At 42.2% G+C, this 72,089-nt stretch overlaps 1 protein-coding gene across 1 annotated transcript; it reads left to right on the top strand.

Annotated features, from left to right (window-relative positions):
- Window positions 1-22,381: 22,381 nt before the first annotated feature.
- pnp4a (purine nucleoside phosphorylase 4a) lies at window positions 22,382-50,455 on the top strand. The gene is made up of 6 exons (XM_060910906.1): window positions 22,382-22,453; window positions 24,513-24,676; window positions 34,597-34,700; window positions 36,060-36,235; window positions 47,971-48,161; window positions 50,127-50,455. The coding sequence occupies exons 1-6, from the start codon at window positions 22,431-22,433 to the stop codon at window positions 50,342-50,344; spliced, it is 876 nt and encodes a 291-aa protein (XP_060766889.1). The 5' UTR covers window positions 22,382-22,430; the 3' UTR covers window positions 50,345-50,455.
- Window positions 50,456-72,089: the final 21,634 nt, after the last annotated feature.

The following is a 72,089-nucleotide window of genomic DNA, read 5'->3' as shown; positions in this document are numbered from 1 at the left end:
GCTGTGGATTGTCCAACAAGGAACAACAGGACAATTGACTCTGTATGCTAATGTGAGGGATGCATACAGAGTCACACCCCTCCCCCCACTAGGGACGTCTGACCACAACCTGGTTCTTCTACAGCCGAAGTACACCCCCCTGGTTCAAAGGCAGCCTGCAACAACTAGCTCCATCAGGAGGTGGTCCCCTGAAATGGAAGATGCCATCAGGGACTGTTATGACATCATGGACTGGGATGTGCTGCTTAGCCCACACTGTGAGGACATAGAGGGGCTGACACACTGTCTGACAGATTACCTTAACTTCTGTGCAGACATGGTCTCCCCCGCTAAGACTGTACAGTGTTACCCTAATAACAAGCCATGGGTAACACAGGAAGTCAAAGCTGTCCTCGACAGGAAGAAGGCTGCCTTCAGGAGCAGGGATAGGGAGGCAATGAAAGCAGCACAGCAGGAGGTAAAACGCTGCATGAGGGAAGCTAAGGACAGCTACAGGAGAAAGGTGGAGCAGAAGCTGAAGGAGAACAGCATGAGGGAGGTCTGGGAAGGTGTGAAAACCATCACAGGCCACAATACAAAGACCAGAGTCGTTGAGGGGACAGTGGAGAGGGTGAATAAGTTGAATGACTTTTTCAATTGGTACAACCAGCCCACGTCCCCCCCACCCTCTCTGCAGCCATCTCTCCTTCTTCCCTCAACACACCTCCCCCAGTCATCACAGCAGCCCCCTCCTCCCCCACCTCAACACAGACTCCTCCATGCATTACTGCAGACCAGGTCAGAGGTCAACTGAGGAAGCTTCACTCCAGGAAAGCAGCAAGCCTGGACAAGGTGTGTCCCTGACTACTGAAGACCTATGCTGCTGAACTGGGTGAACCACTCAAACGCATCTTCAACCTTAGCCTGCAGCTGGGGAGAGTGCCCACCCTCTGGAAGACATCATGTATCATCATGTATCATCACCAGTTCCCAAAAATAATCAGCCCAGTGAGCTGAACGACTTCTGACCGGTGGCACTCACTTCACATCTGATGAAGACGTTGGAGCGGCTCTTCCTCAGCCTCCTCAGACCCCAGGTACAACATGCCCAGGACTGTCTGCAGTTTGCGTACCGGGCAGGTGTCGGTGTAGAAGACGCCATCCTCTACCTGCTACACTGAGCCCATTTGCATCTGGATAAGGGAAATGGCACAGTGAGGATCCTCTTCTTGGACTTCTCGAGTGCCTTCAACACTATCCAGCCCCTATTGCTTCAGGACAAACTGAACAGGATGCGAGTGGACCCCTGCCTGGTCACCTGGATCTCCAGCTACCTCAGACAGGCCGCAGTACATCAGGCCGAAGGACATCACGTCTGACACTGTGATTAGCAGCACCAGAGCACCCCAGGGCACAGTGCTGGCCCCTTTTCTCTTCACCCTGTACACCGCGGACTTCTACTACAACTCGGAGCTGTGTCACATTCAGAAGTTTGCCGATGACACAGCCATCATTGGGTGTATCAGTGACGACAGAGAGGAGGAGTATAGGAGCCTGGTGAGGGACTTTGCTGTGTGGTGCAACAGGAACCATCTGCAGCTCAACACCTCGAAGACCAAGGAGCTGGTCATTGACTTTGGAAGGTCCAGACCAAGGTCACGACCAGTTCTGATCGAGGGAGTCAAGGTGGAGGCTGTGGATTCCTACAAGTACCTCGGGCTGTGGCTGGACAGCAAGCTGGACTGGACTTGCAACACCAAACACTTATACAGGAAGGGACAGAGCAGGCTATACTTCCTTAGGAGGCTGTGGTCCTTTAACATCTGCAGGAAACTCCTGTGGATGTTCTATCAGTCTGTGGTCGCCAGTGTCCTGTTTTACACCGTGGTGTGCTGGGGGGGTAGCACATCCAAGAAGGACACATACAGGCTGGACAAACTGATCAGGCGGGCTGGCTCTGTGATTGGCATGAAGCTGGACTCTCTGGTGATGGTGGCAGAGAAGAGGTCTATGGATAAACTACTGAACATCATGGACGATGCCAGTCACCTTCTGCACACCGTCATTAGCAACCAGAGGAGCCTGGTCAGTGACAGAATGCTCCTTCCCAAGTGCAGGATGAACAGACTTAAAAACTCCTTTGTCCCTCACGCCATCAGACTGTACAGCTCCTCTCTGGGGGGGAGGAGGGGTAACAGAAGGACAGAGGATGGGAAGGAGCAGTAGCCTAGCCTAACAATAAGCAATACCAGACAATGAGCAATATAATGTGCAATATAAAGTGCAATATCTCTCCTGCCGCCACCCCCCTTCTCCCTACCTTATTCTTTTTATATTTGTATATGTAAATACTTGGGCGGTACGGTGGTGTAGTGGTTAGCGCTGTCGCCTCACAGCAAGAAGGTCCGGGTTCGAGCCCCGTGGCCGGCGAGGGCCTTTCTGTGTGGAGTTTGCATGTTCTCCCCGTGTCCGCGTGGGTTTCCTCTGGGTGCTCCGGTTTCCCCCACAGTCCAAAGACATGCAGGTTAGGTTAACTGGTGACTCTAAATTGACCATAGGTGTGAGTGTGAATGGGTGTCTGTGTGTCAGCCCTGTGATGACCTGGCAACTTGTTCAGGGTGTACCCCGCCTTTTGCCCGTAGTCAGCTGGGATAGGCTCCAGCTTGCCTGTGACCCTGTAGAACAGGATAAAGCAGCTAGAGATAATGAGATGAGATGTAAATACTTAATTTATTTTAATTTATCTAGAAGTTTTCTCTATTTCTTTTCTCTGTTTATCTGTAATGATGCTGCTGGAATCTTAATTTCCCTGAGGGAACCCACCTCTAGCCGCTTTATCCTGTCCTACAGGGTCGCAGGCAAGCTGGACTCTATCCCAGCTGACTACGGGCGAAAGGTAGGGTACACCCTGGACAAGTCACCAGGTCATCACAGGGCTGACACATAGATACAGACAACCATTCATACTCACATTCACACCTACAGTCAATTTAGAGTCACCAGTTAACCTAACCTGCATGTCTTTGGACAATGGGGGAAACCGGAGCACCCAGAGGAAACCCACGCGGACATGGGGAGAACATGCAAACTCCGCACAGAAAGGCCCTCGCCGGCCATGGGGCTCGAATCCAGACCTTCTTGCTGTGAGGCGACAGCGCTAACCACTACACCACCGTGCCGCCTGGGGATTTTGACTCATCTCATCTCATTATCTCTAGCCGCTTTATCCTTCTACAGGGTCGCAGGCAAGCTGGAGCCTATCCCAGCTGACTACGGGCGAAAGGCAGGGTACACCCTGGACAAGTCACCAGGTCATCACAGGGCTGACACATAGACACAGACAACCATTCACACTCACATTCACACCTACGGTCAATTTAGAGTCACCAGTTAACCTAACCTGCATGTCTTTGGGCTGTGGGGGAAACTGGAGCACCCGGAGGAAACCCACGCGGACACGGGGAGAACATGCAAACTCCACACAGAAAGGCCCTCACCGGCCCCGGGGCTCGAACCCAGGACCTTCTTGCTGTGAGGCGACAGCGCTAACCACTACACCACCGCGCCGCCGGGATTTTGACTATTTTTATTATTTATTATTTGTTGTTTAATTATCTCAAATGCATTAGAAAGGCAAGAAATTCCACTAAATACCTTTTGACAAGGTACATCTGTTAAGGCACACCCATTAATACTTTGAGGAATATATGAAATATACAGCTCTGAAAAAAACAAGGGATCACTGCAAAATTGTCAGGTTCTCTGGTTTTACTATTTATAGGTATGTGTTTGAGGAACATGAACATTTTTGTTTTATTCCATAAACTTCTGACATTCCCCCCAAATTCTACATAAAAATATTGTCACAGCGCTAACCACTACACCACCGTGCCGCCCGACATACACTATGCACTGTCTAAAATAAACAAAATCTGTTAAAGAAGTTGTTCAGGTCATTTGCCCATTGCAAACGACCTGAACAACAAATATATGCTTATTTTGAATTTGGTGTCAGCAACACATTTAAAAAAAAATTGGGACAGGGGCATGTTGACCACTGTGTTGCATCACCTCTACTTTTTACAACACTCTGTAAATGTTTGGGAACAGAGGAGACCAATTGTTGTAGTAGGAGCAGAGGAGCTGAAAGGATCTGCAGCTGGGGGTTCAATGCAGGTGTTCCTTGTAACAACGCAAACAATTCCTCAAGGGAAGCTCTGACTGGAGCCATGATGCTATTTATTAACAAGATTCCCAGGAGCCTGGGCGCAGGCCATTCGTTAATCCTGGGAGTAGAAGACTTTACAGAAGCCATTACAGCAGGATTCTAGGGACACTGTGGATTAAATGTTTAGTGAAGTCAAAATGTGTGCGTTAGTATAGAAACATTCATTTCCATTATTCCAGTGAGTATAAATTATATACCTGCTGAACACTGGACTGCCAAATAAACAAGCATCAAACAAGGATTGAAATGAACTCTCATGTTTACCCTATACATGACATGTAGCAATAGCAATGTGTAAGGTTATGTACACATGCACTCCTTTACCCTCCTCCCTGTCCTTCGGATAGAAACATCTCCAAATCTAACACTGGCAGCTTAGCATTCCTACTGCTCCAGCTGTGTGATTAGCTGAGCATGTGCTTCTGCTTTGGGCCTGAGATCCATTGGTGTTCATCTTCTACCAAGTAGGGGGTTGTAATATTATTATTAAAAAATACCATGACACAGTGAAGTTAAAAAAGAAGCAAACTACTGTAAGTAAAATAAATCAGGAAGGTCAGACTAAAATACAGTTTCAGCATATACTTTCATTACTCACCAATCTTACACTTACCCATTGTTGAATCTGTCTGTGAATGAATATGTCTTTCATGTTGTGACAGATTAAATACAGAAAAGCACTTTTCAGAGAGGGAGCCATAGAGGGGTATAGAAGTTAGAAGTTTGGTTGAAAACATCCTGGGCATATTGTACTGCACCTCACCAAGGCTTCTCAAATCAGTCACTGTTGCAATATCACAATGAGCGGACCTGTCTAGAATCTAGATGTGCACTTCAAGTTTACAAGGATAGTATATGGACAGTCAAAAGTCACCCTTGGAAGATGGCTCTGGTCACTTACAGTAATGCATCTATGGCTGAGGACTATAATTAACATGATATCTTTAGGACTGCAGTTGCCATGGACAGTTTTGTACTCAAGTATCCATCAATGAACAGTTTATAACTTCAACAAAACAGACTTCATGTTAAAACTATAATGATTTTTCTGGTTACAAAGTTATACTTTGTGACTATACAGGACACTATTATAGTCGTCAGTTATTTATAATCTACCACTGGCTTGCTAGACCTGTCACAGCTTAGATTGTGACCATTCACACCTATGGTCAATTTAGAGCCACCAATTAGCCAAACCTGCATGTCTTTGGGCTGTGGGGGAAACCGAAGCACCCAGAGGAAACACACACAGACACAGGGAGAAAATGCAAATTCCACACAAAAAGGCCCCCATCAACCAGTGGGCTCAAACCCAGAACCTTCTAGATGTGAGGCAACAATGCTAAGCATTACACCACCATACCACCCACAATTTATGTAATTTTACTTTTCATGGAGTTGTCTAGACCAAGCTTCATTGTACATTGTTCCTTAATATAATGTTCCTTACATCGTGAATATAAAAGCTTGGCCAATAGTTCCAAGCTGTGCTTCTATCTCTCAGCTTTTCAGTGTGGCATAATAACAGGATGTCAGCATGGCAAATCTATTTTTTCCATAGCTGTATATGTTGAACTTGGTCTGGCTAACGGGGAAATGGTAACGACCTGCCTTGGGATGCAGCAAGGCAGTTTTGGCTCCCCAGCGGAAGATCTCAGCTGGAGACAACGGTGGGGGGTACGTGACACTGGGTGGATGAACTGTTTGCTAAGTCAACGGTCAGGGCCAACTAGTTCAGTGAGGTAACTACTGCTATATGCAGGTGTGGCGAGCCGCATATTATCGGTCAAATCCGAAGCCAATTGAAAAAGTCATGATCTGATCAACCAGTTGAGAAAGTCTTCGATCTGTTCCAAGAAATACCAACTGGTGAATTATCACAGGCAGAAATAGACGCTTCTATGAAGGCAATGAAAAATGGTAAAGCTCCTGGACTTGACGGTCTCCCACCAGAGTTTTGGAAAATGCCAAAGGTGAAGAAACAACTCCGTAAGTTCTGCAATCAGACTTACTTTGGCAACCGTCCTGAGGAATGGGGTCTTTCTGGCCTAGTTCCAGTCCCCAAAAAAGGAGACCTTAGACTGCCAGACAATTACAGAGGCATCGCACTGTCACAGATTGCGTCAAAAGTCTATAACCGATGCCTCCTGAATCGAATCCGGCCAGTCCTCAGGAATAACCAAAATGGATTCAGACAAGGAAGGTCCACTTCCTCACACATTCTCGCCCTCCGCCGTATTGTAGAAGAGCTGAAGAACTTTAGCAAGGAAGCAATCATAGTTTTTATCGATTTTCGAAAAGCATTCGACTCAATAAACAGAGAGAAAATGCTGCAAATACTGATTGCTTATGGCATCCCAGAAGAAGTGGTTGAAGGAATAAGGGTCATGTATAACAACACCTCTGCTCAAGTTATCACCCCAGATGGAATGACTGACCCCTTTCTTATTAATACCGGTGTACTACAAGGTGATCCACTTGCACCCTTTTTATTCATTATCTGTCTTGATTATGCCCTGCGAACTGTAATCCGAGACACTGATGGACTCACGTTGTACAGACGTCGTAGTAGACGATACCCAGCACAGACTCTACCAGATCTAGATTATGCTGATTATATCGCCCTCTTGGAGGATACTGTTGCAGAAGCTCAAGACCTGCTTCAACGTGTAGAAGATGCATGCAAAGCTATCGGCCTACACTTGAATGCCTCCAAAACCAAATACATGCATCTGAATCCTACATCCCAACAGGGTGTATCTGCATCTGATGGCTCCAACATTGAACGTGTTCAAGATTTTAAATATCTTGGAGGGTATACAGACTGCGACCATGATATTGAGTCAAGAATCAGTCAAGCTTGGGGCGCCCTACACTCTTTAAAGAGAGTCTGGAAAGCTCCAATCAAAAAGTCTACCAAGACAAAGGTCTTCAAAGCTTGTGTAGAGTCCATACTTTTCTATGGCTCTGAGTCGTGGGCATTAAACAAAGTCAGGAATGTAAAGTTGGATGGAACATACACAACGATGCTGCGCGCCATCTACAACATATCATGGAGGGATCATATCCCGAACACACAATTGTATGGCCCACTTCCAGCTCTAGCTCAAGTAATTCAAAAGAGGAGGCTTGCCCTAGCTGGCCATGTGACCCGAGGAAAGGAACCAGCCAGCAAGTTACTGATTTGGCAAACAGAGGGAAAAAGAAGAGTTGGTCGTCCTCGAACTACCCTCAAACAGATCATTGAAGATGATACTCAGCTTTATTCAGACGATCTCATCAATGCAATGCATGACAAAGAATTTTGGAGGAAGAACTTTGTTCTGGCTTCACCGGAGTTCAAGGACAACGGATGACTCAAGAAGCTGTATATGGATTTAGACTCCAGCTATGAGAAATGAGGTGTGTATGGCCATGTAACAAAAAGCAACAAATGAGAGAAAAAAAATCAGTCACTCAGTGCGTTTACATGCACATCCAAATCGAGCTGCTGTCAGTAATCGAGCAAAGGGTCCCAGCAGGGGTGCCAGAGAAATCCAATCCTACATGCACACAAGGAAATTGAGCTCTTGTGTGAGGTACATTGTGCACCCGAGCTACAGGTGGCACTACACGCCCCATCGTGTTGGTACACTTCCGATTGTCGTCATGAAGAAGAGCTATTCAAGAGTATAAACAAAGTTATCAGTTCCATGTTCACAAGAAGAGTGTTTGTAGTTTGTATGTATGAACAGAAGTGTTCCTAATAAAGTGGCGGCTAAGGTGAAGTGTCATGCCGACCGAGGCTGTTTTTTTTTTTTTCCGACCGAGGCTGTTGTGTTTCCTGTTTGTGGTCTCGTCACTTGTCACTTCCGGAAGGGGCAGTGCTGAAGTAAGTAGCTCGACTACGTAGCTCGATAGGGTATACATGCACTAAGTAGCTCGGCAAAAATCGCATAATCTAGGTCGTGTAGCTCGATCACGAGAAATCAAGTTCGGTTCAATTTCAGCCTAGCTAAGGTGTTTCCATGCCATTTAGAACTTCGATTTCAGTCGAGAAACGGCAGAAATTCGATTTTCTCTATGTGCATGTAAACGCACTGAGTATCTAGCTGACCACAGTTACTGGACCCTGAAGTGGCTCCTTTAAATAAGGGGTCCTAAAGTGCATATTTTCATGATTTGTCTATCTCACCTTCATTCTAGTATTACTGCTGTACTGAAAATAATTGCATAATTATTTATGCTCTTGTACATCACACAATACTAACAGTAAGGCCATTTAATAATTTTGTGTCAATTTAATAATTTTGTGTCACATCAGCACAGACTACTTTGAATTCCTTTGTCAAACCACAACACGACCCTTTCTGATATCTATAATTCATAATCAATAGTACATGTGTCTGTGCCCAAATAACCATGCACCATCTTTAGTTCTTCGCAGCCAGCAGAGCAAGCAGATGCAAATCCAGCAGCCTCTCAGCTGCTGACAGTGATGCTTCACTGGCAGAGAAGCTGAACCACTTCTTTGTCTGTTTCAAGGAGGAGCCACCGGCACCGGAGACAGCTACATTACATCCACCAGCCCACAGCAGCTACATCCTCACAGTGGAGGAGCATGAGGTGAGGCACACACTGAGAGTGGTGAACCCACAGAAAGCTGCAGGATCTGATGGTGTCTATGGACAGGTGGTGCTGGACTGTACAGATCAGCTGGCTGGGGTCTTCAACAAGATCTTCAACCAGTCCACCATCTCACCTTGCCTGAAGTTCTCTACCATAGTTCCACTGCCAAAAAAGACCACCATCAGCAGCCTGAATGACTATCGTTCAGTGGCACTTACTCCTGTCATCATGAAGTGCTTTGAGAAACTGGTCTGGACTCACATCATCACAAGCCTCCCACCCATGTTAGACACATACCAGTATGTTTACAGAGCTAACAAGTTTACAGAGGATGCCATAGCCACAACTCTCCACAGTGCCCTCACTTACCTAAAGCAGCAGGGAGCTACACTAGGCTGCTCTTTGTAGGCTTTAGCTTGGCATTCAACATTATCCTCCCTCACAGACTGGTGTACAAACTGACAGACCTGAGACTGTCCCACTCTTTCTGCTGCTGGATTAAGGACTTCCTGTCTGATCACTCCCAGAGTGTGAGAGTAGGCCCCCGCATCTCCTCAGTCCTCAGCCTCAGCACTGGTTCTCCACAGGGCTGTGTGCTGAGCCCCCTAATCTTCACCCTTTACACATATTTACTGCACCCCTGCCCAGTCCAGTAATGGCATCATCAAATTTGCAGATGATGCTACTTTTGTGGGGCTCATCTCTGAGGGGAATGAGTCCACTTATCAGGACAAGGTGGAGCAGCTCTCTGGGTGGTGCAAAGACAACAACCTGGTCCTCAACACCACCAAAACCAAGGAGCTGATCATCGACTTCAGGAAAAAGAACACGGACATTCAACCTATTCTCATCAGCAGGGAATGTGCAGGGAATGTGTGGCGAGGGTCTCAAACTTCCAGTTCCTAGGGGTGCACATAGAGAAAAACGTGATCTGGAGCACTCACACCACACAAGTGATAGAAGGCACAGCAGAGACTTTACTTCCTGAGGATCCTCAGGAAGAACCACCTCACTCAAAAACTTCTTGTGTCCTTCTACTGCATCAGTGTGTGATTTGCCAGCTGCACAGCAGCAGAAAGGAAAGTGCTCCAGAGGATTGTCACCACCACCCAGATGATCATCGGAGGCTACTCCCCTCCCTGGAAGAGCTTTACAGTTCCTGCTGCCTCAAAAGAGCCCAGGGTATATTAAAAGATCCATCCCACCCCAGACATTCTCTGTTTGACCTGCACTGGTACAATGTGCAAAGACAATAAAGATATATTTTATATTGCTGGGTTTCACATGACATCACATCCACCTCATTAGTTATTCAAAACTTTAGCTGGTGGTCTACCAAAGCTCAAGCTGACAAAGCGTTTGTATGAAGAAGATGCATTGCTCACCTGAAAAATGCCTTACACTTGCATCATTTTAGGTTTTTCGAATGGATCAAACCACAAAACTGAAAAGTTCCTTCAGGGTTCCTCGTGAACTAATAAAAAAGGGTGAATGAACACAGGATTTCATAAAAAGACATTGAGAAAGGTGGCTTTTGAACCTCTCACTGAAATCAAAGGGAGCGGAGTTGAAGCATGCTCAAGTTTGCAGTGATCACTTCATGAAAGGTTTGTATATCCCTCTCAGCTATGTCCTTAGTGTTTTCCAAGTACTTTTCTTGCTATGTGTCATTATTTTATGGTACTTTATTTTGTCATGAAGTGGTAAAGTCCCCAGCTGTTTCTTTGTTTACTCCTCATTCCTCACAAAGTCCATATGCATGAAGGTCGTGACAAAATTCTTACCCAGCCATACAGTTACATTGTGCAGTGATCACTTCTCCATATTGTTTAACTAAGATCCAGGTCTTTAAAGGAACAGTCCACCGTACTTCCATAATGAAATATGCTCTTATCTGAATTGAGACGAGCTGCTCCGTACCTCTCCGAGCTTTGCGCGACCTCCCAGTCAGTCAGACGCGCTGTCACTCCTGTTAGCAATGTAGCTAGGCTCAGTATGGCCAATGGTATTTTTTGGGGCTGTAGTTAGATGCGACCAAACTCTTCCGCGTTTTTCCTGTTTACATAGGTTTATATGACCAGTGATATGAAACAAGTTCAGTTAAAAAAATTGAAACGTAGCGATTTTCTATGCTATGGAAAGTCCGCACTATAATGACAGGTGCGCTTCGGCAGCGCATTGACATCTGAGCTCCGTATCAATGCGCTGCCGAAGCGCACAGAAGGTGTTAGTACGCCTGTCATTATAGTGCGGACTTTCCATAGCATAGAAAATCGCTACGTTTCAATTTGTGTAACTGAACTTGTTTCATATCACTGGTCATATAAACCTATGTAAACAGGAAAAACGCGGAAGAGTTTGGTCGCATCTAACTACAGCCCCAAAAAATACCATTGGCCATGCTGAGCCTAGCTACATTGCTAACAGGAGTGACAGCGCGTCTGACTGCGTCTGACTGACTGGGAGGTCGCGCAAAGCTCGGACAGGTACGGAGCAGCTTGTCTCAATTCAGATAAGAGCATATTTCATTATGGGAGTACAGTGGACTGTTCCTTTAAAGGGGTTTCTGATGATCTTTGTGAATGATTTACCTGAGAGATAAGAGCGAACACAAGTGAGAATCAAGTGAACCATTGTTTATTTACACTTCAACTTGCAGCGCTTAGTTGTAAAAACGCGAACGAAAAGCTTTAAAAAAAAACATACTTACAGGGGCAAAAACAATACACAGGGATGCAAACACAACCATGGTCAAAAAAGAGTGAGGTAGCACGGCGACGCGGACCCCCCCCCCACCACCACCACCACACACACACACACACACACACAAAATATCAGTCAGACTTCATTACGGTCCATCCCGACACAAACGAATTTCGCTTCGCTCTCATTGACTTTGAAAGGAGGCGAAATTCGCCAGTGTTTTTGCTTAATTTAGACAGCCTAAGTGACTGTAATGTTGTGGCTACCATAGGGCTGCACGATTATGGAAAAAATGATAATCACGATTATCTTGATCAAAATTGTAATCACAATTATTAATCACAATTATTCTTGATGTTAGGGAAATCACTTAAATTTTATTTCACTATATTCAAACAAACAATATGAACAGCTTTCAGGGCAGAATGAAATTCATCTCATCTCATCTCATTATCTCTAGCCGCTTTATCCTTCTACAGGGTCGCAGGCAAGCTGGAGCCTATCCCAGCTGACTACGGGTGAAAGGCGGGGTACACCCTGGACAAGTCGCCAGGTCATCACAGGGCTGACACATAGACACAGACAACCATTCACACTCACATTCACACCTACGGTCAATTTAGAGTCACCAGTTAACCTAACCTGCATGTCTTTGGACTGTGGGGGAAACCGGAGCACCCAGAGGAAACCCACGCGGACACGGGGAGAACATGCAAACTCCACACAGAAAGGCCCTCGCCGGCCCCGGGGCTCGAACCCAGGACCTTCTTGCTGTGAGGCGACAGCGCTAACCACTACACCACCGTGCCGCCAGAATGAAATTTAAAAGAGAAATTCTGATTTCCAAATGACAAATAAATGAAATTTATCCAAGAAATTACCAAAGGATGAAGGAACTGAAAACTCAGTTGCAACAATTACATAGCATTATACTGAGGCCTACAAGTTTTTAGCTAGAAAGACCAGCCTATCAACATGCTCTGGCTTTAAACATGAGCGAAGGCAGGTCACAACATTGCCTCCAGTGCTAAATAGTCTGTTGTTCCGACATAGTTAGCTTTTCTCTCTCACCTCAATCTGCTACCTACTCTCACGCCATTAGGGGGCGAACCGACGCATGTAAGGTTTCATTACTGTGACTTGGCTTGCTTGCTTATTTAGGCGGAGTAATGAAACCTTACATGCGTCGGTTCGCCCCCTAATGGTTTGGTGGAGTACTGGTCAAAAAGTGCTTGATCAGATATGCAGCAGAGCTCGCATTTTAAATGGAAATAAATTGCGATTTTCATTTAATTTAATCGTGGCAGCCAAAATCACGATTTTCGATTAAATTCGATTAATTGTGCAGCCCTAGGCTACCACGGATGGATGTATGCACCACGAACTCATATAACACACACATGGGTTACACATTACCATTTGATCACTCGATGTTCTAAAATAGCAGCTAGTCGGGTGCTAACGGTTAGCATTTAACTAAGCCAGACAGCCACAAGCTTTAATAAGACCAATTCTTGCACGTATAGAAAGGTATTACGGCACTTAAATATTATCTAGGAACAAAAAACAATAGTCATTAACCCATGTAGACACTACGTTGAGAACATATACAGTCATCATGCAACTCCTCAAATAACATTACGTTTTTCAGGCATTTTTTACCCCAAGGATAGGTCATGGCTAATATGGTTAGATGAAGGAGGCTAGGTTACCAGAGACAAAGTTAATATATATATATATATATGCACAATTATTTTAACACTTACGCTTTGATTGTAGACAAGTAAATGACTTCCACTTCAACGCTGATCATTTACTCCCAGTCACCAAGGCTCCAAAGAAATACACACTAGTAGATGAAATGAACACACCTATCTGAGGAAAAGCCTGGGAGTCACGTTCCTTAGCAACCAGATTGCCCAGCCATCGGTTTCATCCACTGACAGTGTAGCAGCTAGCAGTTTGTAACGGAACGCTGTTGAATATTATAATAGCAGCCACCAGCTACACTGTCAATCTTACTATCTCTGCTGTCAATGGTTCCATATATCCACCAGGGGGAACTAAACGTTATATGGTCTGCACAGTACTCGGGTCTATCATTACTATCAGAGTGGATTACCGGAGATCAACCCCCCCCCCCCCCCCCCCCCCAAAAAAAAAAAAAAAACTCTTCGAATCTGCACGAATTACACAAGTCGCCCAAAATGCCAGGGAAAAAGCGGAATGCGCCGAAAAGCGCGCCGTTTGCACGCCTGAATACAGGATTCATTCGGCAGTGACTTGATACCGACGTCCTTTACCCAGCCACATACAAAAAAGTTGTAAGCCTCCATACTCTTCCATGCTTTCATCTGTTTTGCGGTGTAGAAGGATGTCTGCAACACCAGATAGTTCAAGATGTTGGGGAACTCAACTGAAGGGTAGTTTTCAAGATCATATGACAAATCCTTCTTTCCCAGAATGTAGGGGTCTATTCCACAGCACAAAGCAATCTTCTGAATATATCTAAAGCGAGCAGTGGCTTCTAGATTACGAGCATACTCTGATAAGTTATCGCTAGTTGTTTGCACTACGGCAGCCGTTTAGACCACCAGTTATTTCATTTCCGGGAAAACCACTAAGAAAAGTCACATGACTAAAACCCAGCAATTCCATTATATTCTATATGGCCTAGTTTTATATCCAGTACAAACCAAAAGTTTGGACACACCTTTTAATTCAGTGGTTTTTCTTTATTTTTATAAATTAAAATACACATCATGTCTTTAAGTAATGATGGACTGTCATTTCTCTTTAAGTCAAGTCAAGTTTATTTGTATAGCGCTTTTAACAATAAACATTGTCGCAAAGCAGCTTTACAGAATTTGAATGACTTAAAACATGAGCTAATTTTATCCCTAATCTATCCCCAATGAGCAAGCCTGTGGCGATGGTGGCAAGGAAAAACTCCCTCAGACGACATGAGGAAGAAACCTCGAGAGGAACCAGACTCAAAAGGGAACCCATCCTCATTTGGGCAACAACAGACAACATGACTATAACATTAACAGTTTTAACATGAAGTCAGTTTCATCGATGTTATAAACTCTTCATTGATGGAAACTTGAGTGCAAAACTGTTCATGACAACTGCAGTCCTAAAGTTAGCAAGTCAACTGTAGTCCTCAGCCATAAAAGCATTACTGTAAGTGTCCAGAGCGTCTTCCAAGTGTGACTTTCAACTGTCCATATGGGGCCGTCCTTCACAGGAGCGATACGATGAAACTCCAACCAGACACAGGGCACCAGGATGGATCAGGCAGGTCCGAGGAGCAGAAGAGGTCAGCATCTAGATCCCAGGACCGACATATAAGTCAGAGAGACAGATGGGGGGGAGAGAAAAACACAGGTTGTTAGGTATACCCATTGGTTGTTAGGTATACATATTGCACTGAGTACAAGCAGGGACTCCGGCAAAACTAACTATGACAGCATAACTAAAAGGGGAGAGCCAGAAGGTAACACAGGCATGAGGGAGCCCTGGGACATAAAGCAGCCAGCCACTACACCGTCAACAAACTTGAGTGAGCAAGAGAGTGGGGGACTGACAGCATCCATACATCCCAGTTCACCAAAACACTCTATGTCTGAGGACCCTCCAGATCTACTCCTTTACCTCATAAACACCATTGACAAAAGGCTTGACTAAACATATGTTTTCAGCCTAGACTTAAACGCTGAGACTGTGTCTGATTCCCGAACATGACTTGGAAGGCTGTTCCATAACTGTGGGGCTTTGTAAGAAAAGGCTCTGCCCCCTGATGTAGCCTTCACTATACGAGGTACCAGCAGATAGCCTGCACCTTTTGATCTAAGTAGGCATGGCGGGTCATAGAGGACCAGAAGTTCATTCAGGTACTGTGGTGCGAGACCATTCAGTGCTTTAAAGGTCAATAGTAGTATTTTATAATCAATACGAAATTTGATTGGGAGCTAGTGCAGTGTGGATAAGACAGGGGTAATGTGGTCATTTTCTAGCTCTAGTAAGGACTCTTGCTGCTGCAATTTTGAACTAACTGGAGCTTGTTTATGCACTTATTGGAACATCCAGACAGTAAGGCATTACAATAATCCAACCTGGAGGTAACAAAAGCATGAACTAATTTTTCCACATCATGTAGTGACATTAAATTTCTTATCTTAGCAATATCTCATCTCATCTCATTATCTCTAGCCGCTTTATCCTGTTCTACAGGGTTGCAGGCAAGCTGGAACCTATCTTAGCAATATTTCTGAGATAAAAGAAAGCTATCTGGGTAATGTTATCAGTGTGAGTTTCGAATGAAAGACTGGGGTCAATAATCACTCCGAGGTCTTTTACTGCTGCACATAAAACAGAAAGGCCATCCAGAGTTACTGTGTAATCAGAAAACTTACTTCAAGCTGCATGCAGTCCTAGTACAAGTACTTCAGTCTTGTCAGAGTTAAGCAGAAGGAAGTTAATAAGCATCCAGTGTCTAATGTCCTTCACACATTCCTCAATTCTATTAAGCTGGTGTCTCTCTTTACTGCATGATAGAGCAGTTCATGACATAATATGGATTACTACAGTTGTCGAACAGGGATTTTGACTCATCTCATCTCATTATCTCTAGCCGCTTTATCCTGTCCTACAGGGTCGCAGGCAAGCTGGAGCCTATCCCAGCTGACTATGGGCGAAAGGTGGGGTATACCCTGGACAAGTCGCCAGATCATCACAGGGCTGACACATACTGTAGACACAGACAACCATTCACACCTACAGTCAATTTAGAGTCACCAGTTAACCTAATCTGCATGTCTTTGGACTGTGGGGGAAACTGGAGCACCCAGAGGAAACCTACGCGAACACAGGGAGAACATGCAAACTCCGCACAGAAAAGCCCTCACCAGCCACGGGGTTCGAACCCAGACCTTCTTGCTGTGAGGCGACAGCGCTAACTACTACACCACCGTGCTGCCTGGGGATTTTGACTATTTTTATTATTTATTATTTGTTGTTTAATTATCTCAAATGCATTAGAAAGGTAAGAAATTCCACTAAATACCTTTTGACAAGGTACAGCTCTTAAGGCACACCCATTAATACTTTGAGGAAAATATGAAATATACAGCTCTGAAAAAAACAAGGGATCACTGCAAAATTGTCAGGTTCTCTGGTTTTACTATTTATAGGTATGTGTTTGAGGAACATGAACATTTTTGTTTTATTCCATAAACTTCTGACATTCCCCCCAAATTCTACATAAAAATATTGTCACATAGAGCATTTAATTACAGAAAATGACAATTGGTCAAAATAACAAAAAAAGATTATGTTTTTAGACCTTGAATATTGCATAGAAATCAAAATCATATTTAATTTCAAACAACACAATACTAATGTTTGAACTTGGTACAAGTTCAGAAATCAATATTTGGTGGAATAACCCTGACATTTAATCACAGCTTTCATGCGTCTTGGCATGCTCTGTGCCAGTCTTTCATGTTGCTCTTGGGTGATTTTTTTTGTCACTCTGGTGCAAAAATTCAAATAGCTCAGCTTTGTTTGATGGCTTGTAACCATCCGTCTTCCTCTTGATCACATTCCAGAGGTTTTCAGTGGGGTTCAGGTCTGGAGATTAGGTTGGCATTGACAGGGTCTTGACGTTGTGGTCCTCCATCCACACCTTGATTGACCTGGCTGTGTGGCATGGAGCATTGTCCTGCTGGAAAACCCAATCTTCAGAATTAGGGAATATTTGTCAGAGCAGAAGGAAGCAAGTTTTCTTCCAAGGTTAACCTTGTACATGGCTTGATTTATGTGTCCTTTACAAACAAAAATCTGCCCCATTCCAGCTTTGCTGAAGCACCCCAGATCACCAATCCTCCAACAAATTTCACAATCAGTGCTAGACACTGTGGCTTGTAGGTCTCTTCAGGTCTCCATCTAACCATTAGACTACCAGGCGTTAGATGGGAAAAGCTGAAAATTGGACTCATCAGAGACAATAACCTTACTCCAGTCCTCTACAATCCAATCCTTATGGTCTTTAGCAAACCTCGCTTGGCTCTTCTTTGCTTCTCATTGATGAAGGCCCTTCTTTTTTTTTTTTTTTAGATTTGCAGGATTTCAACTCCACCCAGATGAGCCATGCACTTAACCCCAGCTGCCATTTGCCATTCTTTTTGTAGGTCACTTGATCTGCCACATTCCAGCCTTCCTGAAGCACCCCAGATTATCACCAATCCTCCACCAAATTTCACAATGGGTGTGAGACACTGTGGCTTGTAGGCCTCTCCAGGCCCTGTCTAACCATTAGTTTTAACCATTAGTGTTTGGAAAAGCTGAAAATTGGGCTCTTCTTTGCTTCTCATTAGTGAATGGCTTTCTTCTAACTTTGTATGACTTCGACCCCACCCAAATGAGCCTGTTTCAAACCATCCTTGCTGTGCACTTAACCCCAGCTGCCATTTGCCATTCTTTTTGTAGGTCGCTTGATGTCATCCTATGATTGTTGAGTGACATTTGAAGGAGTTGATCATCCTGGTCACTGGAGAGTTGTTTTTGCCCTCTGCCAGTCTGTAACTTTTTTGTCTCCAATGTCTGCTGCTTGACCTTGTTCTTATGAACTGCTGTCTTTGAAATTTTGAGGATGGAAGCAAGGTGATGCTCACTGTCTCCCTCTGCCAGTAAAGCCAGAATCAAACCCTTCTTTTTCTCACTCAAAACTTTTCTTTTTACTTCTTTGGCATGATGAATAGATTTTTTTTGTATTCCAATTAAATTTAAGGTACTACAAGCACTGTTTTGCCATCCAAACTTGTCCTATTGCAAAGGATATTGATGGCTACAGCAGTGGTTTTCATACTTTTCCTTGTTGAATAAGATTTGGCTCAGGTAATCACCTCATCAGTGCCTCATTAAGTAAAATGAGGTGTGCTTGTGTTGGAATTCTAGCACAGACCCTGGAATGAAATAGCTGCCATACATAGAGATGCCAATTTAAGAAAAAATGAAGTGGTCTCTTAATTTTTTTTCAGAGTGGGCTTTTTTTTAAACACTTTTTTGTTTACCATGTGATTCCATACAGTATATGTTTCATACATTATTTCATAGTTTTGATCTCTTCGATGTTGTACAGTGTAGAAAATGGTCAAAATACAGAAAAACCTATGAATGAGTTGGTGTGTCCAAATTTTTGACTGGTGGTGTACATGTGAGGATTAAGACAAAAAGTGAGCTGTGGATTTTTTATAATAGTTGTACTGATTTGTACTGCTATACTGATGAGCTGTACAGCTTTAAAAAAAAAAGGGGGGAGGAGGAGGAAAAAAATCAAATGTACAGATTTTTTTTTTTTACATTAATGTAACTGAAGTAATGGGAGAATAAGATTAAATTTAAGCACATTGTTTGCAACTCAAATATTTTGATTAGTTTACATCTGTCCTTTAGCTACCATTTGTGAAATGTTGGGAAGGTGTAAGACATACTAGAAAGCCATAAATGTTTCAAGAACTTTTCATTTCTGTTACTCTTAATTTAAACTACAGAACATGCATAATTTATATTGTATTGGATGTCATGAGAGCCATATTATGCTAAATTAATTAACTAAGAGAAAGTAAACAGAAGCATGTCGACTGAAATCAAGAGAGATAAGTGGCAGACATAGTGGACTCATTCTCCAAATCACAAGTTCTGCAACACATGCTCTAAAGCCCAATTACACCATAATTCCGCATGACTGCATGTGGAAGAGCACATGACCTGCTGCCCTGCTTCACCAAACACCATGCATATCAAATTCTTCTAAATCTTTTCTAGTTTGCTGTTACTTTTCCCTTTACATTTATATGTATCTACTTCAAAGTCCAGTTATATAAAAGTATGTTCTCACTTCAACAGATGCCAATGAAAAATATTTTTCATTGAGTTATGAAAAATATTTTTAATGACAAATTAACTTTGACGTAGTTGATTGAGAGCTCCAGCTTCATAACATCATTAAAAAAATATTCCTGCAAGCAGTAATGAGGGGGCCAAGCAGTCCAGCAGGGCAGAGTCACAATGGCAACTTTATCTGATCATGTTAAAAGCATGGCAGTAATCACTGACAGCAAATTTTATGTCAATTGACCAAAGACAGAGTGTAACTGGGATAAGAACTTGCATCTTGTTTGGTGGATTTGCTACCAATGGAAGAATGCTTTTGAAAATGAAAAATCCACCTGATAACTTTTGGAAATCTTGGTCAGAAGATCATCTCTGTCAAATTTAATGGATTTTGGACAAACTTTGTGGCCTGTGAAAATTCTCTTTTTTTCATAAAAAAAAGAAAGAAATGGCAGCCATGTAAGTTAAGTTGACATAAAAAATTTGTCATGTCTCATCTTTGGAATCTCCCAATTTATCACCTGACACAAGGATCACTTTTGTTGAGGGAAACACATCAACACTTCTGAGGCAAAAAGTTGTTTTTGCTTATTGCAGTGCCCTAGTGGTCAAAAGTTTTTGCACATCCTCAGGAAGGCATCCTTAGTCCATATACCAAGTTTGGTGTCAACACATCAAACTGTTGCTGAGATACCCTTACTTCTTTTGATTGGTTGTCACAGACAAATGGTTTCGAAAATCAAAAATTACTCGGATTAACTTGATTAACTTTTGTGAGGATTGGTCCAAAGATCATCTGTGCCAAATTTGGCAAAGATTGGGCAAACTTTGGTGCCCTTGGAACCTTGCACATTATCACCAGACACGTGAATCAGTTTTTATAGGCAAACTCATCAGTTACTTGCCAAAATGCATTTTTTCTTATTACAGTGGCCCAGACTGGGCAAATTATGTAAAAAGAAAATGTGTTTCCTCAGAATGGGGTCTCAAGTCCATATACAAAGTCTGGTTTTGATATGTCACAACATTCTTATGACATCACTTCCTGTTTGGCCACCATTTTTGATTAACTATCTTGGATGAATGGTTGGGATCTCCCAAGAGACGACCAAATTCAAGAATTACATTTTTGAAGGCAAACACATCGACAGTTATTTGGCAAAATGCAATTTTACTTTTTGCAGCACCCCTAGGGGTCAAATGACCCAAGATTTTTTATTTTTTTTTCCTGATCCTCAGGGGTACCGAGTCTGTGAGCCTACCTTGGCTTGGTGGCCATTCACTGAACAGTATTTTAGTGTCAGTAGAGGAGTTTCTGAGACAATCCTCCTAATCTTCAGTGCAATGGCAAAACTTGATTGGTCTTTCTTTCGACTAAAAGCAAGCAAGGCAGATAAACTCAGCAGTATTTTGCTTTAAACACTATCTTAATGCTTGCTCCAATACTCATACACTTTATAAAATTTTATTCATTCCCTTATTTTAGAGCAATTGGATGATATTAATTATTCACAGCCTGCCAATTCAATAAGTTTTACACATCACCATATCAGCAAAAGAATGTAATTTGAAAAACATTGCAGGCACCTTATCTTTTCCTCACTAGGATTACAGGAGTACTTCTGTAGTCATAGTGACATCCATCCATCCATCCATCCATCCATTATCCATAACCGCTTATCCTGTGCAGGGTCGCAGGCAAGCTGGAGCCTATCCCAGCTGACTATGGCCGAGTGGCAGGGACACCCTGGACAAGCCGCCAGATCATCATAGGGCTGACACATAAAGACAAACAACCATACACACACACACCTACGGTCAATTTGGAGCCACCAATTAGTCTGACCTGCATGTCTTTGGACTGTGGGAGAAAGCAGAGCACCCAGAGGAAACGCACACAGACACGGGGAAAACATACAAACTCCACACAGAAAGGCCCTGTTGGCCACTGGGCTCGAATCCAGAACCATCTTGCTGTGAGACAACAGTGTTAACCACTACACCACCGTACCGCCCCGTACTGACATAGGAATAAAACTGTTCTCCTAGTTTAATGTGACATGTCCCTCTTAGACTACAGATCACACACCTTTATTTATAAATGCAAATAACTGGATGATTCTCAAAAAGATTTTTTTTTATCTCATCCCAGTACAGGGAAATAAAAAGCAACCTCAGTTTTTGTATTGGTGTTATTGTTATTGTTGAGTTTTTGCTTAATAAGTATTTGCTAATATTGCTTCTTTGGCAAGTAAATTGTAGCAATCACAACTATCATCCAGCTAAAAGTGGAAAATGGCTTACAATCAGGCAATCCTTCTGACATATTCAAATTAAATTTATCTGGTCCCATGTTTTGGATTTAAGTTGGAGCCCAGTCTCCATTAATAGACCTCACATGCTAACACACATTAATTCATTCATGCGTGCTCTCTGTGTGTGTGTGTGTGTGTGTGTGTGTGTGTGTGTGTGTGTGTGTGTGTGTGTGTGTGAGAGAGACATACCCGTATGGTAATATGGGTATCAAGTATTAAGTGTAGTCATATTTTTGTAGCCATATTAAACAATAGTTTAATCTGCTGTTTCATTATCTTATTATAGTAAATCAGTAAGTCTTGTTGTATAACTACAATGACAAAGTCTTATCAGTAAATTTTTTCTTGAGCTGTATGGATGTTCCAGTGATTCAGTACAAAATGCCATATAGGTTGTACTTGACAAAATATAGATGTCCTGAAACTGAACTTGGTTTAAGTCATTATATTTTCTTTTTGCACTGGAGATGCAGTCTTTCAATTTATCTTTCAGTTATTGTACTATTGATACACCTCACATACACAGTGCAGTTAATTTGGTCTGGTTGATGACAACACTGAGTTGTAACCAATCAGGAGGTTGGGGTTGCTTAGAAAGTTTTACTTAAATGTTCTGCAGTCTGTTCTCTTATTCACACACTCCACTCTTCAAGCACACTATCTTTAAGACACATTCTCACTTTCATACAGACAATAACATGCACTGTAAAGATCAAATCAGGTAAGCGTTGTTTACACTTTCTCTGGTTCTGCTGTTTATCCAAATTCTTAAGCAGTAAAGTGAACATTCTTTGAAGAGTCTGAAGTATTTTTTTTTGCCTAAAAGGAAAATATACATTTGACATGCTTATTTAAATAGATCTGTTATTAATTATTTAATAAAGTTTCATTGGTAGAAGGGTAATGCTTGACACATTATTTAATACATTAGTTAATATAAAAAAGTTATTTCATCTTTAATGTTGTAACCATTAACTTCATTTTCATTTTCAAATTAGTACCAAAGTAACTAACACTTGTGTTAATTGATAGTTTAATAATAAATCAGTCAAATATTCAAGATCTAACTGATTTAGCTGTATTAAACAATTTTCATAACATGAAAAAGTAAAACAAAGACCACGATAACCAACATGAACCATACCATAATTAACATAGTGTGGTTGCTGACTGACAAAATTCAGAATGAAAGCTGAATATTTACACTGGATAGTAGAATTTATGCTGTAACTGAATTTTTTCTAATTCATTACTTATTTTTAGTCATGGATGGAATAAATTTTGTCAATGTTAATATATTAATCAATGTCAATTAATGGGTGTTAATTTATGCAACAGCATGGTTGATTTCTTGAATCAGAAGGTGTGCATTAGTTTTCCAAAATAGTATGGCACAGTATGATGTAGTGTTTCTCTATTGCTGGATCCTTTATGATTGGGTTACAGACTGGTAGGAAGGAAAAAAATAGTTTCTAAATGCAAATTATAAAACACAACACAAAAAACTGTCGTGAAATATGTTAATAAAACAAATTATTGGTTCAAAAAAGGAAAAATAAATAAATAAATAAATAAATAAGAGGAATGAAGGAATACTCCCATAGCTGTTGTTATAACCAATAAAAAAAATTTGGTCATGTCATGTTGTGCATCCAATCAAATTCTGTCAATTTTAGCACTAATTCATTTGTAAACATTTGGTGCTAACATTGATGCATGGAATGTTAACATGGAATCTCTTCCTTTAAAAGCCTCGGGGGGGGGGGGGGAACAATGACACAAGGGATACTATATAAGGTGAGTTTTGTTGGGAGGTTATCAGTTGTGGATAGCATGAAACCATTGAAATTCATAAAGTACACTAATTAGAGCACAAAAACAAACAACAACAGCAACAACAAAAAATACCTCAAGCCATAAAGACAAGCCAGTTGAATTTTGTTGTTGTGGGGTTTTTTTCTTTCAAAAGAAAGCAATGGGATCTGGATATCTCATCTCATTATCTCTAGCCGCTTTATCCTTCTACAGGGTCGCAGGCAAGCTGGAGCCTATCCCAGCTGACTATGGGGCGAAAGGCGGGGTACACCCTGGACAAGTCGCCAGGTCATCACAGGGCTGACACATAGACACAGACAACCATTCACACTCACACCTACGGTCAATTTAGAGTCACCAGTTAACCTAACCTGCATATCTTTGGACTGTGGGGGAAACCGGAGCACCCGGAGGAAACCCATGCGGACACGGGGAGAACATGCAAACTCCACATAGAAAGGCCCTCGCCGGCCCCGGGGCTTGAACCCAGGACCTTCTTGCTGTGAGGCGACAGCGCTAACCACTACACCACCGTGCCGCTGGGATCTGGATATATTAGAAAAAAAATTTAAAAACGTGTACTGTTCAGGAACAAGCAGTTTGCACATCACTCATCATATTTCAAAATGCAAAAAGACCCGCACTATTATGAGCTTCTTTTACCCTGCTGTTGACATGACCAGAAAGGGCCTCCACACAAATCTGCCACAACTCAGCTGCAAATAAAAAATACCGATCTCCAATAATACCATACAGAGGAGATAAAAGACATAAAGCAGCAGAAGGTAACATGCATTAAGGCAAGTGACTACACACTCCAACTACAGTAGACTTCCAATAAATTAGTGTCACACAGACACCTTGTAGTATGTACTGTCACAAACTGTTTCATTTGTTTTAATAAAAGGCAAGAACAAAATCAAACCACCAAAAGTAACACAGATGTTTATAATGCCTCCTCACAGTCACATAGATTACCAGAGGACAGTGAATTGGCTTCTGTCCCAAACACAGCACAGACCTAAAGTGGCTATAATCTGTGGATCTGGACTGGGCATGCTGGCTGATGCCCTCCAGTGCCAGGACTCCTTCAAGTACGCTGATATTCCTGGGTTCCCACAAAGTACAGGTAAGGTTTGGAGCTCAATATGAAGTGGATTTCTGCAAATCTATAATTTTTTTTTAATTTAATATTTGGGATATTGACCATGTGAACTGCTTTCCACAAAAGATCAGATTTTCCTCATTTTCTTCTATTGAAGCATGTGTTCAGATGACACTGAAATGAATTTGATCTGAAATGGATCAAAAAGTTTTGAACAAACTTGTGGGGACTATCCCAGCTCGAGTACACAGTCATGTAAGCAGAAACGGGACAAACCAAATACTAAAAACTCAGAAATTGATGTAAATATTTCAAAAACTCTACTTTTCTCTCAAGTTATTATCTATAAGTTTTAATGAAAACTGTTGTATTAAATCATTAAGATAAAGCATTTTCACAAGTAGTCTCAGACTTTTGGACCCTACTGTCTGTGTGTGTGTGTGTGTGTGTGTGTGTGTGTGTGTGCGCGCGCGTGTGTGTGAGCAAGAGAGATACAGCTCTGGAAAAAATTAAAAGACAACTTCAATTTTTTTTACATCAGCATCTCAATATATGACAGCCATTTCCTTCCAGTGTCTGTGCTGGAATTCCAACACAAGCACTCCTCATTTTACTTAATGATGTACTGATTATGTGATCACCTGCAGCAAATCTTATTTAACAAGGAAAAGTTAAAAAAAACCTGCTGTAGTCATCACAATTCTCTTGCAATAGGACAAGTTTGGATTGCAAAAATAGTGCTCGTAGTACCTTAAATTTGATTGAAATACAAAGATATCTATTCATCATGCCAAAAGAGTGAAAAAGAAAAGTTTTTATTGACAAAAAAAAGAGAGTTCAGTTCTGGCTTTATGGGCAGAGGAATACAGTGAATGTCAGCTTGCTTCCATCCACAAAATTTCAAAGATGGCAGTTCATAAGAACAAGGTCAAGCAGCAGATATTGGGGACAACAAAGTTACAGACTGGCAGAGGGTGAAAATGACTCTCCACTGACTGGGATGATCATCAACTCCTTCAAATGTCGCTCAATAACCGTAGGATGGCATCAAGTGACTGACAAAAAGAATGGCAAATGGCAGCTGGGGTTAAGTGCACAGCAAGGACAGTCTGAAACAGGCTCATTTGGGTGGGATTGAAGTCATGCAAAGCTAGGAAAAAGCCATTCATCAGTGAGAAGCAAAGAAGAGCCCAAGTTTTAGCTTTTCCCAACACTAATGGTTAGATGGGACTAATGGTTAGACGGGACCTGGAGAGGCCTACAAGCCACAGTGTCTCACTCCCATTGTGAAATTTGGTGGAGGATTGGTGATAATCTGGGGTGCTTCAGGAAGGCTGGAATGGGGCAGATTTTTCTTTGTGAAGTCCACATGAATCAAGTCATGTTCAAGGTTATCTTGTAAGAAAACTTGCTTCCTTCTGCTCTCATAATGTTCCCAAACACTGAGGATTGGGTTTTCCAGTAGGACAATGCTCCATGCCACACAGCCAGGTCAATCAAGGTGTGGATGGAGGACCACAAGATCAAGACCTTGTCATGGCCAGCCCACTCTCCAGACCTGAACCCCAATGAAAACCTCTGGAATGTGATCAAGAGGAAGACGGATGGTTACCAGCCATCAAACAAAGTTCAGCTGATTGAATTTTGGCATAAAAAGTTACCCAAGAGCAATGTGAAAGACTGGTGGAGAGCATGCCAAGATGCATGAAAGCTGTGATTAAATGTCAGGGTTATTCCACCAATTTTTGAGTTCTGAACTAATCCTAAGTTTAAACATTAGTATTCTGTTGTTTAAAATTGAATATAATCTTGATTTCTATGCATTATTTGAAGCCTGCAAACACTTCATCTTTTTGTTATTTTGACCAGTTGTCATTTTCTGCAATTAAATGTTTGAAGTGACAATATTTTTATGTGGTATTTGGGAGAAATGTCAGTAGTTTATGGAATAAAACAAAAATGTTTATGTTCATCAAACACATACCTATAAATAGTAAAATGAGAGAAACTTAATACTTTGCAGTGGTCTGTGAATTTTTCCAGAGCTGTATATGCTGATATATATATATATATATATATATATATATATATATATATATATATATATATATATATATATATATATATACAGTACCAGTCAAAAGTTTGGAAACACCTTCAAATTCAATGTTTTTTCTTTATTTTAATTAACTAAAAGACACTTTGTGTCTTAAAGTAATGACTGACTGTTATTTCTCTTTACTTAGTTGAGTGGTTCTTGACATAATATGGATTACTACAGTTGTGGAACAGGGCTATTTACTGTATTTTTATTATTTACTCTTTACTGGTTGATGGTGTCAAATGCATTAAGAAGGCAAGAAATTCCATTTTTGACAAGACACACCTGTTAATTGAGAAGCATTCCAGGTGACTACCTCATGAAGCTGGTTCAGATAATGCTAATAGTGTGCAAAGCTGTTATCAAGGTAAATAGTGACGACTTTGAAGAATCTAAAAGATGAAACATGTTGGTTTTAACACTTTTTTGTTTACCATATAATTCCATATGTTATTTCATAGTTTTGATGAGTTCAGTATTGTTCCACAATGTAGGGAAAAAAAAACATAAAAACATAGAATTTGAAGGTGTTCCCAAACTTTTGACTGGTACTGTGTGTGTATATATATATAAAACCTCAATTCCAAAAAAGTTGGGGCACTGTGTAAAACAAAATTTAAAAAAAGAATGTGAAGATTTGCAAATGATGGAAACTCTATATTTCATTGAAAAAAGTACACAGACAAAATATCAAGTGTTGAAACTGAGAAATTTTATTGTTTTTTGAAGAAAAAAAAATATATGCTTATTTTGAATTTGATGTCAGCAACACATTTCAAAAATATTGGGACAGGGCCGTGTTTACCACTGTGTAGCATTACCTACACTTTAACAATGCTCTGTCAACATTTGAGAACTGAAGAGACCAGTGGCTATAGTTTTGAAAGAGAACTCTTGTCCCATTCTTGCCTGACATACAATTTCAGTTGCTAAACAGTTTTGGGTCTCCTTTGTTGTATTTTGTGCTTCATAATGCGCCAAATGTTTTAAATGGAAGACAGTTCTGGACTGCAGGCAGGCCTGTTTAGCACCCAGACTCTTTTACTATGGACCCATGCAGTTTTAATGCAGAAAATGATTTGGCATTGTCTTGCTGAAAGAAGGAAGGCCTTCCCTGAAAAAGGTTTTGTCTGGATGGCAACATATTGCTCTGAAAGATTTATATACCATTCAGCATTAATGATGGCTTCCCAGATATACAAGCTACCCATGTCATGTGCACTAATGCACCCTCATACCAGAGGAGATCTGAAAGGGGGTAATCTATCAAGACAAAGTTAAGCATGAATTGCTGGTATTAGCCGGTCAGCCCCAAAAAGGCACATACCTGTTTCTTGGTGGTGGGTCAGGGGTAGTTATGGACAGCTTCTGTCTTCTTCTCTTGGGATTTCTGGAGCCATCGGCTGATTCACTACCCTAGGTACTGTACCTAGGTCAGTACCAAGTGGCATTTCTTGGGATTTGCCATCAGTCCTGCGTTATGGAGTCCACCAAGCACCTCCTTAAAGAAGATATGCAGAACCTTTATTTTTAAATAAATTTCTTAGTGGATAGTATCTCCATCCTTGATTCTTGTATGCTGCATAAATGGGAATAAAAAATATATATTTTTGAGAGTTAAAATCAACCGCAAAGTTGGCATTCAAGCTACCCCACTGAGCCAGCCAGCCCTGAGTGTGTGACGTCACAGCAGTAACTGGTTTTAAGGCCGAGGCCATTGACAGCTATAGACCAAAGTCATATAAATAAAAATTTATGGTGAAAGTAAGAAATACCGTTACCAACTTGCTCAACTAAGACTGATTTGACTTCATTGATTGTGGGTTGACTCTCATTAACACAGGATAGGTATTAGAACGTATGCAACATACATGTGCATGCATGCATTTTCACGGTTTTAAGGCCGAGGCTGTTGACAGCTATAGACCAAAGTCATATAAATAAAAATTTACGGTGAAAGTAAGAAATAGCATTACCAACTTGCTCAACTAAGACTGATTTGACTTCATTGATTGTGGGCTGACTCTCATTAAAACAAGATAGGTGTTATAACTTATGCAACATACATGTACATGCATGCATTTTCACTGATAAAACGTAAAAGGCTAATTAAATAATCAGATGAACTGAGACAATCACATTCTGAAGCAAATTAAATAATCTTATACCGTTAACTTAAATACACAATACAAGTTACATGTATTAATCTAAATGCAGGTAAACAACGAGTGTTGTTGTTTTGTATCCAAATGAGAGTCGCATCTAACCCATCTATGTTCTTACTTCTTGAAGGCCGATATTGTGGCCGATTGTTTTGAAACAATCTGACTTTCAGTTGTTTGTTCAGTTTTCCGTTCATTCACTTCTTCCACATAAGGACGAGATATTGCTGCTGAAGCAAGCATATCCAGTGGAGAAATCAGACGGCTGGTCAACTCATTCTCCATTTTCTCCATACTGAGTACTCCGCCATTACTGCTCGGCTCAGGCAATTACTAAAACCCAGGATGGGATGTCACCGGTTTTAGCAACAACTGCGGGGAGGTCACTGCCCGAGTGATAATATGTCCTGTTCCATCCCGGGTTTTAGTTCACACTCCGGGAGAACTGGTGCAACTGAACTTACTTTCCTTTTCTTATAGTTTTATTTTCCTTTAATTGTTGATACTGCACCCTCTTTCTATACGGGCTTATAGCCAACACTCCTCAACAGATCAGAAGTCTCATATGAGTCTTCAGTAAAATGTGCAGAGCAGAGGAGAGACCACTTTGTAGGTGTCTAATATACCCGTGAACTTCTTGCAAAACTCATCCAAATCTTTGCAATTTGAACATTCTTGGGCCATGAATGCAACGTAAATCCACCTTCTGTCATGTTGCTGCACCCAGCAGCAACACATCTACGTGGCATGGCGATAAATTAGCTCAAAATGGAGGATCAGAGTTGCAGGCAGCTCTGTGTTTTAGTATAGCAGAAATGGCGATGACCGATAGACTTCCTGCTGTGATGTTATGAACGTCAAGATCATTCACTCAGACTGCTAGCTGTATGAATTACTTTAATCATAAAAATTACAATATTAGATTTATTGTTAACGCTTAAAACTATTCCTGTGCCATTCTTGAGGTCTCAAGGAATTTATAAACAAAAAGTGAGGCCATGGTTCTGCGTATATGCTTTAAGATGGTGAAGGTGGTTGTGTCTGCTGGTGAAGTGGATGACCATGTCATCCAGGTAAGCCATGGCATAGGGGAGGTGGGGCTTTAGAATAATGTCCATCAGTCTCTGGAACATTGGTAGTGCCCCATGGAGCCCGAAGGGTAGAATCCGGTATTGCCATTGTCCAGACTGGTTGCTGAAGGCTGTCTTGGGCCATGCCTCTTGGGAAAGGGCCACCTGCTAGTATCCTTTGGTTTGGTTGAGTATGGACATGAAGCTGGCCCTCCCAAGGTGCTCTCTGAAGTCATCCACTCAAGGTAGGGGGTAGCTGTCAAACTCTGACACCTCCTTCAGCTTCCAGAAGTCGTTACAGAATCAGAGGCTTCCATCAGGCTTGGGGATGATGACAATGGGGCTAGACCAGGGGCTGGTGGATTCCGCAATGACACCGTACTGGAGCATCCGGGTTACTCCCACCTTTATAGCTTGGTGGCAGGCATATGGGACACTGTAGGGACACTGCCAGATGACTATTCTTAGAGGGAATTTGATATTATGCTGCAGGAGAGGAGTTTGCATGGGCTCCACAGAGAACATGTCTCTAAACTGGTTCTCCAGTTCCCTCGGCTCTTGTGGTTGGGTGGGTGTTAGAGCCTCACCTTTATGGACCTGCTCTGATTTGGCAGGGCCTGCTGGGGACACAGAAGGCTGAGAGAGTGGCTACTGGCTCAATCCAATGTTTTAGCAGGTTAATGTGGTAAAATTGGCTGAGGGTTTTCTTACCTGGTTGCTGCAGGTGGTAGTTCATGGGACAATTGAAAGGCTGTTTAGGTTTAATTTTGATAATTATGGACTACAGCCAAAAAACATCTCAATATATTAGAATATTCCATTTCAGGTTTGAGTTAAACAGTATAAATACCATGTATTTCTCTGTCTAGTTCAGTACATGCAACCACAATCATGAGGAAGACTACTAACTTGACAGTTGTCCAGAAGACGATTATTGACACCCTCCACAAGGAAGAAAAGCCACAGAAGGTCATTGTTAAAGGAGATACGCAGAGCCTTTATTTTAAAATACATTTCTGAGTGGATAGTTTCTCCATCCTTGACTCTTGCATGCTGCATAAATGGGAATAAAATATATATAAATTTGAGAGTTAAAATCAACTGCAAAGTTGGCATTCAAGTTGCCCCACTGAGCCAGCCAGCCCTGAGTGCGTGACGTCACAGAAGGAACCGGTTTTAAGGCCGAAGCCGTTGACAGCTATAGACCAAAGTCATATAAATAAAAATTTACAGTGAAAGTAAGAAATACCGTTACCAACTTGCTTAACTAAGACTGATTTGACTTCATTGATTGTGAGTTGACTCTCATTAACACAGGATAGGTGTTAGAACTTATGCAACATACATGTACATGCATGCATTTTCACTGATAAAACATAAAAGGCTAATTAAATTATCAGATGAACTGAGACAATCACATTCTGAAGCAAATTTAATAATCTTATACCGGTAACTTAAATACACAATACAAGTTACATATATTAATCTAAATGCAGGTAAACAATATGTTTTTTTTTTAAATCCAAATGAGAGTCAGAGCTTACCCATCTGTGTTCTCGCTTCTTGAAGGCCGATTGTTTTTGAAACAATCTGACTTTCAGTTGTTTGTTCAGTTCTCCTTTCATTCACTTCTTCTACATAAGGGCGAAATGGCAGCAATATCCAGTTTAGAAATAAGACGGCTGGTCCACTCATTCACTGTTTTCTTCATACTGTGTATTCCGCCATTACTGCTGGGCTCAGGCAATTACTAAAACCCGGGACGGAGTGGGATGTCACTGGTTTTAGCAACAACTGCAGGGAGATCACTGCCCGAGTGATATGTCCCATCCCGTTCCATCCCAGGTTTTAGCAACAACCCTCGGCTAACTCCGGGAGGACTGGTGCAACTGGACTCACTTTCCTTTTAAAAAAAATAAATAAAATAAATACTTTCTTTTTCTTTTTTTTCTTTAATTGTTGGTACTGCACCCTCTTTCAATACGAACTTATAGCCAACGCTCCTCAACAGATCAGAGGTCTCATATGAGTCGTCAGTAAAATGTGCAGAGCAGAGGAGAGACCACTTCATAGCTGCCCAACATGCCTGTGAACAACTAGCAAAACATGTCCAAATCTTTGCAGTTTGAACATTCTTGGGCCATGAATGCAACATAAATCCAGCTTCTGTCATGTTGCTGCACCAGCCAGAAACACATCTACATGGCATGGTGATAAATTAGCTCAAAATGGAGGATTGGAGTTGCAGTCAGCTCTGTGTTTCAGTATAGTGGAAGTGGCGATGAGACCGATAGACTTCCTGTTGTGACGTTACGGATGTCAAGGTCATTCACTCAGACCGCTACCTATCACTTTAATCGTAAAAATTACGATGTTAGATTTATTGTTAACGCTTAAAACTATTCCTGTGCCATTCTTGAGGTCTCAAGGCATTTATAAACGAAAGTGAGGCCATGGCTCTGCATATATGCTTTAAACAGGCTGGCTGGAAAAGGTGCACAAGCAACAAGGATGACCGTATCCTTGAGAGGATTGTCAAGAAAATTCAATGCAAGAACTTGGGAGAGTTTCACAAGGAGTGGACTGAGGCTGGTGTCCATGCATAACAAACCACCACACACAGATGCCTTTAGGAAAGGGGCTACAACTGTAGCGTTCCTAATATCAAGCCACTCCTGAACCACAGATAACATTATAAGCATCCTACCTGGGCTAAGGAGAGAAAGAACTGAACAGTTGCTCAGTGGTTCAAAGTCCTCTTTTCAGATGAAGGTAAATTTTGCATTTCATTTGGAAATCAATGTCCAAGAATCTGGAGGAAGAGTGGAGAGGGTCAGAACCCAAGGTGTTTGAAGTCCTGTGTGATGTTTCCACAGTCTGTGATGATTTGGGGTGCCATGTTATCAACTGGTGTTTGTCCACTGTGTTTTATCAAGTCCAAGGTCAACGTAGCCATCTTCCAGGAGCTTTTAGATCACTTCATGCTTCCATCTACTGACAAGCTTTATGGAGATGCTGATTTCCTTTTCCATCAGGACTTAGCACATGCCCACATTGCCAAAACTACTACCAAATGGTTTGCTGACTATGATATTACTGTGCTTGATTGGCCACCCAACTAGCCTGACCTGAACCCCATCGAGAATCTATGGGGTACTGTCAAGAGGAAGATAAGAAACACCCAACCCAAAAATATAGATGAGCTGAAGGCTGCTATCAAAGCAATTTGGGTTTCAGTAACAGCTCAGCAGTGTCACAGGCAAATCAACTCCTTGCCACTCCACATAGATTCAGTAATTTGTGGTAAAGGAGCCACAACCAAGTACTGAGTGTATAAATGAACATACTTTTCAGAAGTTGGACATTTCTGTATCATAAATCCTTTTTTCATTTGTCTTAGGAAATATTCTAATAATTTGGGATCCTGGATTTCTGATTTTCATGAGCTATAAACCATAATCATCAAAATGAAAACAAACAATATGCATCAAATATTTAACTTTATGTGTAATGAATATAGAATATATGAAAGTCTACCTTTTTGAATTAAATTATGAAAAAAATAAACTTTTTCATGATATTCAAATTTTTTTGAGATGCGTGTGTGTGTGTGTGTGTGTGTGTGTGTGTGTGTGTATATATATATATATATATATATATATATATATATATATATATATATAATTTTACACACCGATCAGGCATAACATTATGACCACTGACAGGTGAAGTGAATAACTTTGATGATCTCATTATAATGGCGCCTCTCAAGGGGTGGGATATATTACACAACAAGACAATAGTCATTTCTTGAAGTTGGTGTGTTGGAAGCAGGAAAAATGGCTAAGTGTCAGGATCTTGAGCGACTTTCACAAGGGCCAAATTGTGATCGCTGGATGACTGAGTCTGAGCAGCTCCAACATGGCACATCTTGTTGGGTGTTCCTCATTTGCAGTGGTTAGTATCTACTAAAAGTGGTCCAGTGAAGGACAACCAGTGAACTGGCAACAGGGTCATGGGTGTCAAAGGCTCACTGATTAACATGGGGCACAAAGGCTAGCCCATATGGTCCAATTCCACAGAAGAGCTACTGTAGCACAAACTGCTGAAAAATTTAATGCTGGCTAAAACAGAAAGGTGTCAGCATTAACTTTTTTTCAGCAGTTTGTGCTCCGGTTGCACCTCTGTGGGGCTGAACCATATGGGCTAGCCTTCGTGCCCCATGTGAATCAGTGAGCCTTCGACACCCATGACCTTGTTGCCGGTTCACTGGTTATTTTTCTTTGGACCACTTCTGGTAGGTATTAACCACTGCATACTGGGAACACCGCACAAGATGTGCCATTTTGGAGATGCTCAGACCCAGTCATCTAGCCATCACAATTTAATCCTTGTCAAAGTTGCTCAGATCCATATGCTTGCCCATTTTTCCTGCTTCCAAAACATCATTTTCAAGAACTAGCTGTTCTCTTGCTGCCTAATATATCCCACATATTGACAGGTGCCATTGTATTGAGATGTTATTCACTTCACCTGTCAGTGGTCATAATGTTATGCCTGATCAGTGCACATACATACTAGTAAACACCCACACACTGTGTATGTAAACAGTGCAGGGCCATGTTGGGAGGCTGGTGTTTGGTGAACTCAAAGGGAAGACCTGTGTTTGTATGCAGGGCCGATTCCACATGTATGAGGGACACTCACTGTGCAAGGTGAGATCTATCATATACAGCAATATCTACTGAAGCACTTTTATTATCACAAAACATATTTGTGTCTTTCAATAAGTGCATCACACTTCCCATGTACTATTTAGAATATAACAAGTTTCCTTTAATATCATACCATCTAGCCCAATTACTCTGATAAGCATTTTGTTTCTATGTACTCTTGAAAAAAAAATCTATTTCAAAATTACATTGTTGGCAGAGAGTTCATGAATTCCTGCACATTATTACATGAACCTAAATGTGCTGGATCCCATTGCTTATTTCACAGCTCAGTGCTCCTTTAGTCCATCAAAACCATGGGAAGTGCAAAGCTCTACTCATCCACTCGCAAGGATACAATCATTTACACCGGAGGTGTCAAACATATGGCCTGTGGGCAGGAAAAAGGCACATAAACTAAATGTGCCACCCCTGGTTTACACAGTTCTTTGTGCTATAAACAGTGCATTAAAAGTAGACGGCCTTTCGATTTCATAAAATCGGTGAAATTTAGTTCCTTCTGAAATTTGGTCATTGTGATATGTTTATTTCTGTAATATCTAAAAAAAAAATTCCAGGCTATTCTGTGGCTGGGAAGTTATTCAATTTGAGGGGATTCTCTCACAAATAATGTGCATGAAATCGCTCGCTTCCCACAGTCAAGCAGACAGAGGAAGTCCATGTGCGCATGCACACGCTTACCTTAGTCGCCTTCTTCTTCTTCATCTTTAGGGTTTTACGGCAGCTGGTATCCAGTGTTGCATTACTGCCATCTCCAGGTTTACCCTGACTGTGCACTAACAGTTACATCATTCTGTCATTAAACAAACAGCTGATCACACTAAGGTGGTCACTGACCACCAATATTTATTAGTTTGGTCCTGTGTTTCCTTTGCTTTGCAACATAATGTCTTTCCTTTTCGCATTCCGTTACTGTAGTCAATCTTCCTAGTTTCATTCGCACACACATCCTCCATTGTTCTCTCTAGTTTCAAATTTGTATCCTACAATACCTTGTGTGAATGGGGAAAGCCCACCATGTGATGCATGACACAGTATCTTGTATTGTGTCATGGTGAAGCAAGCAAAAATAGTGGAGAATTTAGGGCCACGTGGCCCTAAGTTAATTGATTTTTCTTTTTTTTTTTTAAATAAATAAATAAAAAAGAAATTTGGAAGTCTGTGATTCAAATTCAGTAGCTTTTGGTCCACTAAACAAAAATAATTGGGTGTCAGGGAAAATTATTTTTATGACCTAAACTTGAAAAATTTGAAAGGCAGTCTACCTTTAATACTGTGTTAACTAATTTAACTAATTGAAAGAGTGAAGGGTGGTCTGGTATTTTTCCATCTCCATTACAGGTCACTTTCCCAGTGAGGGTGTTCAAACTTTTGGGTGTGGAAACCCTGATTGTCACTAATGCTGCAGGATCCATAGCAGAAAGCTATCACTGTGGTGACATCATGATCATTAGAGATCACATCAACTTCCCTGGACTTGCTGGTTTAAACCCACTAAATGGCCCTAATGATGACAAGTGAGTCAACATTTTCTGACCTTAATGATTGTCATGTTTACCAATAAATCTATGATTGTTGTACCTAGCTTGGACTAACTCATTCATGTAACTTTGGCTTCAACACTTTTCGAAAAAGAAAAGTTTACATACATCAGGTTTCCCATTCAGAAAAGGTTCAGTTTAGGAAGTTATAACCATCCAAGGAACACATAAGGAGCCCATCTTCCTCCAGCATACAAATGCAAATACAAAATACCTTATCAATCTCAAGAGAAATTCAGTTGTCACAACAGTATCATCCAGCACAAATCAAACACAACATTAAAATAATAGAATAAAATAAATCAAATAAATAGAAAGGTTGCATCTGGCATAAAATATAATTGATTGATGTTTGTCCTTTGGGGTCAAAGATGACCATGACTTCAAATTTGCTTTATTTCTACCGCTGAGTGGGATCCCCATCAGCCGCGGTGTGCTGGCTAGGATGAGGTGAAGCAGTCTATGTTTGGGGCACCTTTTCTAGCCCCTTCCTCCATGGAGGTGAGCAGAGCGAATCCTAAACAGGGCTGCTCAGACACCCAGGGGGCTGCCAAACTCCGCTGCTGCTTCGTTCCAGCAGAGAGCAACCCTATGCCCTGGGCTGCCTGTGTGCAGATTTTCCACATCTGCTGCTTCGCCACTTGCCCATCACCAGAGGATTTGAATTTGAAGTCATGACGTGTGTGACTTGGATTAGAGTGAGGGAGAATTGCGCAGCCGTCAGGCTCACTCTCTCATCTCGACCTACGGTAACTAGGTCCAGAGGCAAGACAGAATCACGTTGGCTGGAAATAGGTCGGGATGCAGTGGATGGCAAACAGTGTTCTATGTGTCGCACTGTGTCCTGATCATGCTCCACAAATGCTTTGCTGGGTCCGCCTTCCTACCCACTGAACCTCCAGGTGGTGGTCTCCTCCACGCAGTCTGCCGAGTCCAGTCTTCAGTCGTAACCCTGACTAGGGGGAGTGAGGGGTTGCTAGTGCTTGCTCAAGGCACCACCCCAGGGTAGTGGAGGGAAGGAGATACCTTATTACTCCATTGCATGGCGGTCAAGGACGGCACATGCCCACTGCCCTACATAATGTAGAATTGTATAAAATATACAATTATTATATACATACAGTAGAGGAAATAATTATTTGATCCCTTGCTGATTTTGTAAGTTTGTCCACTGACAAAGAAATGAACATTCTATAATTTTAATGGTAGGTTTATTTTAACTGTGAGAGACAAAACATCAAAAAGAAAATCCAGAAAATAACTTCATATAAAAGATATAAACTGATTTGCATTTCTTTGAGTGAAATAAGTATTTGAACACTCTAGCAAACAAGACTTGGTATTTGGTGGCAAAACCCTTGTTGGCAAGCACAGCAGTCAGATGTTTCTTGTAGTTGATGACCAGGTTTGCGCACATGTCAGGAGTAATTTTGGTCCACTCCTCTTTGCAGATCATCTCTAGATCATTAAGGTTTTGAGACTGTCGCTTCGCAACTCGGAGCTTCAGCTCCCTCCATAGGTTTTCTATGGGATGAAGGTCCGGAGACTGGCTAGGCCACTCCATGACCTTAATGTGCTTCTTCTTGAGCCACTCCTTTGTTGCCTTGGCTGTATGTTTTGGGTCATTGTCATGCTGGAAGACCCATCCACGACCCATTTTCAGTGTCCTGGCAGAGGGAAGGAGGTTGTCCCTCAGGATTTTATGGTACATGGCCGCGTCCATTCTTCCATTGATGCGGTGAAGTAGTCCTGTGCCCTTAGCAGAGAAACACCCCCAAAGCATAATGTTTCCACCTCCATGGTTGACAGTGGGGATGGTGTTCTTCGGGTCATAGTCAGCATTTTTCTTCCTCCAAACACGGTGAGTTGAGTTAATGCCAAAGAGCTCAATTTTGGTCTCATCTGACCACAGCACCTTCTCCCAATCACTCTCAGAATCATTCAGGTGTTCATTGGCAAACTTCAGATGGGCCTGCACATGTGCCTTCTTGAACAGGGGGACCTTGCGGGCACTGCAGGATTTTAATCCATTACAGCATAATGTGTTTTCAATGGTTTTCTTGGTGACTGTGGTCCCAGCTGTCTTAAGATCATTAACAAGTTCCTCCCATGTAGTTCTAGGCTGATCTCTCACCTTTCTCGTGATCATTGATTCCCCACGAGGTGAGAGCTCGCGTGGGGCCCCAGACCGAGGTCAATTGATGGTCATTTTGTATTTCTTTCATTTTCGAACTATTGCACCAACAGTTGTCTCCTTCTCACCCAGCTTCTTGTTTATGGTTTTGTAGCCCAGTCCAGCCTTGTGCAGCTCTACAATCTTGTTCCTGACATCCTTAGACAGCTCTTTGGTCTTGCCCATGTTGGAGAGGTTGGAGTCTGATTGATTGATTCTGTGGACAGGTGTCTTTTATACAGGTGTCAATTTAAGACAGCTGTCTTTAATGCAGGTAATGAGTTGATTAGGAGTGTCTAACTGGTCTGTGGGAGCCAGAACTCTTAATGGTTGGTAGGGGATCAAATATTTCACTCAACGAAATGCAAATCAATTTATATATTTTATAAAATGTGATTTTCTGGATTTTCTTTTTGATATTCTATCTCTCACTGTTAAAATAAACCTACCCTTAAAATTATAGACTGTTCATATCTTTGCCAGTGGGCAAACTTACAAAATCAGCAAGGGATCAAATAATTATTTCCTCCACTGTAGTATATTTCACTATATGCTAAAAATAGGACAAGAGTAAATTTATTACTACTTTACTATTTTTGTGCAATGTGCAACAGAAAACGTTGTTATACATTGTGCATAACCATAATTTTCACTGTATAACACAATTCTTAACCAGATATCTGTGAAAAGGCGTGAGACAGATAGAAATTTGTTATTGAGGGGAAGCCATGGCTGAAAGGCTAGAGAAGCAGCTTTGGGAACAAAAAGTCACTGGTTCAATCCTTTGGACCAGCAGAAATGGCTGAAGTGCCCTTGCGCAAGGCATTTAACCCACCTAACCCTGGCTTCCCAGGGTTGAAGAGCCTGGCTCTCCTCTGGATATGTTGTACATTGTTCTAGATAAGAGTATCTGCTAAATGTAATTAATGTAATGTAATAATATTATCTAGGGGAACAGCATAGGTTCTCAAGTATCAGTCTAATCCCATGTTGTGGTAGAGAGGGGAGGAGTTGTAAAGTTTGATGGCCACCGGCAGAAATGACCTTCTGTGTCTCTTGATGGTGCATTTGGGGGAAATCAACCTGCCACTGAAGAGCCTCTTCATCTCAACAAGCCTATCATGAAGGGGATGGGAAGTGTTGTTTATGCCGCTTTTCCACTGCCAACGCGGCTGAGTTGGGCTGAGCCGTGCCATGCTGAGTTGAGCTGAGTGGGGCTGTTGGAGTTGCATTTCGACTACAACCGCGCTGAACCGTGCTGGCTGGAAGTGGGTGGACACATTGGGTGGAGTTAGCGAAAGTGGGTGGACATCACGTGATGTCGTTAGGCGGCGCAAACAGTGACATCAGTGACCTTTTAAGCGGTAGTCTCACGACCCGGATAGTAAACAATAAACATGGAGTCATTAGTGTTGCTGGTCTTGGTGCTGTGGCTTGTTGTCACCGACAACGCCAACAGATACTGGCAAGAGCGTATAGATGAGGCGAGGCACATAAGGCTTCAGAAATTCTCGTAATTCGTAATTCTTCTTCTTCCGGGTTTACGGTGTTTACAGATCCCAGCGTGCTCGCGGGGCGTGTGTGGGCATGTGAGGACACTCCTCCTCACCAATCAGTGCACAGGGGAGTGTCTCCTCATGCCCCTAGCCCCACTCGGCTCGGTTTGGCTCGGTTCAGCCTCACTCCAAAACCGTGCGAGTTTTGGGGGCTGAGCAAAGCTGAAGCGAGCTGAGTCATGCTGTTCTGAGGTAGTCGAAACGCGAGCCGTGTCGGGCTGAAGTGAGCTGAAGCAAGCTGAAGTGAGCTGAAAAAGGGTAGTGGAAAAGGGCCATAAGAAAGCTCACCAGCTTCTTAAAGGACATACGCAGAACCTTTATTTTTAAATACATTTCTGAGTGGATAGTATCTCCATCCTTGACTCTTGTATGCTGCATAAATGGGGATAAAATATATATATATATATATATATATATACAGTGGTATGCAAAAGTTTGGGCACCCCCGGTCAAAATTGCTGTTACTGTGAACAGTTAAGCAAGTTGAAGATGAAATGATCTCCAAAAGGCATAAAGTTAAAGATGACTCATTCCCTTTATATTTTCAGCAAAAACAACTTTTTTTATTTTCATCTTTCACATTTTCAAAATGACAAAAAAGGAAAAGGGCCCAAAGCAAAGGTTTGGGCACCCTGCATGGTTAGTACCTAGTAACACCCTCTTTGGCAAGTATCACAGCTTGTAAACACTTTTTGTAGCCAGCTAATAATCTTTCAGTTCTTACCTGGGGGATTTTAACACATTTGTCCTTGCAAAAGGCTTCCAGTTCTACAAGTTTCTTGGGCTGTCTTGCATGCACTGCTCTTTTGAGATCTATCCACAGATTTTCAATGATGTTTAGGTCAGGGGACTGTGAGGGCCATGGCAAAACCTTCAGCTTGTGCCTCTTGAGGTATTTCTTTGTAGATTTTGAGGTGTGTTTTGGATCATCGTCTTATTGTAGGACCCATCCTCTTTTTAACTTCAACTTTTTTACAGATGGTGTGATGTTTGCTTCCAGAATTTGCTGGTATTTATTCAAATCCATGCTTCCCTTGACCAATGAAATGTGCCCTGTGCCACTGGCTGCAACACAACCCCAAAGCATGATCGATCCACACCCATGCTTCAGAGTTGGAGAGGTGTTCTTTTACTGGAATTTGGCACCTTTTTTTCTCCAAACATACCTTTGCACATCGTGACCAAAAAGTTCTATTTTAATTTCATCAGTCCACAGGACTTGTTTCCAAAATGCATCAGACTTATTTAGATGTTCATTTGCAAACTTCAGATGCTGAATTTTGTGGCTAGGATGCAGGAAAGGTTTTCTTCTGATGACTCTCCCATGAAGGTCATATTTGTTCAAGTGTCACTGCATAGTAGAACAGTGCACCACCACTCCAGGGTCTGCTAAATCTTTCTGAAGGCCTTTTGCAGTCAAACAGGGTTTTTTATTTGCCTTTCTAGCAATCCAATGAGCAGTTCTTTCAGAAAGTTTTCTTCATCTTCCAGACCTCACCTTGATCTCCACTGTTTCTGTTAACTGCAATTTCTTAATAACATTGCAATCTGAGGAAACACCTACCTGAAAACACTTTGCTATGCTCTTGTAGCCTTCTCCTGCTTTGTGAGCATCAATTATTTTATTATTCAGAATACGAGGGAGTTGCTGAGAGGAGCCCATGGCTGTTGATTTTAGGGACAAGTTTGAGGAGTCAGAGAATTTATACAGCTTTGAAATCTGCATCATCTGACCTTCCCTAACGAAGAATTTGAACAAGCCACAGCTTAATAAGCTAATTAAGGTCTGGAATCTTGGTAAAAGTTACCTGAGAACTATTGGGGTGCCCAAACTTTTGCATGGTGTTCCTTTTCTTTTTTCACTTTCCAATTGTGCAAAACAAAAATAATACCCAAATCTTGCAGAAAATGCTGAAAAGAAATGTGTCAGGGGCGGCACGGTGGTGTAGTGGTTAGCGCTGTCGCCTCACAGCAAGAAGGTCCGGGTTCGAGCCCCGTGGCCGGCGAGGACCTTTCTGTGTGGAGTTTGCATGTTCTCCCCGTGTCCGCGTGGGTTTCCTCCGGGTGCTCCGGTTTCCCCCACAGTCCAAAGACATGCAGGTTAGGTTAACTGGTGACTCTAAATTGACCGTAGGTGTGAATGTGAGTGTGAATGGTTGTCTGTGTCTATGTGTCAGCCCTGTGATGACCTGGCGACTTGTCCAGGGTGTACCCCGCCTTTCGCCCGTAGTCAGCTGGGATAGGCTCCAGCTTGCCTGCGACCCTGTAGAAGGATAAAGCGGCTAGAGATAATGAGATGAGATGAGATGAGATGAGATGAGATGAGATGAGATGAGAAATGTGTCATCTTTACCTTTATGCCTTTTGGTGATCAGTTCATCTTCTGCTCACTTAACTATTCACAGTAACAGACATTTTCAGTAAGGGTGCCCAAACTTTTGCATGCCACTGTATTTTTGAGAGTTAAAATCAACCGCAAAATTGGCATTCGAGCTGCCCCGCTGAGCCAGCCAGCCCTGAATGTGTGACGTCACAGCAGTAACCGGTTTTAAAGCCGAGGCCGTTGACAGCTATAGACCAAAGACCAAAGTCATATAAATAAAAATTTATGGTGAAAGTAAGAAATACAGTTACCAACTTGCTCAACTAAGACTGATTTGACTTCATTGATTGTGGGTTGACTCTCATTAAAACAGGATAGGTGTTATAACTTGTGCAACATACATGTACATGCATGCATTTTCACTGATAAAACGTAAAGGGCTAATTAAATAATCAGATGAACTGAGACAATCACATTCTGAAGCAAATAAAATAATCTTATACCGGTAACTTAAATACACAATACAAGTTACATGTATTAATCTAAATGCAGGTAAACAATGAGTGTTGTTGTTTTTGTTGTTTTGCATCCAAATGAGAGTAGCATCTTACCCATGTGTTCTTGCTTCTTGAAGGCTGATCTTGTGGCCAATTGTTTTGAAACAATCTGACTTTCAGTTGTTTGTTCATTCGCTTCTTCCACATAAGGGCAAGATATTGTTGCTGAGGCAAGTATATCCAGAGGCTGCTCCACTAATTCTCCATTTTCTCCATACTTAGTACTCCGCCATTACTGCTCGGCTAAGGCAATTAATAAAACCTGGGACGGGATGGGACAGGACATCACCGGTTTTAGCAACAACCATGGGAAGGTCACTGCCTGAGTGATAATATGTCCTGTTCCATCCCGGGTTTTAGCAATAACCCTCGGCTCACACTCCAGGAGAACTGGTGCAACTGAACTTACTTTCCTTTTCTTGTAGTTTTATTTAATTGCTGGTACTGCATCCTCTTTCAATACGGGCTTATAGCCAATGCTCCTCAACAGACCAGAGGTCTCATATGAGTCTTCAGTAAAATGTGCAGAGCAGAAGAGAGACTTCTTCATAGGTGCCCAATGTGCCTGTGAACTTCTCACAAAACTTGTCCAAATCTTTGCAGTTTGAACATTCTTAGGCCATGAATGCAACGTAAAACCACCTTCTTTTGTGTTGCTGCACCCGCCAGCAACACATTTATATGGCATGGTGATAAATTAGCTCAAAATGGAGGATCGGAGTTGCAGTCAGCTCTGTGTTTTAGTATAGCAGAAATGGCAATGAGACAGATAGACTTCCTGCTGTGACATCATGGATGTCAAGGTCATTCACTCAGACCACTACCTATATGAATCACTTTGATCGTAAAAATTACTATCTTAGATTTAATGTTAATGCTTACAACTATTCCTGTGCCATTCTTGAGGTCTCAAGGCATTTTTAAACAAAAAGTGAAGCCATGGTTCTGCATATATGCTTTAAGCATCTTTCTCTCTGCAGTCAACCCCCCCCCCCCCCCCCCCCGTAAGTCTAGCTTATTTCCATCTCCTATTATAGAGCTGGCCTTCCTAATAAGGAAGCAATAAGTAGCACCAGATACCACTGACTGATATGACAAATAAATGGAACTGAATACCACTCACTGATGCAATGTAGAACATCTCTGTGTTTTTAGTCCACTCTCACCTGTTGTCAAGGTGCATTTCAAGGTATTTTTGTCAGAGAGGACTACCTTGACATCTTCTTCTCCATGGATGGAAACAGAGATCAGAGTAGGCTTATTCCTGCAGAACTCCAGGACCAGCTCCTTTTGTCTTGCCATTGTTTATCTGCAGATGATTCAGGCTGCACCACTCAATAAAATTGTCCACCAGTCATCTGTATTCTGCCTCCTGTTGCCCATTGATACACACCCCATAAGTCATCGTAGAATTTCTGAAGATGGCATGACTCCAAGTTGCACCTGAAGTCAAAGGTATACAGGGTGAACAGGAAGTGAGATGGGATGGTCCCCTGGGGGGCCCATGTACTGCTCAACACTGCTTCTGACAAACTGCCCCCTCATCTTACATACTTTGGTCTGTTGGTCAGGTAGTCCATTATCCAAGTCAAGCGAAGCATCCAACTGCATACATCTGAGCTTGTCGCCAAGTAAAGACTTTATGGTGTTGAAAGCACTGGAGAAGTAAAAAAAAAACATGACCCAGGCTTGTTAAGATGAGAGGAGGCTCAGTGAAACAGGTATATGATGGCATCCTCCCTCCAATGCTTTCCTGGTAAGCAAACTGCTGTGGGTCCAATTCTGGTCTAAGGTGGGAGAGGATTTTATCATGTGTGATGCTAACATCACTGACTGTAGTCATTTAAGAACCTGGGGTGCCCCTTCCTGGGCACAAGGACTAGGCATGATGTTTTGAAGTTGTTTTGAGTTGTTTGGCAGCTCCCTTAACTACCTCTGTGCTCACATCATTGGGCTACAGCTTTGTCTTTCCAGTTGTCTTTTCACCTGGTCAGTTGTGATGGGGGAATGGTAAGGGGGAGGGTCAGTTCCATACAGAAGGACCTGAGAAGGGTTGGAGGGGGGCTGTATGGTGATTTGGGAAATGTGAATAGTTTAGGGGCTTTGGGTGTGTGGACAAGGGCTCCAGTGTCAAACCTATTGAAAACAGGTTTAACTCATGGACCCTGGTTGCATTGTCCTCTCTCATACAACGGCTGGTCTGATTGTATCTGGTCATTCTCCTCATTCCATTCTACGGTACACTTCCTTTGTGGTGTTCTGCTGCAGCTTGTATTCCATCCTCCTTCTATAGGCATCCTTGCCCTCCTTGATTTTAATTCTCAGAGCTTTATGGACCTTCTTAATCTCCTCCTTGCCTCCAGCTCTGAAACCCATCTTTTTGTCATTAAAGAGGACCTTTATGTCACTAGTAATCCAGGGTTTTATTTGGGTGTTTCAGTATAGTTGTGGTGTTTTCAGGTTGCTGCTGGACTAGAGGGGTCTTATAGGGGTCTTTCACCTGGCATTATTGTAATTGTGGATTTATTTATGTGGCCATGTTGCTAGGCAAGCATCGTGTTTGACAACAACCAGCACAAGCGTACGTGAGTGTAAGTCCAATTCAGTAGACATCAACAGATAAACATGTTTAAGTTACATCTAAAAGAACAATGCTAGAGACCTGTAGTGCTTTTGGATGTAATAACAGATCTGGAGATAAGCCTGGTTTAACTTTTCACCACTTCCTGGTGAACTCAGAAAGACAAGAAAAATGGTGAGCTACAGTTAAACGGGAAGACTGGATGCCAACAAAGCATTCCTCTGTGTGTGTGTGTGTGTGTGTGTGTGTGTGTGTGTGTGTGTGTGTGTAGAACATTTTATATCAGGTTAGTATGAAAGCTCTGTGCACCTGTTATTTCTCCTAACACTTTTTCTAGCTCAAGGCCATTCAGTTATATAAAGTCCCATAGCTCTAGATGGGTAGATACTAGATGAGTATCCAAGGCATACTCAAGTTAACATTCAACAAATCCGTAAGTTGGCATCACATGGACAGAACTTTGGTCTAGATAGTAAAGCTTTCAACAGGTTGCATGGTCTGGCATGATACATACACAAGCATCTCATCTCATTATCTCTAGCTGCTTTATCCTGTTCTACAAAGCTCTACTGCACTACAAAAACATACCAAATGGCAAATGTATGAATGTTAAATGTATATCTGGATATGGGCTTTGGACATAATATATTTTATTAGACCTAATGCTTAGCTGGACTAGCAGTGGGTTTGTTATATCCTGATAATGTTGATTAGGCTGAACACCATAAAATATGCTAGACCTAGGCCCTTTTAAATTACTATTAGAAATTCACATTTGAACTTATCTTTGTCATAAGGTATTTTTCTTTATCAGGAATTTCCCATACCATTCCAGCATGCACAAAACCTGCCTCGAAATATTGGTAGGCATCTGTACTTTTGTATGTCTTGAGCATCTCTCCAGTGTATTTAGAAGTCCCAAATACTAAATAGTTCAGGACATTGTAGTATCCCAAATCCAGTAGCTGGTTTGACATACACTTTTCAAGTGGAATAATTACATTTGTGGGTATATTAAGAAGAACAGGTCTTTATGTTTGTCACATGTACATCCAAACACCGTGAAAGTCCTCTTCTGCATTTAACCCATATTAAGCAGTGAACACAGGCACACACACACAAATGAGCAATGAGCGTGCACATACCCAGAGCAGTGTGCAGAATAAATAATAAATAAATACATTTGTGGATAAATTATATGGATGTGTCATGCCTGCATGTTTCAGCTTTTGGATGTAATGCAATCTGCTAGTATAATACAAATTTTTAATTGTTTCAGAGAGATTATACTGACTGCAGTCATCTCAATTTTCATTATTAATTGTTATAGCTATGTTTCTTTGTTTGCCCAGCAATATGGTGGATGCTGCATAATAACCAAAATCTGTGACCTCACTGAAAAGCCCCAATACTGGGGTGAGAGGTGAACCAGGGTGTGATCCGGTCTGCTAAGTGAGGGGAAGGCTGTGGAGCTGTATGTGTCCCGAATGTTGGCATACAGTAAATCCAGGGTTTTACTGACTCTGGTTGGACAGTCTACAAACTGGGTGAAGTTTATCATGGTAGAGAAGAGAGTTACATGGGTGAAGTCCCCAGATAAATCATAATGTGACTGGAGCTCTGCTATGATTAAGTGTATGATGTCACAGGCTGTGGTCACATCTGCTGATGGCAGAACATAAACAGCAATCTTTATAATGTAAGAATTCCCTTGGCAAATAATGACATAGGCTCACCACTAAACGTTCAATGTCTGGGCCTCAGACTCTCTCCTTTACAGTAATAGGATTACAACATTTGCTGTAATGAGAATAGCAAGCCCTCCATTCTTCTTATCACTCTTCCTTTGACCTCTGTCTGCCCATATTGTCTTGAAGCCAGTAAGAGTGGAGTTGTAGTCCAGGATAACTTTATAAAGCCATGTCTCCATAAAACACATGATACTGTACTCCTGAAATTCCCTCTGACTCCTCACCAGTGTCATTAGTTTATTTCTCTAATTCATCAGCAATCTTACATTTCCTATAAAGATGGAAGGGAGATACAACTTGTATCTCTACTTCTTCATTTGCCCTTTTAATCCCCACTTTGCAGTCATGGTGTTTCCTCCTTATTTTACTTAGAATATGGTGTTGGTAATACCATTCACCATGATAGTTCTTCCTCCTATCAATTGGAGCCTGCTCCCCTGACATGCCCCAACATTCTATGTCATCTGGGTGAAAATGTCCTGATGTGCAGGATCATCAGAAAAAACATCAATAAAGTGTGCAGAGTGCATTGTTAAGAGACAAACAAAAGAAAAATGTTTTTTTTTAAATGCTAAAATATAAAATAAGGAAACAAAACAACACAAATAGGACAAAGCAGTTGTGGCAGGCAGCCACCCAAGGCAGCACCAGAATTTAAGCCACCATACTAATTTTCATAAATGTTAGCCACAATAAATGTCTAGTTAAAACTCCTACCGGTACATATTCATACTTATGGGGACTCTTAACTGTGTATTTTCACTCCTCAGGTTTGGACCTCGTTTCCCCCCTATGTCTGGAGTTTATGATAAAGATTTGCGAAAGTTGGCATCAGACATCTGTAAGAGCATGGGCATCACCCAATTTGTCCAGGAAGGAGTGTACTGTATGGTGGGTGGGCCCAACTTTGAAAGCATAGCAGAAGCCAGGCTTCTGCACAAACTGGGTGTGGATGCAGTGGGTGAGCTTCTCTAAAAAGCAAAATGTTAAAAGTTCAAATAAGTTTTGTCTATTACATTTCTGGGTAGCCTGGTGGTGCAATGGTTTGCACTCCCACCTCACAGCAAGAAGGTGGAGTTTGAACCTCATGGCCAACTGAGGCCTTTCTGTGTGGTGTTTGATGTTCTCCCTGTATCTGTGGGATTCCTTCAGGTGCTCTGGCTTACTCCCACAGTCCAAAGACATGCAGATTAGCTCCTCTAAATTGTCCATAGATGTGAATGTGAGTGTGAATGGCTGTTCATCTTTGGCTACGTTTACATTACGTCGAATCAGCGGATCATCAGATTAACGTTCTTAAAACGATTCACGTTTACACTAAAACTGTTAGCCGTGCACACAGCAACACCAATACACGGATACGCTCGGCTCCGCAGGCATCCTGCGCTCCAAATCACTCCGCCCTGAACAGCGAGTGCCCTCTGGAGGGTGCGCACTCCGGCCCTGCGCAGCTCACACAGCGCGCGAGTGAAGTGCACAAGCCACGATTCGGGACTGAGCCGCTGTGTGTGTGATCCCAGCGCATATCACTTACTACTTGCAAGTGGAAGGATGGCAAGCCTAAAGACAATCATAACTACACAATGGGCAGTATTTGCATCAGTATTTGCAGTATTTTCATACTTTTATACTCTTTAATGAAAGGTGATACAAGGCGGAAGTCCGCGCTGTTTTTCAGCAGTCGCGTCACATGACCAACGCCAGCGAATCAGGAAGGTGGATGTCACAGTGACGTTGTCCAATGAGGACGCCAGCTAGAGCTCAGCACAGCGTATTCGCGTATCTCAATGTTTACACAGCACCGGACCAGATATGATCTAGATTGAATACGTAGACGCTGGCGGATTCCTGTTTCCCGGCTTTTCCAGGTGGTTTAATGTAAACGGACAGTGCATCCGCGAAGAAAACGAGACAGATACGGTCTAATGTAAACGTAGCCTCTGTGTTGGCCCTGTGATAGATCTATGGTAGACCCTGTGCCCAGGATGTACCCCACCTCTTGCCTGAAGTCAGCTTGGATTGGCTCCAGCCTCTCCTATGACCTTGATGGATAAGCAGTAGAGATAATAGATGGTGGACAGATGGATATTATGTTTCTCCATTATTAATATATTTAAAATTGACCCAGCAAAAATGACCTGATACAGTGCATAAGTATTAGAAAATTAAACAAGTCACTATGAATACACATGAGTGAATAGAAGTACTTTAAATACCAGCACTCCACAACCTTTAATCGAGATGCATCATATGTTTGCTCCCATGACTTTAATATTTATAACAAATGCATTACATTTTAAGAGTGCACAGTATTTAAAATTTAATGAAGCCCTAAAGCATAAATAGTACCAAAAAGCCTAAAGGTCTTAGTGGCTAATTTTATTATTACCTAGTGCAATCCAAAGTTTTTATATAACTGGTGCATCTATCCGTTATTCGGAACCCCTTATCCTGTGCAGGGTCACGGGCAAGCTGGAGCCTATCCCAGCTGACCATGGGTGAGAGGTGGGGTACACCCTGGACAAGTCATCAAATCATCGCAGGGCTGACACATGGAGACAAACAACCATTCACACTCACATTCACATCTACAGTCAGTTTAGAGCCACCAATTAGCCTAACCTGCATGTCTTTGGACTGTGGGGGAAACTAGAGCACCCAGAGGAAACCCACACAAACACAGGAAGAACATGCAAATTCCACACAGAAAGGTCCCCGTTGGCCACTGGGCTTGAACCCAGAACCTTCTTGCTGTGAGGTGACAGTGCTAACCACTACACCACCATGCCACCCTATATAATTGGTAAAAATTTATAAAAACCTGAGATTGCTTAGTATAATTGAGACTAGTATAATTCACACTGCATGTCATTTTATGAGTTAGAAAATATAATGATCACCAGTTCCGTTTGTTCTTATCCTACAGGCATGAGCACAGCCCCTGAAGTCCTTGTGGCAAGTCATTGTGGCATGCGTGTGTTCGGCCTCTCACTCATCACCAATAAAGTGGTGAAGAGCTATGAGGACTCAGAGACCATCAATCATGAAGCTGTACTGGAAGTGAGCAAAATGCGATCAGAAATGCTGCAGAAGCTCATTACTGAGATCATTATCCGTATGGACATTAATAACAATGAAGCATGACCATAGTTCCAAGTAGCTTCATCAAAGCTGCAGTCACTTTGACGAACAGAGGTTCCTTCATTGTTTATTTTTTAATAGCATGAGTCTTTTGCTACAGTCCCAATTCCAAAAAGTTAGGATGCTGTGTAAAAAGTAAAAACAGAATACAATGATTTGCAAATCCTTTTCAAACGATATTCAGTTGAATACAAAGACAAGATATTTAATGTTCAAACTGATAAACTCTATTGTTTTTGTAAATATGCACTCAACTTGAAGCCTGCAACACATTCCAAAAAAAAAAAAAGTTTTGCAGCTATAGAAATATTTTGTGCATGTGTGTGCACATGCTCACAAGCTCAAATTTTTTTGGCATGAATTTGTTCCCAAAGTTTTCTTCTTTTAAATTCAGACTGTAAATTCAAATTTGTTTTTTTTTTCAACAAGCCTTGTTAAATTCCTTTCATTTTGGTTCCATAAAGGAGACTAATCTTAAACCTGCTCAGTCAGTATATCAACATGCTTTTGTATAGCAATCCTGCTTTGTGTCAATCTAAAAATACTACTTTGTGTCAATCTAAGTTTGATAAATTATTTTCAACAAGCCATGTGCAGGATTTATTGACTTAAATTGAATGACATAAATGACTTAGTGAAACACAACAAATACACTTGAGAAACCAAACTAACATGCAAGACAAAGAAACCAACAACAGTATACTACAAACCTAAACATAAACCAAAAATGTATACACAAGCATGAACTACACACATCAGAAGGATAACAGGTAAGCCTCTATCTATAGAACTGGCTCAATCATGTATACTGTGATGTTACTTGTAAAGATATCTGAAGCACACATATTTGGAAGAATAGTACTCATATTGAAGTTTCACGTGTTTATTCAGAACTTTTTAAAAAAAACGGGAAAAAACTACAAGCAGACACTAGAGGGCAGTATAACACATTCTCAGGACCCATTGTCAAATTACAGTATTACAACACTCTCACTTAATTTTACAATGATATTAAGGCCTTTTACACTAAATTATATTACTTCGATCAATGCTCAACTTCACAAATAATGTCAAGACAATAAATCTTTAACACTCAAACTAGCAGGACTATTTTCTTACTCTTATCTTAACCTTGCTTACAGTGTTTTCAACACGTTCAACAGTATCTCTATTAAACTAAATTAGGTAGGACAAAGCCCAATCTCTCTCCTAAAATACTCAAACTTTTGTCTAGTAACTGGCTTGGTTAAGATATCTGCCTTCATATCATCTGTTCGACAATATTGTAGTGGTATTAGTCCATTCTGCACACATTCATGAATGTAGTGATAACGAATGTCTATGTGCTTGGTTCTTGAATGATCAACTGGATTCTTCACGATTGCGATGGCTCCTTGACTGTCCTCCAGGATCACGGTTGGTGTAGTGTCCATTCCAAGATCATTCAGTAGTCACTGAAGCCAGGTACATTCCTGAGCTGCCTGGCTGAGTGCGACGTATTCAGCTTCTGCTGATGAGAGTGCAACTCTTGACTGTTTCTTACTAAGCCAACTTACCAGAGGTGGACAAAGTACTCAACTTCATTACTTAAGTCAAAGTACAGATCCCACTGGTCAAATATTACTCAGATACAAGTGAAAGTTGTACAGTCAATTTTTTTACTTAAGTTAAAGTACTGAAGTATTTGCTTTTAAAAATAGTTAAGTATTAAATGTACATTTTCTGTCAATGCATCATTGTATTATTGCCACAACACTTACAAAACCTAATGTCGTTACCAAAGACAGAAATGTGAATTCACAAGATGAACGCATGCTGTGCTATCATGGTGCTTTAACAGTAAGCTAGCTAGTCAGTGAAGCTCCACCTGACATGCTAGCAAGTTCTTTTCAAACTCGTAATCATATTGGGTAGCTAACGCTACTAGAAAAGAAAGAATGTAGAAATCTGTTTATTTGGCAAGTTTATGCTAAAACATATTTCTGAAAGGACTTCAGATAAGTTAACATTATTCATGTTAGCATAACTCTATTTTTGCATGCTAACTAACAGTATCCAAGTTAACTAGGTATATGTTAACATTAGCTATGGACAAGGCGATGGCAACTTGGCAGGAAAATCCATAGAATGTCATGTGACTAACCAGACTGCATAGCTATTGCAATGTTATCACTAGCTCTAAAAGCACAGACAACTTTATTGCAAGCTTTATTTTGGAATAAAATGTTTATATATCTCAATATGCTTCTGTAGGTTGGATGGTGAGTTTTTAAAGGCCGTGATGTGGTTCATTTTAGGCAAACAAAGCAAACATTTAAAACGAAATGGATCTTTAATCCTTTCAGAAAACTGAAACATGGGTTCATGGGCCATGGGTGTGTGCAGAAGAACTGCCTTCTACCATTCTGCCATCAACTGATCGTGTTCAAATAACACTGCTGAGAAATCACTGAACTTGATTTTATCCAGTCTATGGACATGATGTAACCCTAGTGATTACTGATAGGCTGTCTCGGTGTCACCTGCGAAAAAACCAATCACGTTTTAGAAAAGAAAAAAACATCCACTTTCAAAGCTCCTTCATAGTAACGACTCGAGTAACAAGGACCTTGACACAAATGTAGTGGAGTAAAAAGTACGATATTTGCCTTTCAAATGTAGTGAAGTTAAAGTCATAAGTTTCCAAAAAAAATAATATTCTAGTAAAGTACAGATATTCAGAAAGTGTACTTAAGTACAGTACTCAAGTAAATATATATAAGAAGAAACCTTTATTCGTCACATGCACACTTCAAGCACAGTGAAATTCATCCTCTGCATTTAACCCATCTGAAGCAGTGAACACATGCACACACTCAGAGCAGTGGGCAGCCACGCCAGAGTGCCCGGGGAGCAGTCAAGGGTCAGGTACCTTGCTCAAGGGCACCTCAGCCCAAGGCCACCCCACGTCAACCTAACTGCATGTCTTTGGATTGTGGGGGAAACCGGAGCACCTGGAGGAAACCCATGCAGACACGGGGAGAACATGCAAACTCCACACAGAAAGGCTCTCGCCGGCCGCTGGGTTCGAACCCGAAACCTTCTTGTTGTGAGGCGACCGTGCTAACCACTACACCACCGTGTACACACACACACACACACACACACATATATACATACATATATATATATATATGGGTTTCCTCCGGGTGCTCCGGTTTCCCCCACAGTCCAAAGACATGCAGGTTAGGTGAACTGGTGACTCTAAATTGACCGTAGGTGTGAGTGTGAATGGTTGTCTGTGTCTATGTGTCAGCCCTGTGATGGCCTGGCGACTTGTCCAAGGTGTACCCCGCCTTTCGCCCATAGTCAGCTGGGATAGGCTCCAGCTTGCCTGCGACCCTGTAGAACAGGATAAAGCGGCTAGAGATGATGAGATATACATACATACATACATACATACATACACCATTATATATATACACACACACACACACACACACACATTATATATATATATATATATATATATATATATATATATATATATATAAATCGCCTTTGCACCTACGGTGCTCAAACTTGTCTCCCTCCGAGCGACTCGCAGAGAGGGAGAATCTCCCTCTTTGCAATTTCCCAAGTTGGAGCCTCTGTAAATGTACTTCATTACTGTCCACCTCTGCAACTCACTGCTCCTCCACCCAGCAGAAAAGCATTACCTGTTGTTGAACGATGATCATCTTGATCTCCAGCCCAGTCAGCATCTGAGAATCCGACTAAAGCGCCAGAGTCTGACTGTTCATACTTGAGAGCAAGATTCAGTGTACCCTTCAAGTATCGAAGAATTCTTTTCACAGCAGTCAGACGTGCTGCATTTGGATCTGCATTGAACTTTGATACAGCACTCACTGCTTGTGCTATGTCTGGTCTTGTGGCCATTGCAGCATACAGCAGACTACCTACCATGGATTGGTAAGTACTTGGGTTCACAGACTTACTGACACCATCAGTCCTTTTTAGCTTGACATTTGTGTCAGCTGGAGTTGCAACAGGATTGGCATTGTCCATTCCATACTTTCGAAGAATGGCTTCAATGTAATGCTTCCGATGAAGAAATACACAGTTGTTTGCATGGTCTTGGACAACAGAGATGCCCAGGATGTAGGACAGCTCTCCCATGTCTTTCATCTTGTGACACTTCTTCAGAGCAACTTTCAGTTCATTCATGCTTTCTATTAACTCAGTAATCAGAATCAGATCATCAACATACACAGCTCGTATCTCTAACTTCTGTTGAGATGTCACAAACACATATGGATCTAAGGTACTCTGTGTAAAGCCGATGTCTTTCATGAACTCTATGAAAGTTTTGCTCCAGCAGCGAGGGGACTGCTTCAGTCCATATATTGACTTCTTCAGTTCACACACTAAGTGTTCCTGTCCTGGTTTGACGTACTCCTCTGGTTGCTCCATGTAAATTTCCTCTTCCAAAAGTCCATTTAGGAATGCAGTGACTACATCCATCTGGTGCACATATGGATTATTCTGGACAGCAAAGGCCAGCAAGGTGCGAATTGAGCTGAAACGTACCACTGGTGAAAATGTTTCATGATAGTCAGCACTATACTTCTGTGAGTAGCCCTTGGCAACAAGTCTGCACTTGTATCTCTCCACTTGTCTGTCACTATGATGCTTGATCCTATGACCTTCCGATCTCTTGGCAAGTCCACTAAATCCCATGTCTAATTTTCAAGCAGTGACTCATATTCCAGGTTAGCTGCTTCCTGCCATTCCTTTGCATTAGGGCTCATCAATGCCTCTTTCATTGTGATTGGTTCTGTGACATGACAAACACTGGCATAATGATCAACAGTCACTATGTCAGCAAACTCGTCATGTCTGTATCTCTTTGGAGACTTTCTGATTCTGCTGCCTTCTCTAGCAGGTTCACTGACAGTGGCTTCTTCAGCTGGTGTTCCTCTCTCATCTGTGTTCATGGTAGCTTCACTATCCAAACAAGAAACTTTCACTTCCTGCTTCCAGCCAAAGTCTGATTCATTGAAGATGACATCCTGGTGAATTAGAATTCTCCTTCTGTCTTCGTCCCACAGACAATAGCCTTTGGCATTGTTTGTATATCCCACAAAATGAAGTTTCACCACTTTCTTGTCCAGTTTTCACCTTTCTATGTCTGGAACATGTGCATAAGCTACATACCCAAATACCCTCATGTGACTCATGTCTGGCTTTTTGCCGCACCATCTCTGATAGGGTGTGCCTTCCTTCAGAACAGATGTGGACAGCCTGATCTGTATGTAAGCTGCAGCTGCTACAGCTTCTGCCCAGTACATTTTTGGCAATTTAGCATGAGCTAGCATACTTCTGGCTGCTTTGACTAATGTCCTGTTTTTTCTTTCTGCAACACCATTTTGCTGAGGTGCATGTGGTACAGTGAGTATTTTTTGTTTAGAAACAACTTATTAGCAAGAGCGTCTCTTTCAAAATGTCTTTTTAGCATGTCCCACACTTCTTTTGGAGTCTGACAGCTCGTTATCAGGTATAACTGGGGCATACTTACATTCAGCACAATAACAGAAAAAGTCTTTTCTTTCTGTCTCTCAAATTCTGCCCGTGCCTGTATGTTAGCATCCACTGCTCGGGTATCCATTTCCATAACCATGCCCCATAGTCCTTTTGCTTTCAACAAGTGTTCAATATGAAATTTCCACATTGCCCAGTTCTCTGGTCTGCTCAGCTTCTCAATAAAAAGCTTATCTTCCATTCTGAATCTCACAACACTGTTTATGCCAGAAAATTTCAGTGTAAAACAGCCTTTTTAGCGACTCTCTGAGCCCATAACCTATTGAAGTTTCACGTGTTTATTCAGAACTTTAAAAAAATGAAAAAACCCTACAAGCAGACACTAGAGGGCAGTATAACACATTCTCAGGACGCATTGTCAAATCACAGTATTACAACCTAATAGATGTCTGAGAGTACACAGAGACCATCTAATTGACTGTCTACTTGTTTGACTATGTTTATTCCAACTGACACAAAAGGAATGAATGGTAAAACCAATAAATACATTGATAATATTATAGATTATCAAGTAAAGCAATAGGCGGCACGGTGGTGTAGTGGTTAGCGCTGTCACCTCACAGCAAGAAGGTCCGGGTTCGAGCCCCGCGGCCGGCGAGGGCCTTTCTGTGTGGAGTTTGCATGTTCTCCCCGTGTCCACGTGGGTTTCCTCCGGGTGCTCTGGTTTCCCCCACAGTCCAAAGCCATGCAGGTTAGGTTAACTGGTGACTCTAAATTGACTGTAGGTGTGAATGTGAGTGTGAATGGTTGTCTCTCTATGTGTCAGCCCTGCGATGACCTGGCGACTTGTCTGGGGTGTACCCCGTCTTTTGCCCGTAGTCGGCTGGGATGGGCTCCAGCTTGCCTGCAACCCTGGAGAACAGGATAAAATGGCTAGAGATAATGAGATGAGAAGCAAAGCAATAATTATGCTCCCTTAAACTGAAGCGTCTGGCCAAAGGGACAAATTAAATCATTTATTACCTGCATAAGGTGCCCTTGAGCAAGGCACCTTCCCCCCAACTGCTCCCCGGGCACTGTTAGCATGGCTGCTCACTGCTCTGGGTATGTGTGTGTGCTCATTGCTCACGTGTGTACATGTGTATGTTCACTGTTTCAGATGGGTTAAATGCAGAGAGGAATTTCACAAGTGTATGTGTGATGAATAAAGTTGTTATTGTTGTTGTTGTTCTTCTTCTTCTAAATGTGAGAAAGTGACACACATAGCAATTAGCTCAGTTGGAGATAGTTCAGACATCAGTACTGGGTATCATGGCACTGGTGAAAGAGCCAAGTTATGTTAATAATTAATCCATGAACTGCTCCCATATACCACTGGTTGAGTTAAGAGGTGAGAAACAAGGTGGGCATACATTTACATAGGCATTCACCACACTGACTTACGCACATTTACTTCAGCTGCCCCCAGCAGAATTAAACCATTAGCAGTTCTCTAGCATTTCTATAGGGTATATAGAATAGTATATGCACCCTTACACTAAGGAGAGTAAACATTATTCTAATTGATGATCTGAGACAGTTCAGCAATTGTTAACTAAAGGGTTACTTAAATTGTCTGGCTTTAAATTAGTAGTTTGAATTTTTTGTTAGATATTTTCAATTTTATCATTGAAAAAATTCATGAAGTCATTGCTACTACATATTTCAGATGTGCATTTGTAGTCATTTTCCTAGTTAATTTTGCTACAGCATGAAATAAGAATTTCAGATTATTTTTGTTATCCTCTATTAGGGTGGAGACATACAGTGCCTTGCAAAAGTATTCATACCCCTTGAACTTTTTCACATTTTTCCATCTTACAACCACGAACTTAAAAGTTTTTTATTGAGATTTTATGTGATAGACCAACACAGAGTAGCACATAATTGTGAAGTGAAACGAAAATGATAAATGGTCTTCAAAATTTTAAACAAATAAAAATCTGAAAAATGTGGTGTGCATTAGTATTCAGCCCCCTGTACTCTGATACCTCTAAATACAATCCAGTGCAATCCACTGCCTTCAGAAGTCATCTAATTAGTTAATAGAGTCCTACTGTGTGTAATTTACTCTCAGCATAAATACACTTGTTCTGTGAAGGCCTCAGTGGTTTGTTAGAGAACACTGAAGAACAAACAGCATCATGAAGACCAAAGAACTCACCAGACAGGTCAGGGATAAAGTTCTGGAGACATTTAAAGCAGGGTTAGGTTATAAAAAAATATCCCAAGCTCTGAACATCTCAAGAAGCACTGTTCAATCCATCATTCAAAAATGGAAAAAGTATGGCACAACTGCAAACCTACCAAGACATGGCCATCCACCTAAACTGACAGAGTGAGTAAGGAGAGCACTGGTCAGAGAAGCAGCCAAGACGCCCATGATCACTCTGGAGGAGCTGCAGAAATCCACAGCTCAGGTGAGAGAATCTGTGCACAGGACAACTATAAGTCCTACACTCCACAAATCTGGCCTTTTTGGAAGAGTGGCAAGAAGAAAGCCATTGTTGAAAGACAGGCATAAGAAATGTAGGGGACACAGCAAACATGTGGAAGAAGGTGCTTTGATCAGATGAGACCAAAGTTGAACTTTTTGGCCTAAATGCAAAGCGCTATGTGTGGCGGAAAACTAACACTGCTCATCACTCTGCACACACCATCCCCACTGTGAAACATGGTGGTGGCAGCATCATGCTATGGGGATGCTTTTCTTCAGCAGGGACAGGGAAGCTGGTCAGAGTTGATGGGAAGATGGATGGAGCTAAATACAGTGCAATCCGGGAAGAAAACCTGTTGGAGGCTGCAAAAGACTTGAGACTGGGAAGGAGATTCACCTTCCAGCAAGACAATGACCCTAAACATACAGCCAGAGCTACAATGGAATGGTTTAGATCAAAGAATATTCATGTGTTAGAATGGCCCAGTCAAAGTCCAGACCTAAATCCCATTGAGCATCTGTGGCAAGACTTGAAAATTGCTGTTCACAGATGCTCTCCATCCAATCCGGCTGAGCTTGAGCTATTTTGCAAAGAAGAATGGGCAAAAATTTCACTGTCTAGATGTGCAAAGCTGGTAGAGACATACCACAAAAGACTTGCAGCTGTAATTGCAGCAAAAGGTGGCTCTACAAAGTATTGACGCAGGGGGGATGAATACTAATGCACATCACATTTTTCAGATTTTTATTTGTTTAAAATTTTGAAGACCATTTATCATTTTCATTTCACTTCACAATTATGTGCTACTCTGTGTTGGTCTATCACATAAAATCTCAATAAAAACTTTTAAGTTTGTGGTTGTAAGGTGGAAAAATGTGAAAAAGTTCAAGGGGTATGAATACTTTTGCAAGGCACTGTACGTTGATCTAGCAGCACTAAGAGGTTTTCTATACTTCAAGAGGCTCTCATTCCATGCAAATTGGAATACTACCTATTTTGTTTGACACCATTTACATTTTAATTTTCGAGTGGTCTCTTTTAACCCCTTCGGACGTAATGTGTACAATTGTACACATTAAGGCCCAATCCCAATTCTAATTTCTACCCCTACCCCTCCCCCTTCCCCTCCCCCTTCCCCTTGGCCCTTCCCCTTGAAACTGAGCTACAAGGGATAGGGCTTGAAATTCAACCCTTACGTATTGGGATAGCCCTTCAACGATCGCATACGTCATCGCGTACCTCCGTCAGCGTTTACGTTAGCAAAACGCGACCAAATGCGTCATTGGCTGCGACCAGCCGCTACAGTCAGAGCCAGAACCAGAAATCTCTGCTGGCAGGGTGTGATTTGTTAACTAACACCACTGAATGGGATATCTTTGGCGCTTCGTGCACCACATCCGACAGAATGAGGTGTCAGAACACTCATGTAAACAATAAAAGCGAGAATAACAGAACAAAACGTACGCAGTCAAGCAACCGAAAACAATACTCACTCCCAAAGCTTTTTAGCAGCAGCTTGGATTTCAGAAATCGCTGCTCATTCTCAGCTCGAAAGCGAATCAAGCGGCGTGTCTCCTCTGGATAGCAACTTAAAACACATAAATAATGGAGAAAATACATTTATGACAATCTTTCGCCGCGGGAACCGCCATCTTTCTGAAATCCGCATGAAATCTCGCTGAAATCCGCATGGCATTGTGGGAAATCACTCAAACCCCTTCGTTCGGAGTCAGCTCCAGGAAAATCTCCGTTTGGAGGGGTACAGAAGCCCTACCCCTTCCCCTACCCCTCCGCATTAACTGGGATTGGGATACCCCTACCCCTTCACGTGAATGCATAAAATGGAGGGGAAGGGCCAAGGGGTTGGGCCAAGGGGTGAAATGGGATTCGGCCTAAGTTCCATAGCATGAAGTTCCATAGCATATTTCCTTGTGTCTGAAGGGGTTAAGGTGCATGTGTAATCATTATACTAGAGTGCTAATTTTTTCCCCTCTAATTGTTTTTCTTTTAAGTGGAGCTACATTGTCTAAAATATAGTGGAACATTGAGTCAAAGCATTTAATTGCCTGATCAAGTTCTGTGGAGTCTGATGGTGATCCAGTCAAAGTTGATAACTCTGAGACACTATTCCATAAGTGCTAAAGAAGGCAACTGGACTTGCTTGAAATTCTTGAAGATGTTTCACCGCTCATCCAAAAGGCTTTTTCAGTTCTGTCTGACTAGTGGGGAATTCCAGGTATTTATCCTCTAGTGGATTTATCCACAGCTAAAAGATATCATACAGCACTGCTGTGATGTAATGTTGGCTGCAAACTTACTATCACATATTGCGTTTCAGTATGGCAGACAGTAAATGCAAAAAAAAAGGGAAGTGGATATTGTGTTGCTGGAGCACCAAATAGTGTTACTGTAGTTGTATGAACACAACTTTTACTGCTGGTATAAGGAAGCATTGGGGTGTATAGGGTGTTCAGGTAGAGATGGCACCTTCGACTCTCAGCAGCAGCACCTTATGGTGGATGGGAGCACTGGTTCTCCACAGCCACTCAACTCTCACAGCTGGCTCCAGGTCCTCTTCCCAGCCACCCCCTGGCAAACTGCTTCTGCTGGTGGGTGAAATGTTGTGAGAGGCTGGCATGTCATGACTTGCCAGTTTCTAGATGCTTAGAGGTGGGCTCCACCAAGCTATCCACTTTGCCCTGCAGCCAATCTGGACCCAAATGTACTACTTTGCTTTCCTTTGGACCACACCAGTGAGGCAGAGAGGGGGATACAGAAGTCTGGGCACCCCATGATCTCCAAACACTTTGCCCAGGCCTGCACCCTGGAAAGGCCACTACAGTGTCACTGTGTTCACAGCACCTAAACCAACACAGGAGGCAGCAGTTTACAAGTTATAAGTCAGGACCATTTAGCATAGGTTCAGGCACTACAGGTTGTTTCCGATGGTGGGAGGGATCATTGCATTCCACTGGTCAGCTACTGCCCACCTCAAGCTGGGCAGCCCCCAGACAGTAAGGTGCTGACCTGCCACAGTCTGCCTGCTTCACTGGGTGCATGGAGCTAGGGAAACTGACAAGCAGACTGCAAACCTTGCACCAGGAAAACAAAGAAAGAGAAAACATCCAATTCTACACTTCGCCACTTGGATTGTCAGGACAATGTGTCCTGGCCTCTCTGATGACCCACTACAGGTTGATGGCTCAAGAAAAATGGCCATCATTGGCCAAGAGCTCCAAAGGCTTAACATCGACATTGCTGCACTACAGGAAACTAGACTCTCAGTGAATGGCAGCCTAAAAGAACAGGACTACACATTCTTCTAGCAGGGAAACGAACCTGAGGAACCACATTTTCATGACACTGGATTCACAGTGGGAAACTCTCTCCTGTCCTCAGTTGACCCATCATCCTGCATCCTCTCTCTTTGCCTGTCAACTCCCTCAGTTCCAGTGAACATCATGAGTGCCTATGCTCCCACGCTCTGCTCTTTGGCAGAGACCAAAAACCAGTTCTATAAGGAGCTTGACACTGCCATCAGAGGTACTCCTGCCACAGAGCACTTCTTCTTACTTGGAGACTTTAACACCCAAGTGGGATCAAACCAAGAATTTTGGCTCCGATGCATCAGTTGCTTTGGTGTTGGCAAGATGAACAATAACAGACAGAGACTGCTAGAGCTCTGCTCATACCATGATCTCTGCATCACAAACATGTTCTTCTCCACCAAGCTGATCCATGGAGTTTCTGGGCAGCACCCCAGATCCCACCACTGGCATCAGCTGGATTTTGTGATCACATGGAGGCCTTCATTAAACACTGTTTTCAAGACACACAGCTATCAGAATCAGAATTACTTTATTAATCCCCGGAGGGAAATTCAAATTTGCTACCAATCTCCTGAATCAAAGAAGAAATAAACATGTCTAAACATAGAAGATAAACTTGTCTGAAAAAAGAATAAATAAAAATAAAATAAGTTTAAATAAGTTCAATAACTTAAGTAAAAGCAAAATGAAGTGATTTTATATACTATGATTCCTATATACATATATTGCACCTAAGTTAAGGATACAGTATACATGGTAAGACAGTGTACCACAGTTATACAGTGGCATTGTACAGCTTGACTGCAACAGGTCTGAATGATTTCCTGTGTCTCTCAGTTGTACAGCATGGAAGAATCAGCCGTTTACTGAATGTGCTCCTGTGGCTGATCAGCTCCTCATGTAGAGAGTGTGAAGGACAGTCTAAGATTGTTTTTATTTTGGACAGTGTCCTCTTCTCCAACACCACTGTCAGAGAGTCCAGTTCCACACCTACAACATGGCCGGTCTTCCTGATGATCTTATTGAGTCTGTTAGTGTCCTTCACCTTCAAGCCGCTGCCCCAGCAGACGACAGCATACAGGATGGCACTGGCCACCACAGACTCATAGAACATCTGCAGCATCGTTCGGCAGATGTTGAAGGACCTCAGCCGTCTCAGAAAATAGAGACGGCTCTGGCCCTTTTTGTATACAGTGTCCATATTTTTGGACCAGTCCAATTTATTATCCAAGTTCACCCCCAGGTACTTATATTCCTCCACCATGTCCACACTGACCCCTTGGATGTTAACAGGGTTCACCAGAGCCCTGATTCTCTTCAGATCGACCACCAGTTCTTTTGTCTTCATCACGTTGAGCTGTAGGTGGTTCTTCCTGCTCCACGTGGCAAAGTTGTCCACCACTGTCCTGTACTCGCTCTCATCACCACCAGTAATACGTCCAACCACTGCAGAGTCATCAGAAAATTTCTGGAGGTGGCAGGTCTCTGTGCAGTAGTTGAAATCAGTGGTGTAGAGAGTGAAAAGGAAAGGAGAATGGACAGTCCCTTGCAGAGCCCTGGTGTTGCTGATCACTCTGTCTGACACACAGCACTGCAAGCACACGTACTGTGGTCTGCCAGTCAAATAATCCACAATCCAGGACACCAGTGGTGCATCCACCTACATCACTGTCAACTTCTCACCCAGCAGAGCTGGCTGGATGGTGTCAAAAGCACTGGAGAAATCAAAATACATGATCCTCACAGTGCTGGCTGGCTTGTCCAGGTGGCCATAGACTTTGTTGAGCAGGTAGATGATTGCATCCTCTACTCCAAGACAGGGCTGGTAGGCGAACTGAAGGGGGTCAAGAAGTGGTTGGACCATAGGCCGGATCTGCTCCAGGATGAGTCTCTCAAGGGTCTTCATAATGTGTGATGTCAATGCCACAGGCCTGTAGTCTTTGAGGTCACTGGGACGTGGCTTCTTCGATACAGGGATGAGGCATGACGTCTTCCACAGCACGGGGACCCTCTGAAGACCCAGGCTCATGTTGAAGACATGCTGAAGTACTCCACTTAGCTGGAGAGCACAGGTCTTCAGGGCCCTGGGGCTAACACCATCCAGGCCTGCTGATTTTCCTGCATGGAGTCTCTTCAGCTGTCTTCTCACTTGCTCCACACTGATGATTGGTGTGGAGGTGATGGGTGGGGGAAGGATGAAGGTGTTTCTCAGGGGGGTGTGCTCAGCCAGGGGGTCTGTTGAGGAGGTGTGAGCGAGGTCCTGAAATGGGGATGAGGTTGGGCAAGAAGAGGTGGGGGATGGGAGAGAATGTGAAGTGTGTGGTTGTAGCCATCCCGCAGAAGAGTGGTGGTGGTGGGTTGGGGTCATGCCATCGAATCTGTTGAAGTAGAGATTCAGCTCATTCGCCCTTTCCACATTGCCATCCACTCCTTCACTGTTGGTTGGCTTGTAACCAGTGATGGTTTTCATTCCACTCCACACCTCTCTCATGTTGTTCTGTTGGAGTTTCCACTCCAACTTCCTCCTGTACTTTCCTTGGCCTCCCTGATCATTGCTCTCAGTTCACGCTGTACTCCTCACATCTCCTCCTTGTTGCTGGCTCTGAAAGCCTTCTTCTTCTCATTTAAGAGGGCTTTGATGTCCTTCGTTACCCACGGCTTGTTGTTGGGGTAACAGCTGGTAGTCCTAGCTGGGATAATGGTGTCCACACAGAAGTTGATTTATCCCGTGATGCACTCTGTGAGCCCATCAATGTCGTCTCCGTGGAGCTCACACAGTGTCTGCCAGTCTGTCACCTCAAAGCATCTCTGCAGTGTCTCGTTGGCCTCGTCTGTCCATCTCCTCACTATCTTTGATGTGGTGGGCAGTCTCTTCACCAGAGGCACATAGCAGGGGGAGAGGTAAATCAGGTTGTGGTCTGACCTGCCCAGTGGGGGAAGGGGGGAAGAGCTGTAAGCCTCTTTAACATTAGCATACAGCAGGTCTATTGTTCTTCCCTCTCTGGTAGGACAGTTCACAAATTGGGTGAAAGTGGAAAGTGTTTTGTCCAAATGAACATGATTAAAGTCACCTGAGATAGCAGTGAATGCACTCGGGTGTTGAGTCTGTAGCCGGGCTATTGCAGAGTGAATAGTGTCACAAGCAGTATTCGGGTTTGCAGAGGGGGAACATAAACAGCCACCATGATAACATTAGAAAACTCCCTGGGCAGATAATATGGACAAAGTCTGACAGCACACAGTTCAACATCCAGGCTGCAGATGCGCTCCTTCATGGTAATGTGAGCTGGGTTACACCAACGGTTGTTCACAAGAACGGCAAGCCCTCCCCCTTTGCGCTTACCGCTCCTGGCGCTGTCTCTCTGTCCGCACGCACCGTATAGAAGCCCTTGATTTTAGCATTGTCGTTGGGAACATCCCGGTGCAGCCATGTCTCCATGAAGCACATTAAACTGCACTCCTGACAGTGCTGACTGCAATATGGACCACTCTCTGGTTGGCAATATAGTTCATCTTCAGCCTAAACAGAAACATCACTTCAAGCAAAAGGGATGCCCATACATTAATGTATCCAGGACAGCACTCCTTGACCCGCATGACCATTCCACCATCTTCATTAAGGAAGCCCTCATGGATGGCCCCGCTGATAGTGCTGAAGGAAGATGGACTGGCCCGTAGCCAGGGGGGATCGGAGGGTTCATTCAATCCCACCCCCCGGACACACACGCCCCTCAAGATTACTCAAGATTTATTCATTTGTTCATGTCCGATGAATATACATTGATTCACATTTAAATTTACAATATCAAATCCAGACTAATCAAAAAAGAAAAGTAGACTAAGTGAGGACGAGTTAGAAAAACGGGTTCATTTCTCCTATGTTTATGTTTACACGTTTTGTTCAGACTGCTTTAGACCCCAATCCAGTGGGTGGCGGTAATGCCCCCATTAGACCCCTTTCACTGACGTCACCCGAAACCGGAAGTAAACAAACCCTGCGCCATATTGGAAGACCAACAAACTCGTGATTAGGGGGAAATAACGGCAGCGCGCGGTATGTGAATCCATGAGGCACTTGGATCATCAAAAACCTACAATGGTAAACTTTTGTGCTGTGTTAGGGTGTTCCAACAAAGCTGATGGGAAAGGTGAAAAGAAGTCTTTCTACAGAATACCAGCTGTGATTGAGACACAAGCAAACCAAGGAGCTTTCTGCCAGGAGACAGAGAGAGTGTTTAGCTGCTTTATGCAGAGTGGATCTGAATACTTCAAGTCTATTTTGTTACTGGTAAGTCACTAGGCTAGAGTGTTGTAGAACATTTTTTTAAATGTTTACTGAATAAAAACATCCTTAATTTTATCAAATATACTCTACATTTCATTTCTTTCTTTTGTTTTAATTTTCCTCCCTCCATCCCTCTTTGGATTTGAAATATAGTTTTTCCCCATGTCCAAATAATTCAAATATATATAAATAAAAACAGATAAGTAGTAAATTAAAAATAAATTATGAAATAAAAAACTCCATTCTCCTTTGCCCCAGTCTTATCATATGGGTCAAACCCATCAATCATAGCCAGTTTCTCCACATACCGTGCCCTTTCTGCAGCTGGTAATGTACTCACATAACCAGAATTATCAGCCATCATGTCACTTTACTCTCGCTCGTACTTTGTTTTATATTGTGAGTATGTATGTATGCATGTACTTGGTCTTCCAATATGGCGCCCTAGCACAATCTCGCGGTACGGTGACGTCACGCGGTAGCCCTGGATAGAAGAGAAAATGGGGGAAAAAAGATGATAAAGACAGAAAACGCAAGAAATCTGCTGCTACTTTGTCCCAAAATATTGGCGCCATGTTCCAAAAAAGGGCCAAAATGGGTAAGGTGCTGAGTGCAGGACTTTTGTTTTTCTTTTGTTTACAACAGTAGTGGTAGATCGATCTGTCAGAGTGATCAGTGGGGGTGGGGGCTAGCATCAGCCCGTCCGTCAGTCTGTGTGTGTCAGTGACACGCACACACAGAGATGAGTTAGGTGGCTCGATGGCTAGGTACTAGTAGCGTCAGACCTGGGGCTGCTTTTATTTTTTTTTTCAGCTTGGGAAATTGGAGCTGTGGTGTGGTGTGAAGACAGTAAAATGCGTGACTTTAAGAGCACATGTTTTTCACTCGTCATGGTAACATGGCATCATGGTAACATGACGCCCTGTCAGTGGTTTGGCATTTGGATCAGAGTGAAAAGAAACGTGCGCACTAGCTGAAAAATGAAAATGTTCAGACCAGTGTGTGTGAAAACACCCACTGTTGCTGCATTTGGGCATTTTTAAATCAATTGTCCATTGCTGTGCGATATTATTTCAATCTCAGGATTACTTGAAACATTTCTCAATTAGAAATTATTGTTGTTTTTTATGCTAAAGCATGGGAAGATCAGGAGTGTTCTGATGCCATAAACAACAACTGAAGTGAGCAACAGAGACAGACAACAACAGACAGACAATGAAGGAGAGCAACAACAGACAGACAATGAAGGAGAGCAGCAACAGAGACAGACAATGAAGGAGAGCAGCAACAGAGACAGACAATGAAGGAGAGCAGCAACAGAGACAGACAATGAAGGAGAGCAGCAACAGAGACAGACAATGAAGGAGAGCAGCAACAGAGACAGACAATGAAGGAGAGCAGCAACAGAGACAGACAATGAAGGAGAGCAGCAACAGAGACAGACAATGAAGGAGAGCAGCAACAGAGACAGACAATGAAGGAGAGCAGCAACAGAGACAGACAATGAAGGAGAGCAGCAACAGAGACAGACAATGAAGGAGAGCAGCAACAGAGACAGACAATGAAGGAGAGCAGCAACAGAGACAGACAATGAAGGAGAGCAGCAACAGAGACAGACAATGAAGGAGAGCAGCAACAGAGACAGTCAATGAAGGAGAGCAACAGAGACAGTCAATGAAGGAGAGCAGCAACAGAGACAGACAGTGAAGGAGAGCAACAACAGAGACAGACAATGAAGGAGAGCAGCAACAGAGACAGACAATGAAGGAGAGCAGCAACAGAGACAGACAATGAAGGAGAGCAGCAACAGAGACAGACAATGAAGGAGAGCAGCAACAGAGACAGACAATGAAGGAGAGCAGCAACAGAGACAGACAATGAAGGAGAGCAGCAACAGAGACAGACAATGAAGGAGAGCAGCAACAGAGACAGACAATGAAGGAGAGCAGCAACAGAGACAGACAATGAAGGAGAGCAGCAACAGAGACAGACAATGAAGGAGAGCAGCAACAGAGACAGACAATGAAGGAGAGCAGCAACAGAGACAGACAATGAAGGAGAGCAGCAACAGAGACAGACAATGAAGGAGAGCAGCAACAGAGACAGTCAATGAAGGAGAGCAGCAACAGAGACAGTCAATGAAGGAGAGCAGCAACAGAGACAGTCAATGAAGGAGAGCAACAGAGACAGACAATGAAGGAGAGCAACAGAGACAGACAATGAAGGAGAGCAACAGAGACAGACAATGAAGGAGAGCAACAGAGACAGACAATGAAGGAGAGCAACAGAGACAGACAATGAAGGAGAGCAACAGAGACAGACAATGAAGGAGAGCAACAGACAGACAATGAAGGAGAGCAAGAGACAGACAATGAAGGAGAGCAACAGAGACAGACAGTCAATGAAGGAGAGCAACAGAGACAGACAGTCAATGAAGGAGAGCAACAGAGACAGACAATGAAGGAGAGCAACAGAGACAGACAATGAAGGAGAGCAACAGAGACAGACAATGAAGGAGAGCAACAGAGACAGACAATGAAGGAGAGCAACAGAGACAGACAATGAAGGAGAGCAACAGAGACAGACAATGAAGGAGAGCAACAGAGACAGACAATGAAGGAGAGCAACAGAGACAGACAATGAAGGAGAGCAACAACAGATAGACAATGAAGGAGAGCAACAGAGACAGGCAATGGAAGAGAGAAACAACAGATAGACAATAAAGGAGAGCAACAGAGACAGACAATGAAAGAGAGCAACAACAGACAACTGAGGTGAGCAACAGAGACAGACAATGAAGTCACAGCACAGTTGTAGGAAGATAACAATAAGTTAGACAACAGAGAACTTATAACGAATAAAAAAATATCTAAATTAGAAGATTTGAAGTGTGCTCGTGTATTTGGGGGGTACGGGAGTAGGGGGCCAGATGAAGTCCACTTTTGGGGAAAAAAGATCCCCCCCCTCCACAATGCTGGCTACGGGCCTGATGGAGCCACATCCATGATGCCATCTACAACACCACTATGGACACCTTTGGCGTGAGTGAAAGGCAGAACCCAGATTGGCTAGAAGAGGGCATAGTCGAGCTACACTCAGTTATCGACACCAAAAGAGCGGCACTCCTTAACTTCAAGAAGGAACCCTCCATGGAATCACTTGCTGCACTGAGAAGGGCCATAAACAATGCTCAGCGAGTTGCTTGATGCTGTGCCAATGAACACTGGCTAAAGCTTTGCTGTGACATTCAGCTGGCTGCTGTCTGTGGCAGTATCCATCACATGCACGATGGCATTAACAAAGCATTCAGCACAAGGATCAATAAGGCTGCTCCACTGAAGTCTGCTGCTGGTAAAATTATCAAACAGATGGAGAGGTGGATACACAGTTAAATTGCCAGTGTAAAAAATGCAGTGTTAAAGTCCATTGACTCTTTCAGAATTTTTTCAACATCAGTTAGAGTAAGACACCCCCCAGTGTTGGTGTAAATTTACAGAGTTAAAACAGTTGGTGTCAGAAGTACTCTGAAAAGCCCCGCCCATCTCATTTCTAACCGATGTGGATTTTTAACGGCACCATTTTCTCTACATCCACGACTGCGGTAAGTGTCTTCTAGTCATCTATTAAACAAGTTATTTGATATTTCAACTGATGTAACAGTTAAAAATAACTTATATTGTTGGTATACCGTACATTTCAGCTAGCTTTGCATTGTAAAATACCGAATTCAAAAAAGGCTAACATGACAGAGTCCTGACTGGCATTAAGCCAATTAAGGCCAACAAGGTAGCTAACTCAAATTGGATAGCAAGAGGCAACTTCAATGTTAATACAATGTGGAAGCATGATTGTTTTATTCTTTGTAATGTCCATGGGTACAGTGAAACAGTAAAGGCTGCATGTGCAGGGGTTTCGCTAAATTAGCTAATATTAGCATAACTAATTCTCCCAGGCTAATAGCAGATTTTGGCGGGTGAGCAGGTGAACTTCCCAGGACAGTACATCAAGCCGGACGCGAAATCTAACCGAACAGTGCGGCTAAGGAGGCACTAGGACAAAGAGAGACGTACCGTACAGGGCACACATCAGAAGTAGGTAGGAACAAGTTGTGCACATGTACTTTCTTGAGTAATTATGCTTGTTAGAGTAGTTACTGCAGTATATTTTTCCTCTCTTTTAAGACAGATTTTTTACTTTTTCTCTGTTACATTTCAATACATTCATCGTGCTGTGTCTACTTACTTACTTACTTAATTTATCAATTTTACGATGATGTCATCTATGGAGTTGTGTTAGCTGGTCTCAGGTCTACTTGTCCTCACAGCCACGCCTCCACATGACTGTTTAGAGTAATGTATACAGCCAGTAGTTCAGAGCAGCATCATGGCTGAAGCTACAGCAGGAGGGACGTTCACATTTTGGCTTTCAAAATAGTGTTAACAGCTAATACTTACAGATGAGTTAACAGCACACGGTGCAGCGGACTTAAATGACTACATCAGAGAACCATGTTAAGAGCTACAGGAGCAGCAGATATATCTATTTATATACTGTTACTATTCCTTCTCCTACTTTCTACTGTAATGTAAACATCCAGGCATTCAGCTGACATGACTGATGTGTTTCAAACACAGATGGTAATCTCAGGGTCAAAGTGAGGTATTCAATAGGAAGTCCAAGTTGAAACGTCACTGCATTATCTTCAAGTGAGCCTAAAGAGTCATATGATTATGTTTTCAGAAAATAGGAGACTGCTCACTTCTGTTTGGTTAACTATACACATGTATATTATTTTCTGATTTATTTACCAAACCTCCTCATTTTCTGGTGTCTGATAACCTTCCAGTTTTTCAGTGATTAGGAGATGCCATTCTCACCAATGATAATTAAATTGAGCTTTTCATTTATCCTGTGTTTTGAGTCTAGGTGGGAGCCAGTTTGCCTTCTGTTTTGCTGGTGGTCACAAGGAGAGAAACGTGGTCTGTAAGTGATTTTATGAGAAGTGAGATGACATGATTAGAAATAGTAAGTAGAATTACATTGTTGATTAATAATGATTAAGTGAGACTTTGAACTGAGAATAAATGTTGCTCTCTACAGGGAAAATGTTGCTGAAAGCAAAACTTGGTGGTGTCCAAAAATTTGTTCAAGTAACAGAGCCAAATCTCAGAGTTTTTGGCTGAAGGTAAGAAATTGAAATTGTGGAATCAAGATTTGCACAGTGTGTGTAGTAATATAGAATTTAGGTATTTTAAATTGATATACTGGAATGTCCAGAAAATGATGGTTAATTTAAAATCCTCAGTTTTTTCTGAACTTATGATGGAATTTTCCTTTATACATTAACACTTTCAGTGGTTCCCTGCTCTAACCCCTTAACTATGGATGCATTGCTTAAGATTATTATTATTATTATTATTATTATTATTTTCTTGATGAATTGACTTAATAGTTGATTGTTTTTAAAATGTCAGAAAATGATAAAATGGCAGTCAGTCTGTGAAGATTCTCAGTCATCCAGGTCATGGTAAACTGTGGGTGGTAAAAGAGAGCAACTGGACTTGCTTGAAGATTCTTGAAGATGTTTTACCTCTCATCTGAAACGCTTCTTCAGTTCTACCAGTCAGACAGAACTGAAGAAGCCTTTCGGATGAGAGGTGAAACGTCTTCAAGAATCTTCAAGCAAGTCCAGTTGCTCTCTTTTACCACCCACAATGGCAGTCAGTGTTTCCTCAAATGTTTTGTTTTACTTGCAACCAAAAGATATTCATTTTACTGTGACATGAGAAAAAAATTCAGGTGCTATAATCAAGGAATATCGTCTTTTTTTTTCTTTAAAGACTCAAATTAATATCAATAATTGGTGATTAGTTTAATCGCCAACTATTAATCATTGCAGCATTGGACACTACAAAAAGTAATTTTAAGGCATTTTATTTAACTTTTTTTCAAAAGGTAATATTCCAGATTATGTGGCAATTGGAGAGTAGTAAACTAATGTAAAATACCTAAAGACCTTTATGATCATAACAGCTTGTGATTTTGTGTCTGTTCCCTAGCATTTGCAAAGTTTGGTGTCCCAGCTGTAACTGAAGGGGTGAAAGTTCTTGACAGTTCGGGGACTGAGTTGGATGATG

The sequence above is a fragment of the Neoarius graeffei genome, chromosome 26 (assembly GCF_027579695.1).
Source record: "Neoarius graeffei isolate fNeoGra1 chromosome 26, fNeoGra1.pri, whole genome shotgun sequence".
Taxonomy (NCBI): Eukaryota; Metazoa; Chordata; class Actinopteri; order Siluriformes; family Ariidae; genus Neoarius; species Neoarius graeffei.
The sequence above is the reverse complement of the archived record's forward strand: the minus strand, read 5'-3'. Positions and strand labels throughout refer to the sequence as shown.

What these genes read in the sequence shown, in the direction of transcription:
- pnp4a (XM_060910906.1), top strand. Translation starts at nt 22,431, where the DNA reads ATGCACTGTAAAGATCAAATCAG. An exon ending in CACTGTAAAGATCAAATCAG is followed by an intron (nt 22,454 to 24,512) that starts GTAAGCGTTGTT and finishes GCCTCCTCACAG; the next exon opens with TCACATAGATTACCAGAGGA. An exon ending in AATGGCCCTAATGATGACAA is followed by an intron (nt 36,236 to 47,970) that starts GTGAGTCAACAT and finishes TTCACTCCTCAG; the next exon opens with GTTTGGACCTCGTTTCCCCC.